This window comes from Gopherus flavomarginatus, chromosome 8 (genome assembly GCF_025201925.1).
Source record: "Gopherus flavomarginatus isolate rGopFla2 chromosome 8, rGopFla2.mat.asm, whole genome shotgun sequence".
Taxonomy (NCBI): Eukaryota; Metazoa; Chordata; order Testudines; family Testudinidae; genus Gopherus; species Gopherus flavomarginatus.
This window is the reverse complement of record NC_066624.1, coordinates 95,861,394-95,933,482: the sequence shown is the minus strand read 5'-3', so window position 1 is coordinate 95,933,482 and position 72,089 is coordinate 95,861,394. Positions and strand designations below refer to the sequence as shown.

At 42.1% G+C, this 72,089-nt stretch overlaps 1 protein-coding gene across 1 annotated transcript; it reads left to right on the top strand.

The window, feature by feature from the left end:
- The first annotated feature begins 21,533 nt into the window (after positions 1 to 21,533).
- On the top strand, positions 21,534 to 69,299 carry BCHE (butyrylcholinesterase). Its single transcript, XM_050965947.1, has 4 exons — positions 21,534 to 21,633; positions 25,231 to 26,755; positions 54,266 to 54,432; positions 67,309 to 69,299. The coding sequence occupies exons 2-4, from the start codon at positions 25,233 to 25,235 to the stop codon at positions 67,431 to 67,433; spliced, it is 1,815 nt and encodes a 604-aa protein (XP_050821904.1). The 5' UTR covers positions 21,534 to 21,633; positions 25,231 to 25,232; the 3' UTR covers positions 67,434 to 69,299.
- The last annotated feature ends 2,790 nt before the right edge of the window (positions 69,300 to 72,089 follow it).

The following is a 72,089-nucleotide window of genomic DNA, read 5'->3' as shown; positions in this document are numbered from 1 at the left end:
ATGGATGGTGCCTACAGCTAAAAAGTAACATTGTTTGTTATAGGAAGGTCACTATAACTAATTGATATAATTTATTTCTCACTTCTCAATCTTTCTGTGCTCTTAGGCACCTGACCTTTCATCCCTGAAGTCAATGGGAGCTTTGCTACTGACTTCAGTACATGCAGGTAGACTCTACGGCCCAACTTCAAGAAAGCACTTAACCATGTGCGTAAGTCCTTCCATAGTCGGCAAAGCACTTAAGCTTTGACTTCAGTGGGACTAAAATATGCACTTAAATGAAAGCCTGGGCTTAAGTGCCTTTTTTGAATAGATCTGGTCTCCTGAACTGAGGAATTACAGGGGAAACATGTTAACACACAAGCTGTGGAAAATAGTCTCTCTATCAGTGAAGCCAGGAAAAATCACATTTTGGAGAAACTGCAAAAGATTATGGCAGATTTTGCTTCTTTTTTTTCCCGTTGATAGTATTATTAAGATAATTCTTTATTCTTTCCCTAGGGCAGGGATGTAAGAAGAAAAATGTCCTAAAAATGGTAAAATTTTGCCATACTACAATTCATTACCTTTCTCCAAAATTTAGCCAAGGGTATGTAAGGTGATACCATTTCATCATACTCAATTCAATCCTCTTAGCATTTGTCAATAACAACAGAAAAATACCTTGGCATCAGCTGACTAAATGAGAATTACTAATGTGTACATTGACTTCAGGTTTACCAAGATAACACTTAATATGTTTTATTTCTAACACATATTAAGTTATTATCCATCACTCCAGATAACACCAAATAGCTTTGATGTTTTGTTTCTATCACACTGTAAGTGACAATGCTAATTATTAGTTTGGCAATGTAAAACTGTGTCAGGTTACATCTGATGAGTCAATCAACATTTGCTAATGTAACTTTCTGCCAGTGTCTGAAGGCGTATGGACATTGTTATCATTGACATGATCATTCCTCCACTCTGCTCCCCCTCCTACTTCCTGACACCACGTGGTATTGTTACATTATGCAAAATGAATTATGCTGCAACAATTTGACAAACTATTTGGGGATGTCTGTCAATCTGGGCAAACAATGATAATTGACTTTTAGCATCAAACACCTACTCAGTGAATAAGAGTGAAACCAATTTTTGTGTTCTGAGAAGGAGGAACCTGTCCTCCTTTGCTAGCTAAATTAAGTAAACATTCAGAGATACTGTATTATTATAGTGGTTCCAGTCATGACATAACAGTTAGTACTGTGTAAGCATCTACCATATATTCAAGGAATGTACTTTTTTTCACAGAAATAACAGTTATATCATACCAATTCAACTTGCTGTCTTGTGTTTTCACTCACATTTTGTTGTTTCAAGTTTTGAAATCATATTATTTTGACCACTTTGAAGTTAAAGAAGAAAAAAATAAAGTGTTTTGAGTCATTTATGTCTGTGTAACTCTAATAATGAAGTTTAATTCCTAAATTAAAAAGGATGCAAGCGGTTTGCCAGGAATGTGAACTGGAATGTTCTGCTTGTTATATTTTTGGAAGGCTGGTAATACCAAGTTATTAACAGTAGAAAAGGCCTCGGCATGGAAAGTAACAACTGTCCATTATATATTTAGCATGCACTGAATGTTATGGCACCTCAGTTATGACAATACACAATTTCCCTTTGATTTAATGAGTTTCTGAATATTCACTTAATGGCTGCATAATACACTGTTGCAAATATCGTTATAACACTTTGACACTATACTTCTTAATGGCTCCTTCAGAGCCATTAGGGTTGGTATATCAATATCAGGGATCCAATGATTAAGGGTTGCCTAATAGCATGCATTGTCATGATATGGTGTATTGCGTTAAATGTCCGCTAGTTAATAGCTGTAAAGTATGCATTGACATGATATATTGTAACGACTGTCCTGTGAAGAAGCTCTTAAAAGACTTCCTGTCAAAGAAAGACATGTTAATGATCCTATAGCATGCATTGGCACAGTGCATCAGGAGAGCTTCAAAGCCCTACTTGTTAAGGGCTCCATAATAATTATTGACACAATATATAGTGTTAAATATCCATGTAATGACTCCATTTTGTGCACTGGCATGGTACTCTATATACTGTCAAAGATCTAGAGTAGAAGAGCTGAGGTAACCCAAGCCATGATTTATTTCAGCACACTTTGAAAATGTTTAAATTAAACATTTTGACTATTTTGGATTTTTTTATCACATGAAATATGGCAAAATCAACACAAATTCATGAAATGTTTCCTTGTTGCCAAATGTGCATTTTTTTCCTCTCCAAAAAAGTTTCAGATGAAAAATTTTGCTCAGCTGTACTCCCCATAAACTTTCACAAAGCCACCTCTTTGTCCTCCTTCCAGTCCCTCCTTTACGACAATGCCTACGTCAAAGCTGTGAATGGTAGGCAGCTGGTGTACTGAGACTACTGCTGATCTTGTGGACCAACATTGTCTCATTGTTTCCTTGTTCTTCTCTGTTCCGCTTCGCCAAATGCAAGAAAACCAAAGGCAAAAGGTAGTTTCTTGGCTTACAAGCCCAAGGCTTCTTTTTAGCTGGCCCTTGACACAAAACCTCTCTCTTTTTCTATCAGGGTCACTTTGTGCTTAAGGCTTCGTCTTGGATTTTTTCCTCTGCTCTCATCTCTGTCAGTCATTTGTGTTCTGCACACATACGTGCACACACATCCCATTCCCCAAAACAGTACTCAGGAAAAAGCATCTACCTACATAGTCCAAAACTCCTGGGTTCACATAGCCCTTTTGTCTGAGGTTAGGGATTTTGATTAACTTACTTACAGTGATGGTAAGTGAAGGGTGGGTTCATACTCATCAAACTCAACAATGTTTTAACTCAACCCACAGCAAGGTTTCACCCAGCTCAGAACACTATGTTCCAGTTTCAATCAGTGAACACATCATCCTGGGGTAGCTGCCAGGACCATATTAAGTACATGTGATCTTTACTTGTCTGCGTCTATATTTTCTACATATTTCTCCATATTTTATATGCAATTTACTTAGTAAGAAACTCATTCAGGTATTGTTTATTGTTTTTCTTATATTTGTTCCTACTGTTATTGTTAACATGTACTGGTAAAATTATCTTCCTCACTCTAGTTTGTGTGCACTCAAGGACTGCACTTGTACACTGGTTTTACTTTCAGCAGTGCTGAGAGCCGTATGCTAAATATGAGAACCTCTCGGGTCTCATGCAAGGAAGGAGGAGTGAGCAAGAGGCTGTGAGCACAAAGCAATTGCTGGTTTACATGGCTAAGTGCTAACCACTGTTAAATATTTTCTCATTATGGAGAACAGTTTGGAAGTACAAGTGTCTCCAATCAGAGTATAAACTCAGACTACATTTGCACTACTTTGTGGTCCATGTCAAAATCGTAGGTCACTTTCATCAGCTGGTGTCACAGCTTTATGTGTGCACATGAAAATTTGAAGCACTCTAATGGTCTCATTATTATTCAGTCCTTAACCACTCCTAAATAATGGTTCCTAAACCTTGCCTGCAATGACACTAGGGAATATTCTTACCCCCACATTTTCCAAAGCCAAGTCCATACAGGATACACAAGGCTTGAGCTGCTGAAGTGCAAAGTGGCAACAAATGGTACAAAATGACTCCCTATTTGTCTCTGGCTGCAATGCAAGCCAGTTGGGGCAGCATTTGTGTAGTACAAACATACCCATGTACAAATTATTGTACAACATTTTTCATTTGGCCCTTTGGTCTGGGGGCTCTTTTTTCAGGCCATGAGCTCACTACACCTCTTATTATTAAGAAGTATTATGTATTATATAATAGCTGCTCCTGTCTGCTGCTTTTGGAAACTTTTACCAAGCACAATCCTCTATATCCAAAGTTTGATCTCCATTGACAGTGATCATTAGGAGCAAACACCACTATTGCCTGTTACTTCAGATACAAAACCTCTTTTTTAATATGGTGCATTAAAAATGCAACCCCTATACTATATTTACAGAAGAAAGAGGGAATGAAAATAAGCAATGGTCTTGTGATTAAGGCTCTGGAGTGGTACCCTGGAGATGTGAGCATAAGTCAAGCATATTTAGTGATCTTGGGCAAGTTTCTTCATCTCTGTGCCTCAATTCTCCATCTGTAAAATGGGGATAATAGTACTCTCTTTCCCTAATCTTTGTCTGTCTCATTAATTTCTTCCAGGCAGAGACTGTCCTTACTGTGTATTTGTAAAGAGCCCCATCCAATGGGGCTCAAGGATAAAAGTAAGGGAATGGGTGGAGAAATGCAGTGCCCCCTTCATTGCTGAAAACAGAGGAGGAGTTACTCCCCTTCCTCCTTGGCTAATCCTTTTTCAATTCATTTTAACCAGTGATAATCCCCAATCACAGATGGGGTCTCTAGACATTATCATAAAACAATATCAAGCAGCCGGTGATGCAGGGTAAAGAAATATTGAGCTAGGTGCCTGCATTCCATCCTTAAGGGGGTGCTTGCATTCCATCCTTAAGGGAGTGCCTGCATTCCATCCTTAATTTTTATTCTTGTACCTGTCTACTGAGTGTATTTTGGAAAGGTGACACCACCTTTCTGAGAATGCTACTTCTTAAAAGTAAATTAATTTGGGGTTTTTAGAGTTAATTGACAGAAAAATTCAAACAGAGGAAGAGGAAAAACATGTCCATAGCAATGTTATCGCAGGCTTGTACGATTTCCTTAGCACATGTCAAAGTGAGAGGAAGAAAAGAAAACTGTGTACCATTCATGGAGTGAGTTAATCTTTCAAGAAGCCATATAAGGAAAATGACCATTAGCAAGTTATATGCTTAAGAAATTACTGAAAGTGACTGAACCAATCCCTTTATCCCTATGCAAAATATGTTGGGATATTTAGGAATGATTCATGGTTTAAGGTTTTTGTGAGATAGCAACTCAAAATGCCCTTTGCAAGGTTATAATCATAGAGATTAAGGCCAGAAGGGACCACCAGATCATCTAGTCTGACCTTCCGTATATCACAGTTTGTATTCCGCTCGTATTATTTTAACATCCTTTTTATTTTAATGTTCCACACTTTATATATGTACTTTATATAACCTGAAGGAGTTTACTGTACTTTACCAATAAACTGCCTGTCCTGACATCTCAGTTTTTCAAACAGATGGTACTGTGATGAATTATCTAATATGTAGAAATGATGGCATGTTTCTGGGAAATTTGCACAGATGCTTATAATGAGATGTTCATGATCACACACTGCTTGCACATTCACAGAATGACGCTACCTTCTGTTACGAAAGGCTCTCACACTGCTTTTATGCTTTTATGACTACATTATAACAGGCTCCATCATCAGAGGTCTAATAGGCTTTCAGCTACATAAGTGTCTGATGTCAGTGGTTCAAAACATGAATGTAATTTTTTTCCTATTTGTGGAAACTGGACAAAGAACAAATCAGCTCAGCTTAATCTCGTTTTTTACAAAATGAAATCAAGTTAATAAAATTTGGTGGAGGGGAAGGGCTGAATCAGTTTTGAATAATAGGAACTAAATAAAAAGAGACCAAGGATTGAAGAACAGTTTTTAGTTTTGTCCTAGTGCAGCCAGTGTTCAGGGAACCTGCACTTGATGCTAACAATTTAATTTCATTGAGGCCTCCTATCTCCTGAGCCAGGTTACTGAGGAAATAAAGATGAGCTATTGCCAACAGCATCTTAGTTCTTCTAAGACCCTTTCTAGTTCAAGCTTCTGACTTGGTTGTACCAATAAGATTCTGTCAGTTAATTTGATAATAGACCTCATGACTAGGAACAAACATCTGAACTAATGCTAGTAGTAGTTTTCAGCATCATCAGAAGATATTGCTGCCCTGTTCACTGGACCTTACAGGAGTAGACTAAGTTGGATTGAACAGGTGTTACTTATTCCTCGAGAGAGATCCCAGAGGATCATGTATCTATTCTGCAAGCATTTAAATTTCAGTTATTTTGATAAATTTACTCTTATCAACCCTCCTACTAAAAGCCTATGTCAAACCTTTGGGAGAGATGGGAAGATGCTATAAAAATGCAATGTGATTTAATTCTGAGGTCATCCAGATGCACATCTCTTTCCAACCAGATCTGAAAATTGCTGTTTCTCCACTGTTCCAGTGTCAGGAGAAACTCAGAATGTGGATAAAATATTGGATTAAAACTGATTCCATGTAGATAGAGGTGACTTAACATAGTGCTTCATATTTCAAAGAGCTGTACAAAAATTAACTACTTCAATCTTACCACAACCCTATGAAATAGGTCATTAAAAATTGTTTTATCTCTTTTACTGTTAGCGAAACTGAGATATGGAGAGGTTAATTAGCAAATTGACTAAAACCATACAGAAAGAAGCAGAATTAGCTCTAAGGAGTTCCTGGCTTCAAGCCCCATGCCTACTTTACTAGATACAAACATACTCACTTGTCTGTATCCCTGCCAGGGGCTTACCATTGACCATTGACCATTCAAGAGTCTCTGTTTGCTTGTAGTACTTATAAATTGTCAGAATATTGAACTAATTTGGGGCATCAATTATTTTCACAAGTGATCTTTGAACAAACACCTGGATCTTCTTTTGTGCCAAGTCAGAACAGCTTGGATACTATCCAGTGGAGTGGCTGCTACCTGTTGGACACAAATCTATTTCTCACATGGACAAAAAACTAACTAGTAGAAGTGTAAAACAGCACAGCTTTAACATCTATGCAAGGACTGAATCTCTTGCAGAATACACTGGAACCTAGACCATAATTTAATTAGTCTCAACACATTAACATTATATTTCAACTATGTGCTGACACTTAATTTTGCTTGTTTTCTTCTACACCAAAGATGGAAAATGTAAAAGTGCTTTGCAAACTATTTTGTGCACATGCAGCAAAGAATCCTGTGGCACCTTATAGACTAACAGACGTTTTGGAGCATGAGCTTTCGTGGGTGAATACCCACTTCGTCAGATGCATGTAGTGGAAATTTCCAGGGGCAGGTATATATATGCAGGCAAGCTAGAGATAATGAGGTTAGTTCAATCAGGGAGGATGAGGTCCTGTTCTAGCAGTTGAGGTGTGAAAACCAAGGGAGAAGAAACTGGTTTTGTAGCTGGCAAGCCATTCACAGTCTTTGTTTAATCCTGAGCTGATGGTGTCAAATTTGCAGATGAACTGAAGCTCAGCAGTTTCTCATACTTTGTGTACATATGAATCTTTTTTAAAATTCTGTTTATTGAAAGAGGTCCCCATAAAAAGACAGAAAAAGTTAGATTATTGAACGATACCATTGGGAACTAAGACTAAATAAACATACCAAATGAATAAAAATAATAAGTATATTTTACAATTAGCAATATATTTTGTTATTTACACTGATTTCCCGAGAATTTTTGTAAAATAGCAGCCTATAATTGTATAACAAGGAGAAAAATATAGCAGCCTATAATTAGAGTAATAGGGAGAAAATTATAGCGCCCTATAATTATACCAATAATGAGAACAAATAGGAATGCAATTGTTTTTATAAAGGGCAGTGACTTCCATATACTTATTAGATGGGTGTCCATTTTCAAGATATTCACCATAGGTATCTTTTCTAATATTAGCCAATTTCTCCAAGGATAATGTGGTTCCATGTGACTTTTTAAACCATTTATTAATGGAAATATTATTGGGGAATTTCTATTTAGCAGCTCTCACTGATTAATAGCTAATAATAAATAATGTAAACTGGGCAAGAAGGATCAGTGTTAAGATTGTTGTCATATTCCAGAAGTGCTAGACATGTTGTTAGGTTGATTTGAGAGTCAAAAATATTTGAATAGTGGAATGGTATTTGTCTCTGGAAAATTTTCTTTATGCGGTGGACACAGCCACATGATCAATGTCACCAATAAACACCACATCCTCTTCAGTATGAGGCCTCAGTTTTCCATCTGATCTGATTTGCTGCATCCTCACCAAGCCTCATTGAAAACCATTTATAGAAATAATTCTATAGAGAACATTTTGAGTTGTAGTTTTTTAATCCTAGCTTTACGATTGAGTAAGTTACTTTGGTGAGTGTCACTTTGGTGAGTGTGTTGGCTAGTCCATCTATTTTCACACCATTGACTGCCCTCTTAAATTTCATCATTCTTGGAATTACCAGCATCAAAGGAATAGCTTTGGAACTGGACTAGGAGAGCTTTGGAATAGGAAAAAGGATAGCTCTGGAACAGGAATGAGCAAAATAATCACAGTGTTGCATGTTGGTCCAACCACCGGCCACCAATCAGCTTTATAGCTTTAAACTCTGTTCAAGGAAAACTGTATCTCTAGTGGCATTGGTTTACATTCACGGCAATGTGGAAGAGTTAAATTAATCATATGAGAGTCCTTAAATGTAATGCAACATGTTGAGAATTCCAAAAAATATATGGCAGAAGAGGCAATAGAAGAGCTAAAGAATTTAAACAATATGTTCACTTCTTCATACCCGTGGCAACAATTCATACAGATCAGTTATAATTTGCTGTGCATTTTTGTTCCTCACTGATGAAGAAAGATGAAGAGAGAACATAGGTTTCTCCATAAATAAGGCACTTATTAAAATAACACTTTCTATATGGTTCTTTAAGAGTCCTTTTGAAGATCCTTAACAAAAGCCTTTTGAAAAAATTAAGTAAACATTGTTCACCCTGTTACCTTTATCATATAATTTTCCTAAGAGCTGTAAAAGGTTGAAGTAAAACAATTTTTGTTTAAAGCTGTGTTGTTTACACCCTATGAGTAAGGACATACTTTGGGCATAGAGGCACGTAAGTCAGATAAAATGTGTTTCCTCCTCTCCACCACCCCCAAACACTCTGCGTGTGACATTTCTATTGATGATGGTGGTGGCTATGACTGGGACTTGAAAAAATATGACCCCCATTGTTCTATAGATCAGAGCAAGGCTTTTGTTATTGGGATTATGGAGTCAAAAAGCATTATCGAGTCAGGGATGGGATGGGATGAAAGGAGGAGGGTGTTTAAATCAGAGAGTATCCTTAAAGTTCAGAGCAGCACCTGGTGAATGAAATACTCTTACTGGTCTGATATACTAAGAGCATCTCAGTCAAATCTTTTGTAAAAGAATTAAGTCTATCACTTGTAATAATTTCCACTAGCATATTGGCCACTCTGGGCTACTCCGTGATTCATCCAGGTATTCAAGCATATGTATAATTTAAGGCTACTCACATGCTAAAAATTATACATATGCTTAGGTAATTTGCTGATCTGGGGCTTCAGTTATGAAATAATAATACTGTGACAAAGTTCCTCCTCTACCTTGGTGGGTCCTGCACTTATTGGCAGATTTGCTCACCTCAGTGATCTTCCCCACAGTCTGGGTCAACTCCTTCTGTGTCTGATCAGGAGTTTGGAGGGAACCCGGGCCCGCCTTCTACTCCGGGTTCCAATCCAGGGCACTCTGGATTGCAGCTGCCTATAGTGCCTCCTGTAACACCTGCATGACAGCTACAACTCCCTGGGCTACTTCCCCATGGCCTCCTCCAAACACCTGCTTTATCCTCACCACAGGACCTTCCTCCTGGTGTCTGATAACGCTTGTACTCCTTAGTCCTCCAGCAGCATACCCTCTCACTCTCAGCTCCTTGTGCCTCTTGCTCCCAGCTCCTCACACGCACTTTCTCTCCTTTGGCTCCTCCTTGCCTGACTGGAGTGAGCTCCTTTTTAAACCCAGGTGCCCTGATTAGCCTGCCTTGGTTGGCTGCAGGTGATCTAATCAGCCTGTCTACCTTAATTGGTTCTAGCAGGTTCCTGATTACACTAGTGCAGCCCCTGCTCTGGTCCCTCAGGGAACAGAAGCCTGCTTCTCCTGGGGCCAGTACTGATTCTTCCTTCTACCACTCTGCTGTAGAGGAAGGAGAGAGAGGGCTGCTGCTGTTCCTGCTGGGCGCTGGGCCCTCGCTGCTGCTGTTTCTGCTGCTGTTCCTGCTCCTGCTGCTTCCCTGGCTGGGCTAGACACCACCACTGGCCCCTCTCTCTGCTGTCTGTTTGCTGGCTGGCTGGTGGTTCCCCCCCCACCTCAGTTACTGCTGTTATTCCACCTACAGCCCCTTGGGGGGGGGGGGCTGCTGGCCTGCTTCCCAGAGAGGAGGGGAATGAGGGACCCCAGCTCTTGTTGCTGAGGACACCACCCTCTGAGCAGGGTCCCTCCTGCCTGGACACCAGACCACAACCACCTGGAGCTGCTGGGCCTACTGTGGCTGTTGCTGGGGAGCTGTTGGTGCCTGGAGGAGGAGAGGAAGGAGAAGAGGACCACCCGCTGCTGGAGACAGTATGAAGACCACTGTGGAGGGGGCTTTTCTGGACTGAGTCTTTTTCAAACTGTGCTCTTGTGGTGGGGGTTTGGACTGTGTCCGCTGGGGCACCGGGGGTGTGGCGTGGAGCCTGCCCCCAGTCCATCCGTGTCCCCCTTCGCCCCCACCACCATCGTTGCCCCCTCCACCACCCCCGCTGGCTGTTTTCCTTCTGCTTTGGACTCCTGCCTCTGGGACTGAGCTGCTCGCCTGGCTCACCACACCCACTTCCACCATTTGGGCCTGCAGCAGCAGCAGCCAAACATTGACTTTTTGGCACAAGTGCCTGTGGGTGCACCACCTCCCCCCTCATACTGGACTGACCCCCTCCCCTTTGCCACATTTGTCCACCCCACCTATTTCCCTCTGCCGCCTGATAGTTCTGCCCCGGCCCTGTAGCTGTCCCCGTAGTCCCTCTACCCCAATCTCAGCTCGCCCTTTCCCCCCACCCTGTGCTCCCCCAGCCCTGATCGGTTCCCCCCCATGCACCCACGCCCCCTCTCAGGCGCTTGTGCCCTTCCCCATTTGGTTTCCCCTTGTTCACTGCACTCCCCCCTCTGCCGTTGCCCCCCCCGCTCCCCTAGTGCAACTGGAGGAGCCGGAACCCCCCTCTGCGTTGGTGCCCTGCACCAATCCCACCCGTAGTCCTTGGTTGCTCCCTACGCCCCTTTAGCCTTCCCCTTCTGGCGCCCTCCTCCCCTGACTGCAGCCTAGCGGGGAAGGGTGGCCGCCTCCTCTCCTTCCCCTCCCCTCGCTGTTTGTCCCCCTCCCCACTCTCGTTATGGCGGGGGATGCGGCGGGGGAGACCCCTCGCGATGCTCCCACTACCCCTCCTCCACCTGCCCCCGTGTCCACTGCCCAAGCCTCTACCTCGACCGCCGCTGCCGATCCACCTACCACCGCCCCTGCTGGGGCACCGGCGGCGGCGAGTACTGGGGAGACCTCCGTTGCTGCCACTTCTCTCGCCCCTTCTGATTCGGGGGGAGCCCCCCCAGCCGGTGGGAAGGGTCGGGGTGGGAAGAAGGGTAAGGGCCCCGCTAGAAAGGCCAGGCCCTCCATGGCAGAGACTGCCCCCGCTGCCGCAGCCCCGCTACCGGCTGCGGCATCCCTCCCCGCTATTCCCTCCACCAGCTCTGCAGATGTCCCTCCCTCGGCCCCCAGGGCGTACACCCGGGTGGCGGCGGCCCCCCCGCCTGCTGCTGCTCCTCCGACTGCTGCTTCCGCCAACATCTACAGCGGCCGGGGCCCCTTTCCCACTTTGACCAGGAAGCATGGCGTCCGTTGCCTCCTGGTGCCCGCCTCGCCCCACGTGGAGACCTACGTGCGGGCGTTGGTGAGGGTGGTGGGGCCCACGGCCATCGTGGCGGCCTCCAAAATGTACGGGAAGGTGGTCTTCTTCCTGGCATCAGAGGCCGCCGCCCAGGAAGCGGTAGAGACAGGCCTGGCGGTGGGGGGCGTGTTCGTCCCCCTGGAGCCGTTGGAAGACCTGGGGGTCCGCTTAATCTTGACCTCCGTCCCTCCCTTCCTGCCCAATGCCGTCCTGCTGCCCGCCCTTTCTGCCCTGGGACGCCCCGTCTCTGTCATCAGCCCTCTCCCCTTGGGCTGCAAGGACCCCGCCCTCCGTCATGTTCTCTCGTTCCGCCGGCAAGTGCAGCTTCTACTGCCGCCGGCGGCGCGTGGCGGAGAGGCGCTCGAGGGGTCCTTTCTGGTCCCCTACCAGGGAGCCCACTACCGGGTGCATTACTCAACGGGGGAGGCTCGGTGCTACCTCTGCAGGGCGATGGGGCACGTCCGGAGGGACTGTCCCTTGGCCCAGCACCGAGGAGTGTCCGGGACCCCCGAGCCCCGGCAAGGCGCCGGCCCTGTCATCGCCGGTGCCCCTGGCTGCCCAGCACCCGAAGCTGCCCCTCCTCCTCCTTCTCGATCCACCTCTGTGGAGGAGGGTGTGGCGGGGCTACCGCCGGACGTGGGAGAGGGCTCATCCCAGGGGGAATCCTCTCTGGTTTCTGCTGTCCCACCACTGCCTCCCCGAGTCCCTGAGCCATTGCCCTTGCCCCCCGAGCCGACCCCTGTTAGCCGGCCCCCGGATGATGCCATGGAGGGCTGGTCCTTAGTGCAGGGGAAGCGGGGCAAGCGGAAGGCTCGAGTTTCCTTACATCCTTCGGATTCGGAGGCCCCCCGGAAGAGCAGGAAGGGGGGCACCGATGACGAGTCTTCTGCCTTGCCCCCTGATGACTCCCGTTGTGTAGAGCTGGCTGGGGATGCTGTGGCAGCACCGGAAGGTAACACCGCCCCTCCTCCAGGGTCCCTTCCCGTGGAAGCCCCCGAGGGAGCCTCTCTCGCCCCCTTCCCACTTGACGCCTCTGAGAGTGCCGCGGTGGGTATCGCCTCGGGTGCTGGCAGGGAGGGCCCTGGGGTGGTGAACGGTGATCTCCCTCCCATCTACGCGGAGATCGAGGCCCTGGGCTTGACCCCGGTCACGCAGGGGGAGGACGACCCTCTGCCGGCAGGCCTCGATCTGGGTGACCTCCCTACATCCCCCCTGTCCCTGGGTTCCCTTCCCCTGCCTGCTGTTTCTGCTCCCACCTCTGAGGGTCCCCTGGAATGTTCTACCGACCTGGCTGCGGGTGGCACTCTGTTGACGGCCGCCGAGCCCCTTGGGGCGACGGCCAGTGCCTCGCTGCCGAGCCCCGCTTCCCAGGGGGGTGTCCCTCTTTGGTGTGGAGGACCCGCCCTCCTTCCCCAGCGGGGACCCCATTGACCACCATCTCTCTCTGGATGCCGAGGCTGCCGCACGTGCCACAGTGGCTGAGCCCGGCATCGTTAGGGGTCCCCTGCCCACTTCCCAGATCCTTGAGCCTGGCCAGGAGGAGCCACCTTCCGGCGTCTCACCTATGGAGGCTCCGGATCCTGCCTCTACCTCCTTCCCGGATTCTCTCCCTGATCCCCGCCCTACTCCTGTTGGCTCTGTCCTTGTCCCCCCCACTTCCTGTGATGCCAGTGCCGCCTCTGGCAATCCTTCCCAGGGAGTGGGTTCACTAGTTCTTTCCTGTCCCGACCCCCCAGGGGCTGCTGTTCCCCTTCCACCGCCCCTTCTTGATTCTGGGAGCGGGGCGGGTCGTGTGGAGTTGGTCCATCTGCTGCCACGTTGGGGATCTGCCCCCTGCCTACCCACCTTGGTGGGCCACGGGGCTGTGACGGGGGCCCCACTGGGGGCCAGTCATCGATCTGTGACCCCACCCCCCCATGCGCTGAGGGAGGAGCTGCGGGTGTTCCTCGAGGACGTCCGTGGCTCCCGGAACAAAGTCCATCTTGCGCTCCAGCGGTGGGGGGATTTCCATCAGGTCCTCCGGGCCGCGAGGGCCCTCATGGGGGAGGGTAAGAGGACCGGGAAGCAGGCTGCCGCGGCCTACCGGCGGGTCCGTGTCTTCCGTGACTCCTTACTCACCTTCGGGGTTGGTCACGGATTGCTGCGCGGCCTGCCGGAGGCCGTGGGCGTGTCTGCCAGCGAGGATCACCCCCAGCCCTCCTCATGGCGCCGATCATCCTTGCCACCTTAAACACCCGAGGCTGTAGGATGGGTCTCCGCAGGAGCCAGGTGCTCTCCTTCCTCCGGGATGGGGGGTACTCTGTGGTTTTCCTGCAGGAGACCCATACGGATCCTGCCGCTGAAGCTAGCTGGCGGCTGGAGTGGGGGGACGGGGCCTACTTTAGCCACTTCTCTGTCTGCGCGGCTGGAGTGGCGACCCTGTTCTCCCCCGACCTACGGCCCGAGGTGCTAGGGGTCGCTGAGGCTGTGCCGGGTCGCCTGCTGCACCTCCGGGTCCGTGTGGAGGGGCTTGTGGTTAATCTCGTCAACGTTTACGCCCTGACATCGGCCCCGGAGAGGCTACATTTTTATCAGCAGGCGTCCGCCTTCCTTGGCTCCCTGGATCCTCGTGAGTGCCTGGTCCTGGGAGGGGATTTTAACACCACTCTCGAGGAACGGGACCGCTCGGGGACCGAGCAGTGCCCGGCAGCTGCGGACGTCCTCCGGGAGATTGTCGACCGCCACTCCCTGGTGGACGTCTGGCGCGACCACCACCCAGACGACGTCTCGACGTTCACCTTCGTCCGGGTGGAGGGCCATCGGTCGTGCCACTCCCGGCTGGACCGTATTTACCTGTCACGTTTCCACCTTTCACAGGCCCACTCCTCCAGCGTTCAGCCGGACCCCTTTTCGGATCACCACCTTGCCACCGTGACGGCCTCTCTCTGCGCGGAGAGGCCGGGGCCGGCCTATTGGCACTTTAATAATAGTTTGCTGGAGGATGCGGGCTTCGTGGCGTCCTTCCGGGAGTTCTGGCTGGCCTGGCGAGGGCAGAGGCGCGCCTTTTCCTCGGCGCGGCGGTGGTGGGATCTGGGGAAGGTGCGCGCCCGGCTCTTCTGCCGTGACTACACTCGGGGTGCCAGCCGACGGAGGGATGCGGCAATAGGGCAGTTGGAGCGGGAGGTCTTGGAGCTGGAGAGGCGTCTGGCCGTCAACCCCGAGGATCCATCCCTCTGCGGAGCGTGCCGGGAGAAGCGGGAGGAGCTCCGGGCCCTCGATGACCATCGGGCCCGGGGTGCTTTTGTTCGATCCCGCATCCACCTCCTTCGGGAGATGGATCGCGGCTCCCGCTTCTTCTACGCCCTGGAGAAAAGGAGGGGGGCCAAGAAGCACGTCACCTGCCTCCTGGCGGAGGACAGCACCCCCCTCACGGATCCGGCGGAGATGTGCCAGAAGGCCAGGGCCTTCTACACCACTCTTTTCTCCCCGGATCCGACCGATCCTAACGCTTGCAGAGTGCTCTGGGACGGACTCCCGACGGTCAGCACGGGCGACCGGGACCGGCTGGAGCTGCCTCTCACTCTGGCCGAGTTCTCGGAGGCCCTCCGTCACATGCCCACCATTAAATCTCCGGGCTTGGACGGGCTGACCGTGGAGTTCTACCGCGTGTTCTGGGACGTCCTCGGCCCAGACTTGGTCACCGTCTGGGCCGAGGCTTTGCAGAGCGGGGTCCTCCCTCTCTCGTGCAGGCGAGCTGTGCTGGCCTTATTGCCGAAGAGGGGGGACCTCCGCGACTTACGGAATTGGCGTTCCGTCTCGCTCCTCAGCACGGACTACAAAATTGTTGCGAAGGCCATCTCGATGCGGCTAGGGTCCGTGCTGGCGGACGTGGTCCATCCAGACCAGACCTACACCGTCCCGGGCCGCACCATCTTTGATAACTTGTATCTGGTCCGGGACCTTCTGGAATTGGGGTGTAGGGATGGTCTGTCGTTCGCCCTCTTGTCCCTGGATCAGGAGAAGGCGTTCGACCGGATGGATCACGGGTATCTCCTGGGCACTCTGCGAGCGTTCGGCTTCGGACCCCTGTTTGTGGGTTTTCTCCAGGTGCTGTACGCTTCTGCGGAGTGTCTGGTCAGGCTCAACTGGACCCTGACCGAGCCGGTCAGCTTCGGGCGGGGAGTGCGGCAGGGGTGCCCCCTCTCGGGCCAGCTGTACACTCTGGCGATCGAGCCCTTCCTCTGTCTCCTCCGCAAGAGGTTGATGGGGTTGGTGCTTCGGGAGCTGGGGCTGCGGCTGGTCCTGTCGGCATACGCTGACGATGTGCTCCTCGTGGTCCAGGACCCAGGCGACTTGGCGCGGGTGGAGGCTTGCCAGGCTGTGTACTCGGCGGCCTCCTCCACCCGGGTCAACTGGGTCAAGAGCTCTGGCCTGGTGGTCGGGGACGGGTGGCAGGCGAGCTCCCTCCCACCTGCGCTTCAGGCCATCAGGTGGAGCGCGGGTCCGCTGCTCTATCTCGGCGTTTACCTTTCTGCCACGCATCCGTCTCCGCCGGAGAACTGGCAGGATTTGCAGGGCAGGGTGACGGAGCGGCTCCGGAAATGGACAGGACTACTCCGGTGCCTCTCCCTTCGGGGGAGGGCACTGGTGCTTAATCAACTGGTCCTGTCCATGCTCTGGTACCGACTCAACACCCTGGTCCCGGCCCCGGGTTTCCTGGCCAACCTCCGGACGGTGATTCTGGAGTTCTTTTGGCCAGGGACGCACTGGGTCTCTGCAGGGGTCCTCCACCTGCCCCTGGAGGAGGGGGGGCAGGGCCTGAAGTGCTTACGCGCTCAGGTCCATGTCTTCCGCCTCCAGGCCCTGCAGAGGCTCCTGTTTGGTGCGGGTAGTCCGGCGTGGAGCGTATTGGCGCACGCCTTCCTCCGCCGCTTCCGAGGGCTCCGATACGACCGGCAGCTCTTTTACCTCCATCCAAGAGGTCTTCCGCGAGACCTCTCCGGGCTGCCGGTCTTCTACCAAGACGTCCTCCGGACCTGGAAGCTCTTTTCAACGACCAGGTCCGTGGCGGCCACCGTGGGGGTTGACCTCCTCGCGGAGCCCCTGCTACACAATCCCCAGCTTTGTGTGCAGGTGGCGGAGTCCCCCACGGTGTGCCAGAGGTTGGTCTCGGCGGGAGTCACCAGGGTCGGAGACCTCCTGGACTACGACCGGGGAGACTGGCTGGATCCCCTGACGCTCGCTCAGCGCATGGGGCTCTCCAGACCTCGTACTCCCCAGCGCGTACTTCAGGAGGTGAAGGCCGCTTTACTGCCCGCTGCTCGGGCTTACCTCGACCGGGTCCTGCAAGAGGGCACGCCCCGCCCACCCTCCACCCCAGGCCCCGTGGACATTTTTATCGGGCCCCTGCCCCGTGGACCCAATCGGCCCCCTCACCCTTTCACTGCCAGCCGGCTGCATGATCTGCAGCCGGTTTTGTTCCAGACCGCGCCACGGAAACATCTGTACTCGCTCGTGCTCCATACCCTTCACTACCTCACCCTCGCATCCCGCCCCGATACCAAATGGCGGGACCTCCTGCCGCCTCTCGAGGGTGAGGAGCCCCGGTGGGCCAGCTTGTACTCTGCCCTGGTCCCGAGGTCCGCCGGGGATATCAGTTGGCGGCTCCTTCACGGAGCCGTGAGCACGGGCGTGTACTTGGCGCGGTTCACATCTGTCCCTAGCACCTGCCCTTTCTGTGGTGAGAAGGAGACCTTGGCGCACGTTTATTTGGAGTGTGCCAGGTTGCAGCCCCTGTTCCGGCTCCTCCTGAATATTTTCCTGCGTTTTTGGTTGCACTTTTCCCCTCACCTTTTTATCTACTCGCTCCCCATCCGTGGCCCCACGAAGTCGCGGGATCTCCTTCTCAACCTCCTCTTGGCCCTGGCCAAACTGACCATCTACAACACCAGGGAGAGGAGGTTGGCTGACGGGATTTCCTGCGACTGTAGGGCCTATTTCCGTTCCTCCGTCTGCTCACGCATCCGGGCAGAGTTCCTCTGGGCGGCGTCCACTGGCTCCCTTGACGTCTTCGAGGAGCAGTGGGCGTTGTCCGGGGTTCTCTGCTCGGTGTCCCCATCGGGTTCCCTTCGTTTAGCCCTATGACCTCACTCCCGATCCTGGTTTTTTCATTAGTTGTCCCCCGTAATTATTTGGTGTCCCAGACCTGTGGGTCCTCCCCTTAGGCTGGGGGGAGGCCCTTTAGAAGTGGGCGGGCTTCGCCCGCCCACCCCCGCTGGATGCCAATAGGACCAGTATATTTGCCCTCTACCAGACTACTGTACCACACTGGTCTGGGTCTGTCACAATACATAATAACATTTTGCACTTCTGTAGTATCTTCTTTTGAGGATCGCCAGGTCTTTGGTATACTTCAAGTAGTTCCTCTAAGTATTTTGGTATTTACATTAGAGACTCTCTAGATACAGAGGTAAGATCACTCAAACAACATTAATTCTGCCCTAATAGTGACTGAGGTAACTTACTGACAGACAAGATTGGTCTTAAAAAAAGTCCTTATTAGGAGGGAAACTGCACAGAAATAAGGTAAAAAACACTTCCTAATGTTCCTAAACTCCTAATGTTCTCTAGCAGCATCCTGTGCTGTTTTCCTTCATTATTTCTATTACCCAGCAAACAGTGCCTCACCGAAAAAGCAAATCACAGCATCTAGAGTCTACAGTAGATGGGACATCTTTACGCTTCCTGGAGGACTTACTCTATAGGACACACAGTGCCTCCTACTAAGAGAGAGTCTGAGACAAGTTGATCCGTTAGTCACACAGGTTCACCTCATTAGTGACCACAAAGACCTTATACCTTGAGTTTAATAAATCTCTGTGTTGGACAGAGTTGATAGTTGTTTTCAGGGTGGTCCCATAGGGGTACATTAAAGGTGTCTGATTGACTTTAACACTGTATACTTTATTTATATAGTGTAAATGTTACTGTTTTTCTATGTCAAAGCCAGTGATAGGGTAGATCCAGGGGACAGATGTTTATGGGGTGGTGGTGACCCATCTTGCTGGGCCTCAGATCTATCAGTCACAAAGTAACTGAAAGTGAAGTAACGCACAAATCCATCTTCTTGTTTCTTCCATCTACTTGAGGGAATCTCGACGGCAGGTGAAACCAGCAGAAGATGCAGCACTGAAAGGTACATTCTGGGGGAAGATATGTAAGTTGAAGGAATTCAACTATTTCTAAGCATAAACTAAAGGCAACTGCTCTTTATAAGGGAAATTTAACAACAGCTATTAGGCACAAGGATATGCATAATTCCTCAACCAATGTCATGAAAGGTCAAATGTATGATTTCAAGTGGCTTCACTTTCCTGTGTATAAAACTTCTTTGAAGTATTCATAGATGCTGGGGTAAATTAAAAAGGATTTTATTTAGAGAACATATCATTGTGTTAGTATATTTGGAAGGAAATTGTTATGTCAGCATGTTCAAATAACAAAAGTCTAGGATCTGCTCTCCATTACTCCAGTGTAAATCTATTGCAATACTTGGGATTTATCCTTGTGTAACTGAGCTCAGAATCTAGATCGAGAAATTTTAATCCAAAATGAGTGTGCATGTTTGACACTTTCACTCTAAAGTTCCAGGAATGTATAACTGAGATTTGGGTTCAGATTGATAATACATTATCACAAGGGCATGTCCCAAAGATATACCCAACAGACATGTGAACCTGAACGATAAATAGTAAATGCTCTAGGAGAGGGTAAGTGACTGTTGTTTCTTTGAGCTTCCTCACTATGAACAATCCCATTTATCATGGTAGTGTCTAGAATTTTCTCTGTCTTCATATTAAAGAGTATAAGCTTTATATTTTAAATTTTTGTTTGTGCTTTCCATCTGTTCTGTAATTGCCAATATTGTATTTTTTTCTAATCAAAGTAGAACTCTAGCTTGATTATTATATCTAGGGAAATGTATTGCCTTGAGCTCTCAAAGGCAACAAAGTTCTGTCCTGTCCAGGATGAAGCTGGCTGTCTTTGTAGTAGTTGAAGACCTGTAAAAGTCTGAGGTCTTCCTTCAGAGTAGTGCCAGAGAAAGTTGACTGAGAGAGTAGTGTGGACACAAAGCCAAAGGATGGCATTGTGGTTAAGACACTTGAGTGATACGCAGGAGATCTGGCTTTAATTTTTTGCCCTGCCATAGGTTTACTGTGTGACATTAGGTAAATCCCTTAATTGCTGTATGCCTCAGTTTCCCATCTGTAAAATGAGGTTAGTAATGTATAATCCTTCCATCTCTCCACCCCATGTTTGTCTTACTTATTTAGACTGAGATAGGAACTATCTCTTATTATGTGTCTGTACAGTGCCTAGCACAAAAGGATCCTGAAACTCCTGATCTCAGTTGATGTTTCTAGGTGCCATCCATAATATAAATAATAATAAATTCAAAAGTGACAAACAAGCAAAAGACAGATGGCCACACCATAAATAACTCCCAGTCCTGTTAATGTCTTATTTCTCCAGTTGAAACAGTGATACTGTGTAGAATAAGGCCATGCAAGCATACATTTTTTTAAAACTAAAATGGGAATTAGAAGATACAGTATTGTACAATGGGCATTTGACAGCAGAGCCAATCAAAACTCTAAAAGCAGCAAAGAGTCCTGTGGCACCTTATAGACTAACAGATGTTTGGGGGCATGAGCTTTCGTGGGTGAATACCCACTTCATCGGATGCATGTAGTGGAAATTTCCAGGAGCAGGTGTATATATATGCAAGCAAGAAGCAGGCTAGAGATAACGAGGTTAGTTCAATCAGGGAGGATGAGGCCCTCTTCTAGCAGCTGATATGTGAAAACCAAGGGAGGAGAAACTGGTTTTGTAGTTGGCAAGCCATTCACAGTCTTTGTTTAATCCTGAGCTGATGGTGTCAAATTTGCAGATGAACTGAAGCTCAGCAGTTTCTCTTTGAAGTCTGGTCCTGAAGTTTTTTTGCTGTAGGATGGCCACCTTAAGATCTGCTATTGTGTGGCTAGGGAGGTAGAAGTGTTCTCCTACAGGTTTTTGTATATTGCCATTCCTAATGTCTGATTTGTGTCCATTTATCCTTTTTCGTAGAGATTGTCCAGTTTGGCCAATGTACATAGCAGAGGGGCATTGCTGGCATATGATGGCGTATATTACATTGGTGGACGTGCAGGTAAATGAAACGGTGCCAACCTGAAGCATATTTTCACCAGTAACTGAACACTGCACCATAGTAACTCTAACTCAGGAACCAATCCATGCAACAAACCTTGATGCCAACTCTGCCCACATATCTACACCAGCGATACCATCACAGGACCTAACCAGATCAGCCACACCATCACTGGTTCATTCATATCTGTATAAAATATTCTCATTTTCTCTCCTTCCACTATTTGTAGTTGGAAATAGCCAATTGACCTGAGGTGGAAAGATATTTTAAACATTTTGCCAGATTGTTAGAGAAATCTTGAACTTTTGTAAAAGGGAAAAATACAAATAAGAATAGTTCTTCATAAAGAAAAACAAAAAAAGAAGCAAGATTTATACTTCTGTTGTTGTGTTTGTAGTCTGATTTGTTATAAAGTTGTAGCCTTGTATTAAGGATAATTTTATTTTTCCCTTTCCAATAAAATCTAATGCTTGATTTAATAAAAGTTGGTATAATTCTGAAGCATTTCTACAACTATACCCTTTGAACAGATGTCAGATACTAAAGAACGGCTGCCTACAGATCAAGTTGCTGTTGCCAAGTCTCGCGAGCTTTCTGACAGAAACAGTTGATTATAATGTCAGTACTGTCCAATTTACAGGCTTAAAGTAGCAGCCGCACACTGCTTTTCACTGAAGTATACAAAGATCTTGACTCTTTTAGAAACTTTGTAGTCTTTGCAATAGAAGCTGGGGTGAGTGATTCTCTATTTACATGTTTCTATGCCAATATAAGTTACAGTTAAACTTAATTTGTATAGGGACTGTGATCTTTTAAAATGTTATGGTCTGACCATTTGTTGCTCTGTTGGAGATACTCACTCTGCTCTGCAAATGGAACTGATGGAACAAATAAGCAGGCATGTGTATCGGACCTTGGTATTATTCAAGGGATTTTGGGCTAAGTAAATTGAACTGAGCAATAAATCATTTATTAATTCAACCACCTTTTCTATTTAAATAGAGATTACGTAGCCTTGTGTATAGATTTCTTGGTTGGGTAAAGATTTGCAAGGAGAGAAAATAATCATTTAAACAAATTATATTCTCTCACTAACTAAGAATACAAAAGTATATTCTGTTTAATTTTTATTGGATAAACAAATACAGAAGCAACTTTTTAAAATATGCAAATATAGTAAATGACATCTCTCTTCTTGGTTAAGGTTGGCAGGCTAAAGCAGTCTTCTGACCTCTTTTATTCTTGTAGTAATAATCAAGTCCTATTTATTTAGCTCAGTGTGTTTTATGTTGCTGAATTTGTTTTAATGCAGCATTAAAATTATTACAAAATGTACTATTTCACCACCAAATGCAGTACCATACCTTTCAATTGCTAGTTTTGTCACTATTAGCAGGAAACATAACTTGAAACTACAATGCTTTCATTTAGCAGTGTAGAAGTTTTGTACTTTTTCCAAAGTTTGACCTATTTCATTTTCTCATTAAAAAGATCTGATAGTTCATTGGAGAGCTAATTTTAAAATGTACACTGTTGACTTTTTCACTTTAACTATTTCTTTAATATTTGTATTAATAGCTAAAACATTTTAGGATTGTGGATCAAAAGTTCAGGGTCTGTTTTATATTTGCGGATTTTTACTTTTGTCTCTATTAGTTTTTTAGTGTGTGTACATATATATTTGTGTGTGTGTGTGTATAATAACATAACTGTATGGAGACTAAAGGTTCTACACGAACCCTATACTCTTGATGTTCACATCCCCCCCTTTATTATTTATTATTCTAATTTCACTTTTCTTATGCCTATAATATTACCATTGATTATTTCAATCTTTTACAGTTCCAGATAGCACTTTAAATACTACATTAAATGCTTGCTTTCAGTGTCACATATTGGATGGTTTTAAAAAAAATACTCTCCTTATCCAGTTTACTATATATTGGATAATTGCTGACTTCCTATGCTGCTAGGTCCTTAGCCCAATATTGATGCAATCTCCTGATCACTTTATTCATGAATTAACTTAAAAGTAAAACAACCAGGATTTGACTCTTGCATAATCCTTAACCCCTATGGAACATTTTTCATTTATAGCTCTTTAAAGTGCTTTACAAAGATAGGAACTCTCACTGTATCTCTTTAATGGGTGGGTAAACTGATGTACAAAGCAATACGTGATTTCATTTTGCCTAAGGACTGCAGCTTGATGCACTAAACCCCTGATTCTGCAAACACTTGGAGTAATTCTATTGATTTGAGGTTGCCCACTCCAGTAAAGTTTAGCAAGGATGTGTTTGCAGGATTCTAGGTAAGTAAATCTTAAGGTCTGGTTATTGTTAGATACAGCTCTTTAGCCCTTTTATCCTTTATGAATCATACTGACAAGCATTTACATAAAAAATTCTATTGCTTTACATCTTTTTCCATGATAGATCATCTGTGTACTATAGATTTTTATTTTCTCATGCTTTTAACAAAAGTTTGAAATATTGTCTGTGATCATTTATCTCTCTGAGTTACTTTGATTCTCTCTCATATTTAGGAATCACTTTAACCAGAAACTTCCCTATTTTTTCTATTCTCTCTCAACTTTCCAACAATAAACAAACAAATTAAATGGTCTTAGATCAGGCATACAGCTGTACTTTCCACAGAAATTAGCCTCACTCCTTGTAAGGAGAGAAGTGCTGCTCATTAACAAAGAATGAACTATTTAAAGTGGCAGTGCTGAATACACTAGGCACAACTGGATAGCAGGAGGAGGAGAGGGTAGAAAGAACAGAAGAGAAGCTTTGTTGAATATTTTCACTGAAACAGATTGTAGGATTGGGCGAAATGAGAGTTTTTTTCTTTTTGACATTTGGCTTTTGAGAGGAAGAGTATGTTTTTATAACAGAGTTAATAAGTCCAACTTTAAAAGACTAAGATCAGTGGGACTACTCACATGCATTAACTTAAGCATGTGATTAAGTACTTTACCTAATCAGGGTCTAAATTCCTAGGATTACCAGTACCTAGAGGCCCCAGTCAAGGACTGTACCAAGCACTGCAAAAATAAAGAAAAAATATAGTCCCTACCCAAATAAATGTACAATCTAAGCAATCACAATAACGCTAATTGTTATGGCAAACAATGTCTATAAAACATTTATTTGTTCATGATTTTGGCATAACTATGAGTGTGATTACATACAAGAACTGAAGTTATAGAGTATTACAGACATACATAGCAGTTGAAGTACAAACTTATGAAACGCACCTCCAATTCCCAGAGAGTACTCTTGGGTTTATAATGAAGTTATTTTGATGTTTTGCAATTGCATTTCAACCCACTTGGGTTCCGTATCATAAATACATGTTTCAATATCTACAGTTTCATGTCATCTCTGAAACAAAAATAGAGATCTGAACACCCCCAAACATGGGGAAAACCCTAATTCAAATGACAGAGGAGCTGCTTTTCCGGGTTAATAATGTGTCTTTATTTGTAAAGAAATTGGTACATGGCCTGAATTTTGCCCCATAGTTCTAGTAGAAGTTTCCTTGATATCCTTAAGATTGTGCACATTGTTACTAGCTCTCTCTATTTACAGGATAGTATGAATTACAAAAGTAACCACCGACAGAATAATTTCTAATCATGCATTATGTTTTGCATGATGTTCTTCTCATGTATCAGCCTCCAAAGGGGAATGATCAGGGCACTAACTAACAAAAGTAAATATTATGAAAAGGCCTGAAGGGCATATTTTTGTGTGCTAAACCAGATAAAATACTGTTTGTTCAGCGATTGTTTGTGTGAGAGGAAAACAGATACTCCTTAAAAAAGTAACCTACGTATGGCTACTTCTGGTGACTTTTACTGTGATGGCATACAAGGCACCTGCTGCATTGGGCATATGACTAATGGTTCACGTAGTCACATACTTGCTGGCCATATACTTTCCTCTCTTTGGCCCACCCCTATCTTGCCCTCAACCTCCCACCTCCTTCTATGTTGTGGTAGACAGAACCATATACTTTCCTCTCTTTGGCCCACCCTTGTGATCCAAAAGCATTGTCTTACTCTAGACTATAAAATTTACCCATTGCTAGAAAATCATGTCAGAATAGGGTAAAGTGGAATTGTTACTGAATATGATTTAGCAACAAGTGTAGCCAAGACCAAGCCATGGCTAAAATCTGCTCTGCTGCTCCATGCAGCAGAACCACCTCAGTTTCAGTGCCTTTGGGGCCTTTCACGTTCCTTCTGCATGCAACAAGTTTTGGCCCTTGTACTGATACATTAAAATGCAGGCTCCTAAACTTAATTTTTATTTTATTTCAGGAATGATGACATGCAGCAATGGGACAAGTGTCTGCACAAGACTTCTGATGTGGTTTCTTCTACTGTATATGTTTGTAAGGAAGGTGCTACCTGAAGACGACATTATAGTTACTACTAAGAAAGGAAAAGTAAGAGGGATTCACTTGCCTGTACTTGGGGGAACTGTGACGGCCTTTCTGGGAATTCCTTATGGCGAGCCACCACTTGGTAAACTACGATTCAAAAAACCAGAGCCCCGCAACAAGTGGACAGAGATTTGGGATGCCACAAAACATTCAAACTCTTGTTATCAGAATATAGATAAAACTTTCCCTGGATTCCCTGGGTCAGAGATGTGGAATCCAAACACTAACCTTAGTGAAGACTGCTTGTACCTGAATGTATGGGTTCCTTCTCCAAAACCCAAAAATGCAACTGTCATGATATGGATTTATGGGGGTGGATTTCAATCAGGGACATCCTCTTTACCTGTCTATGATGGTAAATTTCTGGCACGTGTTGAAAGAGTCATTGTAGTTTCAGTGAACTACAGAACAGGGGCACTAGGATTCTTGGCTTTACCGGGAAACCAGGAAGCTCCAGGAAATGCAGGTTTATTTGATCAAAGGTTAGCACTTAAGTGGGTCCAGGAGAACATAGCTGTCTTTGGTGGCAATTCTAAAAGTGTCACTTTATTTGGAGAGAGTGCAGGGGCTGCTTCTGTTAGCTATCATATTCTTTCTTCTGAAAGCCATCCTCTTTTCACAAGAGCCATCATGCAAAGTGGCGCTGCTAATGCCCCCTGGGCCACACTAACACATTCTGAGGCAAGGAAGAGAACTTTGACCTTAGCTAAACTACTCAGCTGCTCGGGTAGCAATGATACAGACATAATTCTCTGTCTCCAAAACAAGGATCCCCAGGATATCCTCGAGAATGAAATTTCTGTTCTAACACACAACTCTCTTTTAAAAGTATATTTCTGTCCCATAGTTGATGGTGATTTTCTCACTGAAATGCCACAAACATTGATCCAGCATGGGCTCTTTAAACAAACCCAACTCTTAGTGGGAGTTAACAAAGATGAAGGGACAGCTTTTCTAGTGTATGGGGCACCTGGTTTCAGCAAAGATAATGATAGCCAGATCAATAAAACAGAATTCCAAGTAGGTTTAAGTGAGTCCTTTCCAGAAGCAAGTGAACTTGGGGTGGAATCGATCATTTTTCACTACACAGACTGGGAAGATGAGCAGAACCCTGACAATTATCGTGATGCTATGGATGACATTATTGGGGATTACAATATCATATGTCCTGTAATGGAGTTCACAAATTTTTTTGCTCAACTAGGAAATAATGTATTCTTCTACTTCTTTGAACATCGGTCCTCAAAACTTGCTTGGCCAGAATGGATGGGAGTAATGCATGGTTATGAGATTGAGTTTGTATTTGGATTACCTCTAGAGAGAAGAGTTAATTACACCAAAGCTGAACAAATCTTGAGTAGATCCATGCTGAGATACTGGGCAAGTTTTGCGAAAACAGGGTAAGTTTAAGTTTTGCTGGTTGATTTTTATGTCAGATGCACAAACTAGAAATAATGATTCTATTGATTGTGTTCTGGAGGCTAGTGAGGCCTGTGAGGAAGGATTAATTGTCCAGCTAGCTGGGACTTCTCTTTTATTATTGATAAAATTAGCATCTCAGTAAAATAAACTGTTGAAATGCAGCTGATGATATCATATGAATTTAAGAAAATATTGTGTACCCTTCAAAGTTGTTAGTCATCTGCTGCCCACTTATGAAAACAACCACAAAACATTTTTTTTTCATGGTAGCTGCTGCTACAAATGAAGGCAAGCATTTCAAGCTGCAAAAATATAACACATACACCTCATACACACTATGGGTTAAATCCTGACCTTATTGAAGTAAATGGCAAAACTCTGGTCGACTTAAGTGTGACTCACTCTAAGATTGAAATTCACCACAAAACCCAAAGAAAAAATTTTATGTGAGACATTAAGTGGGACTTGGGGGATGGAATCCAACCCCCTCAACCAGTCTACCCAGCTTCTGTTCCAGCATATGGATTGGAAAGTGGCTATAACACTTATTGTCCCCATATGGTGGGGGAAAGTATCTGTATTAATGGATTTCTGTAAGACTTCTATAGGCACCCTGAAATATCCTCTAGGTTTGAAAACATTTACACTAAAGATAACATTTACACTCTGTAGTAGATCCATACAGAGTTAGTCTTAATGTTATAACTCTAGTGCAGTGGTTTTCAAACTAGGATATGTATACCCCTAGGGGTATGTGAGCTCTCATCAGGGCTATGCGAGAAAAATTCTGTAATGGCAGACAATGCATCACGTTATGCCTTCCATGCCTTTCTTTTTTTCTGTTTTCATAGGCATATTATGACAGTATCTCAGATGAGTATATATGGTAGACTACATTATTTGAAAGGAGTATGCAGCCTAAAAAGTTTGAAAACCGTTGCCTAAGTGGTATGTTGAGAATTGAAGCCCTGCATTCTGTTTACTTTACCCATATCTACTTAGGAAAAAAAAATCCATATTGTAAATAGAAAAATGTATCCATGGCAATGCACATTTCAGTATTTAACTTATTCTCACAGTAACAAGAAATCACTTTATTCATTTTTTTTTTATCCTCATAGTAACTTGCTTCTGAGATGGCTATTTCCTTAAACTTATTTATGCCCTGATACAAAACACACTGAAGTGAATTAACAGATCCCCACTGACTTCAACTTTGGATCATACCCTAACCATTTTTCATTCATAGATTCATAGCTTACAACCCAGAGTAGACCATTGTGACCATCTAGTCTAATCTCCTACATAACAGATGCCATAGTACTTCCACAAATTAATTTCACTTTGAACTATAGCATACAATTTAGAAAAATAATCTGATCTTGTTTTAAAATTGTCAGTGATGGAGAATCCATCACAACCCTTGGTAAATTGTTCCATTGGTAAATTAGTCTCACTTCTAAAAAGGTGTGCCTTATTTCTAGTCTGAATTTGTCTGGCTTCAATTTCCAGCTTGTTTTACCTTTGTCTGTTACATTGAAGAGCCTTTTACTATCTATTTTCTGTTCTCCATTTACATACCTATAGACTGTGATCTCCTTAACCTTCTCTTTGTTAAACTAAACAGGCTGTGCTCCTGGAGTCTTTCACAATATAGCATATTTTCCCAATCCTTAATCATGCTCATGGCTCTTCTCTGAATTCTCTCCTACTTAGCAACATCTTTTGTTTATATAGTCAAGAATTACATTACCCCTTTTGCCATAGCATCACATTGGGAGCTCATGTTTAGTTGATTATCCACCATGTCCCCATGTCCTCTTCAGAGTCACTGCTTCCCAGGATCGGTTCCTCCTTCCTGTAAGCATGGCCTACATTCTTTATTCCAAGATGTATGACTTTACGTTGAATCTGCGGACTGTCTTCTTCTTTATTTACCACTCCCCCAATTGTTGTGTCCTCTGCAAACTGTTAGGCACATGTTGTTTAATTAGAAACATATGCATGTTCATAAACTGTTGCCTCACATTTCTCACTCAAATTATTCTTCTAAGTTGATTATGCATTTATAAGGTATTTAAGAGGGCAGTATTATTTCATGAACAATAAGAATGGCAAAAATTGATCTGGTAAGATGTATTTAATAGGTCTGCTTTTGTATTCATTTTACATTACACATTGAGGGGAACTAACAATCTGTTTAAATGCATCATTCCTTTAACAGATTTTCCCTTTAAGAGGGACAATCTATTCCTTTAGCAGGCTTCTATGGAAGCTTTCTTGACTGTAGTTAATGAGCATAATAAAAGGAATTAAGATACTACATATTTGCCATCTCTCTATTATATATGCATTAATTTTTTTTTTGCAATAAATTGCTGCTCTGGAGCCTATACAGTGAGGTCAGCTAAAACTTGGTAACCCTTTCTACTTAAGGGTTAAGGATGGATCCAATATCCATAGCACTCTGAAACCAGTGGAGTTCAGACATTTCAACAGTAATTAAGACTGCACTGAATTAAAGATCTCCACTAGACTCTGCAGCTTTTGCAAACCTATTCTGCAGAAAATTGCAGATAATGACAATACTGTAGCCACCACAACTATATCTAAAAGTGTAGACATTTCAATTTAAATCAAAACATTTATTTGTTTTAAAAATGAGCTTCTCTTCTCATAGAGATTTTGCAGAGAAATATTTAGATGTGTGGTTTGGTATTAGCATAGTTTCAGAGGTATAATACATAGTTTCCGTTTCTCAATACCTGCTTGGTAAAATGAAGTTACAGAGATAAGGGCACAGTGCAAGCTAAAATTAGGAAACATAAGGTGTGTGTGTGCAAGTTTAAGTTTGTGAAAGACTGTCAGCTAATAGCTGTGTCATCTAGTCTGATTATCATTTGGACTATAATTAGATTAGCTGGCAGATAGTATTTCAAGTGGTTTCCACAGCAAACAGAAAATACTCACTATCTGCTTCTACCACAAATATTGAAAACATAACTACTTATGGTAGATAATACATCTATGCAATTTGAATCCCCAGCAAAACAATCACATTGATATGTTTTCTGTTTAGTTAACCTGTTAGAAGCCACTCACTTCATAAACAAAAACATGGATCTAACCAATATACACTGCCCATAGTTTAGAATAAGTGGATCAAATTGATTCTAAATATTATCCGGAGTAGAGTATGCCTCCCCTCTTCCTGACACGTCTGATTATGCACTACAGATTCACAAAAATACAAATACTTCTTGTATTTGACATATTATGCATAGTAAATTCTGGTGCAATAAACAGGTAAGTATATGGGGCAAAAGTGCCTTTGCCATTGATATTTGCAGTACCAGAGGAGAAAACTAGGGAAAAAAGATGAAAATCAGAAAGATTATACAGCACAGTTATTACTGAGGGCGTTTGACCTAGTATTCTAATGTGCACTAATACCAAACCATGAGGGAGGAAATAGAAACTTGCATATAAAAAGAGGTATGAAAAGCTCAGCAAAAGCTAAAAGATTTTTGTTTATTTTTTGTCTCAATGACTTTACACTTGGTGGTAATTTCGAGCTGGCTCAACTTACCTCAGAAAGGACAGAGTACTTCATTTAGCCTTCGGTGCTGTGGCTTGTAACTGCACGTTCCTCATGGGTTCTCTTTGAGCTTGCACTCTGGCCTTATATTTTTCATCCAGATATGAATGCTGGGATTAAAGATGTTCATATTGAAACAGGCAGGTTCAATGACCCTAAAGGAGCCATCTTCCATTCTCAAGAAATACCTGATGTCATGTAAAACCAGAAAAAAAAAGTTATCATAAAAAAGACAAATGATTCCTTCAAAATGTACCCTAGTGATATATAAATCCTTGATTCTTTTGTTTGCCTAATAAAATAGGGCTGTCAACTGGCCTGAAGTTTTCCAAAACAATGAAGACTCAAGAACATTTTACACAAGACAGTTGTTTCAATTTTCCAAGTCTGTAGTCACTTTTATCTGGCAACCTCACTAAAAATGAAGTTGTCAATCATGACTGGCCACTTTGCCAGGAGACATTCTAGGGGATTAGGATTTTCTGTTTTCTTAATCAGTATGCAAAAAACAGTACTTTAGTCTATGATAAGACATTAAGAGCCAGAAACAGAAAGGCAGTTAGAACATTTTTGCCAAAATATTCTAAGTTGGACATCTAAAGTTACACACCAAAATTCCTATTTAGTATTCTAAGGAAATGATTTTAGAATGCAAATTATAGGTTGAGGTACTGGTCTTTAGGCACCCAGTTTTGCCTTTCATGCTTGTGAGTGGTACAGGATTGCCTGACCTGGAGACTGAACTCCTCTATTTATCCACAGATGCAATATGAGCAACTGTAGTGCAGACTTCACACTGGGTGTCAGTGTGCCTCAACCCTGATCTGAAAGGCCATCTCTCAGGGTGAAAAAGTAGTTCAGTCCATGGTCTCTCTTATGAGTCTGCCAAGAAGAGCAAGAATTGGTGTCCAATAGGGTGAGATCTTTGTGAACTTTCCACCATTGAAAATTGCATCAAGATCATCAGATGTGCATAATTTTCAATAATGACCCAGGGATCTGTATTTTCCAGTGCTGCTTGACTCAAGGGAATAGAAATATCATGCTATTGGCTGATTCTAATATTCAGCATTTTTGTTTCCTTTGAAAATCCAGAGTGTTATTGGACTTTATGATGTGACTCAAGTGCTTTTATCTTTCAATAACTATGTGCCTTTTATTGTACCTCTGCTGTTCTTTCATCTGAAGTTTATTGACAGGTGAACAGTAGTATTTTCCAGTAACCTTTTTGCTTTCATATTGCATTCTTTTTATTGAAGCAGAAAGTGCAGATACTTAGGAGTGGGCTCTGTTGAACAATATGTCATCAGCACCAGACTCACAACTAATGCTCTTTAAAGGGCAGAGAAAGGTAAATATTACTAAACTGTCAATAAAATTCCAATGAGTGGAAGTCAAAGCCATACCTATTTTCTACATTCACTGTCACCTGCAGCTTTTTACTATTGCATTAGTCATTTCAGCTTTTAATAGGCTGAACTGAAGATGGAACTTTTTAGCATTGGGTCAGATTCTTCCATGTTTTTCAAATGCTGTAGTTCACTCAGAGTATTTCTAGTTTCATAAACTTAATTTTAGGGAGTATCTTTCTCCACAACTTTGAACAAGAAGGAGATAACATTATTTTTGGTTTCCCTAAAAAAAGAATCTCTCCTGGCTAGAGAAAAGAAAGAGGTTTTGTTTCTTCTTTGTAAAGAAATAAAGCATAAGAAAAGAACTGGTAGGGGGAAGATGGTGGCTCCAGAACAAAATCATAATTAATTTATGTTAGTTTTAAATAGTCTTTCACTTAGCCTGACTCATGTTTTTCAGTTGTTATTGTTACCTGGGACCATTTGCAGCTGGACTTAGGTTGGAGCAGCCTTAAAACCAAGGTCTGAACCAAGCCTCAGCCAGCCTGAGACTTGAATGGCTACCTCTTTCAGACCTGCACCTAGCAGAGCTCAGCAGAATGGATTCAGCCATGTTTTGCTTGATGAAGACCCAGTCAAGTCACTAGAGGTTGAATATCAGGCTCTGTATATCTATCTATGTTCAGACATGAAGGGCTAGTCAATGTGGAATGAGTTTTTGGTGGGCTTTATCTGCAAGTTTTCCCTGTATGTTTTATTTTAAGTGAGGTCCATGATGACTGACACATTTGTTACTTTCATTTTTCTTCATCACTTTTGCTGCTCTTCAGAAAGCTTTTGGAAGTAAATGAGTGACACTAATTAGTACTATCAATCATAGTCAGCAGAATGCTCTGCTACCTTCTAGTAAGATGAGGCTTTATTTATCATGGGAGAAATGTATGGCATTGCAAATCAGTTGTTGCTAGGTTATGCCTTTTGCATTCCTTTATTCATTATGTTTATTCAGTGTATTTTTCTAGACACCAGTGAAGGAAAATTGACAAGGAGACAGACAAATCGAATAAGACAAAAGCTCAAGTAAGAAAGTAGTAGAACATTTAAATATACTATTTTAAGGCTTTGTGAAAAATGTCTCCTATAAAAAGAAACTTGCAAAATTTACCTCACTGTTTTCACAATTGGTTAAACAAATCTTTTGCAGCCTTTTAAAAAAAACACAAAAACAAGCCTTTGAAATATTCACCCCTATGTTTTAGGGGAACCTGTGTGACTTTGATTGTTAAAGCTCTGAAGGATCTTATCTGGTTATTATAGTCTTCCCCTGACGTTCCTGTGGTGGACATATGACAAACATCAGTGCTTTTCTTACCAATTTATCATACTATACTTACAGGGAGTAGTTTCATAACAGTGAGAACAAAAACAGAAGCCTCATCTTGAGTCTAGACAGCAGACTGAACTAAAGATCCAAGACTTAGTTGTGTAGAAAGGAACATCAGAAAATTTAGAAAACAGAAAATTTAGAAACTCATTTTTTATCTTCCCAACGCATTGGAAACAGAATAGGAAACTAGCTGTCATAACTTTCCTACTCAGGTCTGAACCTTAGAGTTCAGAACATGAGAAGCTAGCATGAAGCCTCCAAACTTAATTACCAGCTTGGATCTGATATTGCTGCCACCAATCAGGAATTTTAGGGCCTGATACTCTCTGGTCCCCGCAAACCTTCCCAGGGGACCCCAAGACCCAGATTCCTTGAGTCTCACAACAAAGGGGAATAAACCATTTCCCTTCCCCCTTTTTACCTCCTCCCAGATTTCCCCACCCTGGGGACCCTAGGATACTCCCTGCTTCAAGTCCTTGAAACACAAGTACCGAGAGATCTAATCTCTCTCCCCCCTCACCCAGAGGGTATGCAAAGTCAGGCTTAGTAAATCTAACACAAAGAGATTTTTCCCCTCCCTTCGTTTCTTAGCCTTAACCAGTGAAAAACACTCAAACAGGTCTTAAAAAGAAAGAAAAAGGACATAAAATGGTCTCTGTATCAAGGTGACAATATACAGGGTCAATTGCTTAAAAGAAAAAATGAATAAATAACCTTATCCAAAAAGAATACAATTTAACATATTCCAGCAACTACACACATGTAAATACAAAAAAACCCCAATATAAACCTATTGTCTTACTATCCTTGTACTTACAACTTGGAAACAGAAGATTAGAAAGCCTGGAGATAGAAAGATCACTCTCAGAGCTGAGAGGGTCACCGAACCAAGACAAAGAACAAAGAACAAAGAACTCACACCCAAAACTTCCCTCCACTCAGATTTGAAAAAGTCTTGTTTCCTGATTGGTCCTCTGGTCAGGTGTTTGGTTCCCTTTGTTAACCCTTTACAGGCAAAAGAACATTAACCCTTAGCTATCTGTTTATTACACTAGCTTCTGGAAACAAACTAAACATGGGCTATAGACACTACTGCACTAAGGGCTACATACATTCATAGAAAGAGAGATGTGTGAATGGGCCTAAGCCACAAAACTCTGATTCAGATATGGATTTGCTCAAAATTCAGGGGTGCATGGGCCCAGGATTCAAAGCATATTTCAACATAGCCCAGAGATTGTTGGAACAGAGCTTATGGTTTCAGCCTTTCTCAAAGAAGAAATGCACACCTTGTCATGAATCCTTCACCTTCTGATCTAGAGCCAAATGGCATGTTCCACATTGGCTCATCAAGCCCTCATGTAGCCCTTTTTCTGCCATACAGATGACAGAAAAATGTAGTTGAGATCAAGGAGTTTGAACCAGATGCAAAATATGGTAGGAAGACAATGGAATAATTCACGTGTTTAGGGATGTATGGGAAGCCATATTGTTGGAGCCATGGAAGAGAAAGATGCCTTTAGCGGGAGAATAGGGAAGCTTCTTCTGGCATATGGCTTCTGCTGGCACAAACAATTAATTAGATATCGGGTAAGTGACGCAGCCATTCCATCACAACAGCAGCACCCAGAGACATAAATCACATCCATCCACCATCAAGATGATAAAGAGAGCAGTCCATAACCAAATTGCATACTATTTGTTCTTAAGCTCCACAGAGGCAAAACAGGGAGATGAAGAAGCTGCAATGGGAAAGATATAGGTTAAACCACCCATGACCAGAATGGATCCTGTTTTAATAAAGAAAGATCTTTTGGTTCATATGGTTGCTATTTTCAATCTTATCAAAAAAGCTTAATTTCAATGTGTTTTAAAAGGAAATTTCATTAAAATTGACACATTTCCTTGGAATTTTTCAGTTTCAAAAAAAACATGTCCTATCAGAAAAACATTCCATTAGGAAGAAATTTCATCCACTCTGATAATGGGAAGAGAGACAAAAAGACAGACTGTGACAAGATTATACAAGAAGAAATATTGGATCTATATCTATATATAAATTGTGGGAGCAAAAGGAGAGTGAAGATTAAAAGGTGAGACTCTATAAGCCTGGGCGATGAATAGCTGTCCATTTGGGCTGAGAAAAGAGGAAATGAAGAAGAGTTAGAAGGAAAGACAAGGACATACAGAAGGAGCTATCTGACAGACTGCAGATGTGAGATTGGACAGAAAAGGAGAGCAATATTTCAACCATCTTCATAATATGGTTGAACCTCTTGGAGTCAATGATACAATCTAAAGAGAGATTGTTCAGCAAGGAGGAGACAGAAGAAAGAACCCTATATGATACCAAGAAACAATGACAGAAGAGAAGACGCATTAAGTCATCAAGGAAAGACAAGAACTAGGATAGCACAATATCATCAATGTGTAGAGGGAAAAGGACCTGGAAGAGGAGAGTGATCAGCTGTATTGCAAGCAGCAGACAGATTAAAGATAATAAGGACACAGAATCACCTCTATCATTTAGCTAGTGCAAGACACTAGTCACCTTAGTCAGGTGGCTTTGGTCAAGTCAAGAAGGCAGAAGCCAGTTTGGTTGGAGGGAAACGTGATTTAGGGGAGAAGAATCCCTGCAATGTGAGGCATACTGGAGCCATTTTATAATTCCAGACAGAGAATGGGAGCAGAAAGCCCTTATAAATATGATCATTAGGTACTGAAGCACAAAGAAGAAAATCTAATTTATTCCTCCCCTCTCCTCCCCACATCCTTGCTGTAGAACATCCGCAATACTTTCTCTTTTTCTATGTGACTCATTTTAGAGCCACAAACAAAGCTGTGGAAATCATGCTTTCTTCACAGATAGTTCATAAAGAAAAATATGGACCGCACTTAACAAATACATTTTTTATTGTAAACACTTGATTCCACTTTATTCAGGAGTCTTTAAAATGCCTTGGCATCATTCAACATCAGTACTGATGTCCACACATATTGTTATATTAAAAAGCAGTAATGGTAACCACTGTTTAGCTATTTTGTACTTTTGTATATGGTACATCATGCATGAAGCCAATAACTGGAAACACACGCTTGGCAGTCATCTGAGAGTCTGGCTTGCAAATTGACAAGCTGTCATAGAATTTCAAAATTGAAAACAGGAATATTTGGTTTAGCCATTTTATTTCAAATGGGGCAGGGTTGCAAAATATTTAGATTGGTTTAATATCATTGTCAACATACATTTCTGAATCTGAAAATTAGATTCAGAAAATAGAAGTTTTGTTCTTGACAATAAGTGGGTCAAATCATTGCTGAAAAAGTTCTTGCACTTTCAAATGGCAAATCAGACCTTCATTTAAAAACTGTGTAAACATCATAGTGAACAATCAAATGAAATAACAGACTAGCAACTGAAAATACAATATAAAGATTTGTCTTGAAATGCTGTATATATGATGGTCTCATCTAACAAAATGTAAAACCTATTGCAGTAAGTGAAGGATCTCTCCCTAATGAAGACAGGCAAAAGATGGTCTTGTGATTAAAGCATTGGACTAAGGCTCAGGATATGCAGGTTCCATTCTTGATTATGCGATGGGTTCTTTGTGTGACTTTGTGCAAATCACTTTGTCTCTCTGTGCCGCTGTTCCCCATCTCTACATTATAAAAAAATATTGTTTGTCAGGTGTTCAGATACCAAAATGAGGGGCGCTATATAAAACTTACAGGTTGATAGTAAATATGCTGAACCACTTTGGAAGACATCAGAATTTATCAAAACTAATCCTGCCTACATGGAAAAAGTATAGACCCATGAAAAGTCAAAGAGGGAACCAAGTTGGTGGGGAGTGACTGCCCCACTTGCCCCAAAGTAAAGTATGCCCCAGGGGCAGAGGGACATGCTTTTCCACATGATTGACTTCTTTTTGCATTTGTGAAGGATGGGAATTGCATAAATGCTTATTTATGTGCATGTGCAAATTGTGACCATATTAAGAGCTGTGCATGTCTAAGATGGTGCACACTTAAGTTTTTCACATACACTTTTGGAGATGTAGCAGGGAGCACAAAACATGGGTCCAATATTAGTACTTAGTTTCACTAGACCATAACTTTTTACAATAGCTTTTTACAACTTTTTACAACTTTTAGAGAAGAACCAAATTCTGTCGCTATTTAGTGTTAACTTCTACCTATAATAAGTGTTAATCAAGGGTAAAATCCTCATTTTATAGATACTAGTCTTCTTCCATAGATATAGCTCAAGTTCAAAAATGTTCTGCTTTCCATTTTTTTTCTGACTGGACAATGCCATATGAGTTTAGTTCATAAGAGACTGAAACTGCAGAGCAAAATTTTTGCAAGCTATTATTTTTTCTAGATAATCCTAGCATTTTTAACTGAAATCCTGATGAGAAACATTTGGAACAGAAACCTGCACATTTCAGTTCACTGACAAACACAAGAGAATGGTTTCCATGGAGAATGATCTGTGTCAGAGAAGTGGCAATGAGGAATGATAGAGAGATAGCTATGAATCTAGGGCCAAATTGTCACAGAGGCCTCAATCTGGTGTCTAATTCTGTGCCTGCAGTTTTGTTCCCATCAGCTACAGGTGCAGTCAATTAAGGGTGAAAATGGTAGCAGTTAGCAATCTAGCTGCATGATTTGTGGGAGCAATTGTTTTTTTGGGCCCACAAATCTGGAAGTTTGATGTCTAAATTCAGTCATTTCACGCTCACAGTTGATTGCACACACAAAACTGTATTTTAGTGTAGGCATAAAATTAGAAGCTTTTACAGTCTTTTCTCCCAGATGCTTCAGCCCTCATGTTTGTTCAGCATTTGCCCCTCGGACACAGCCTGAACCATTTGAAGACTGTCTATGGTTACACCACAGCAGTTGAAAATTCCAAGGTCTGCTGTTTGTAGCTTAAAACAAAGAGATTCTTTTGGGGCTGAGGCTGCTATTCAAATATTCTGATCATTGTCTTGATTACCAAAGCCTAACAAATCTGCCTGTGATGGATGTGATTTGGTAAGGTGGCAGCCTAAGGATGAACTTCCTGGAATCCCAGTACCTCAAAGGTTATTGTGGATACAACATGATATTGTCTACAAGGCCAAAACATAATAGAACACATTAGAACATTACAAGTATTACACAGAAATTAATAGACTCATAGAATATCATTTCTGCTGTCCTTACCAAAGAAAGCTAAAGATGTATACAGATGACAACAACCCATTCTTCTCTAAGCTCTCATAGCATCTGGACTGGGAAAAGGAGACTGCCACTTCATATCACATTCCCTCTGTTAGCCCTCACAAACTTGCCCCTCCCCCTTGCTTTCTCTGGTAAAAGTTCCCATCAGCTTTTCAAATCTAATATATTTTATGGTGCCAAGATGTAATTTAAATTCCTGAGGGGATGTTTGTATTCTGTCTTCTTGTGGACATCACACTTTATTGCTCCACGATGGATTTAGCCTTGAAATCATGAAAGATCTAGATATCACTTTACTCGGGTTTAAGTGGCTTGTTCCAGCATTTTACTCAGCTCTGTTTTCCTGAGCTAGATGTACACTAGCACTGCTTCTTGAAAATTCCAATTGTTGCATTACCACTAGTGCAACTCCATATGTGAGGGTAAAGGTAGAAGCTCTAAGGTAAACCTGCCATTGGTCATCCTGCATATCTAACCCTGCTCAGAGTAGGTCTAGATCAGTGCTTCTCAAAGTCAGGCCTCCGCTTGTTCAGGGAAAGCCCCTGGTGGTCCGGACTGGTTTGTTTACCTGCCGCAACCGCAGATTCGGCTGAACGCGGCTTCCACTGGCCGCGGTTCGCTGCTCCAGGCCAATGGGGGCTGCGGGAAGGGCGACCAGTACATCCCTCAGCCTGCGCTGCTTCCCACAGCCCCCATTGGCCTGGAGCCAGGTGTTTCAAACTCCCAGCCTGCGGGTCATCTGCGGCCCATGAGCACCCCAATATGGCCCGTAGGGCTCCAGCAGTTTTGGGGCCGGGTCTCTCCCTTGGCCCCACCTGCCACCCCATGGCGTTCCACCCTCAGGGGCCCCAGCAGTGCAGCGGAGCTGAGTGGCGTCTGCCTGCTCACTCCAGTGGCTGTTGGCCCCTCCCTGAGGCCAATGGAACGTTGCAGGGGTGATGCCTGGGGGCAGAAGTGCATAGAGGCCCCCTGGCCTGCCCCGCCTTGGAGCCCCAGGTAAGCATCGCACCCCCAACCATCTCCCAGAGCCTGGACCCCCTTCCCTTTCCCACACCCCCCCTCACACCTCCAAACTCCCAGAGCCTACACTCCAACCCCCCACACACCCAGCCCCCAAACTCCCTCCCAGAGCCTGCACCTCCTCCCCGCACACACCCCAAACCCTAAACTCCATCCCAGAGCCTGCACCCCAGGCCCCCTCCCCCACCCAAACTCCCTCTGAGTCTGCACCCCAATCCCCTATCCCAGACCCCAAAGCCTTAGGCAGGTGGGGGGCAGAGTTTTTTGGGGGGCAGGTTCTTGGTGGCATGAGTGACATTGGCCTGCTGGGAAGATTTGAGGACTGGCACTGGCCCTAAGGTAAAGGCCCTGATTTAAACCCCATGCTAGCGCTCCCACTATTCTTACCACTGGTGGAACTTCAAAAGTGGTAAATGTCAAGAAAAATGCTAGTGTAGACAAGGCCACAGGGGACCAACCAATTTCAGCCAGTTGTGAACGGAGTATCCAGTAGATGAATAATAATTAGGGTAGTTAGTATACAACCAAATATCAGATATCACATCCTGCTATATCTGCTGCACAGAGGCAGTTTTTTAAAGTTTGGTCCTTGGAGATAAGGAAAGCACTGAAAGAACTGAAACCATTTATCTGACAACCTATGAGTGACTGTGAATGTACTCCACTAATGGTGGAGCAGCAGACAGACAGATTAGTAATTATATGCATATGCGTACCGAGTTACTCTTCTCTCACAACCAATGACACCAACACATTTTACCAAGGCTACTGGGGATTTAAAAGACTCTCAGTACTTCTACAGTAGTTAATACTTTTTTCTCCCCTTTTGCTGACTGCTGCTTAAACTTATCCCAGGATAAATATTTTTTGACTATGCCCAAGTGTCAATTTTAATTCCAGACCATGACAGGGAGAGGTGAGGTCACCACGACATCTCCGCCAGATTAGGAAAGGGTGAATAAAAGATTGTATCCGCCATACCTCTTTCCCTTATCTCCTGTGGAGATGATTTCCCCTTATGCAACTGCTTCAGAGCCCCACTGGGGATACCTATATAGACCTCTTTGACCTCTACAAAGTCATCCTGATTTATAGTTTAATCTGATTTCTAGTGGCAACTGAGAGTGTAAAGAGTATGTTTGAAAGGTAGCCCTTGAAATCTTCCATTGGCATCACATGAAAGGGCTTTCAGGTCTACAAAACACAAAGGCTCATTGATGGCTACACATTTCATAAACATGACTAGAGTTTGTGCACACTGCAAGTGGAGACTAGACCCACAAAGAAGTTGTTATGTCAGTACTGTAAATTCTATCTACAAGTGAAGAGGCGGGTTTTCTATACAGCTATACACATTTGTCCATTAAGGGCCTGATCAAAACTCACTGAAGTCAAGGGCAGTCTGATTGGGATCAGCCTCTAAGATACTCCTTGACTTCAGAGGGAATTGGATTAGGCCTCAAATGACATCTCAAACAACAGTACTGTACAGACCCGTTTACGTACGGATGTCAGGAGTAAAGCCGTCACGACCATGTGTTAACGGACTGCAGGTTAAGCAAGCCATGCTGAAATATCTTAAGATATCTATTTATACATATATAATTATCTAGGATTACATACATATTCACAGCGTCCCAAATACTGCAGGCCTATCTGTTAATGATGCTTTGCAAGAATATAAATTCAAATGTGTAATCTAATAAAAAGATTATTATTACTACATGGGAGTGAAAGTAACTCAGGACACTTACCGGTACAGAGTAGGGATGGCTCTGGCCCCTGGAAAGGGTGGGGCCTGGGGTGGAAGGGGCGAGGTTAGGGGTCAGCATCCCCCAGCCAGGCCTTCCAGGCCACCTGGTCAATGCCACCCAGGGTTCCCGTGCTGATTTAAAGGGCCCGGGGCTACGGACACCGCTGCTGCACTAGCGGCATCCAGAGCCCCAGGCCCTTTTAAATAGCCGGCCCCAGGGCAGCTGCTCCCTTTGCCCCTTTAGGCAAAAGGGACAGGGACTTTAAAACGCTGCAGAGTCCTTTGCCGCAGCAGCGCTTTAACATTGCTGTGCCTCCACTCCGTCGGTGGCCCATTGCTGCAGCAGCAAAGGACCGTCCTTAAAGCACTGCTGCTGCAGTGCTTTAATGTCCCTGCCCTTTTTGCCTCCCCCGTCGGCAGCCCTGCTGATAGTGTCCCTACTGGCAGGGACACCAATATGGGGAGAAGGAGCAGCAATATTAAAGTGCTGCCGCAGCAAAGGACCATTGCTGTCCCTTGCCCCCCATCAGCGGTAAAGGCGTACAACATGTTTCCACTCTGCACTTCCTGTTGATATCTATGTCAGTGAGTTAGTGAGCAAATCCGTAGTGCTACATAGCAAGTTCCTGTACCAAGTGTTAATGAGTCTAGCGTGTTAAATAGGTAGCACTGGGAGGCATAGCGCTACTGCGTGTTAAGTGGATTCACGTGTAAATGGGTCTGTACTGTATCAGCTCCATTTAGGTTAAGGGGAAGATGATACAGAATGAAAAATCATCTGCTTCTTTACTTGCAGATACTCACAAGTACAGTCTGAGATACACATGTGATTATTCTTGTATGTGTTAGACAGCCTATGTTAACTGTCCTTCACATTGAAGCCCCTCAGCATAACTATGAACTATGGATTAATAACAGTGTCTGTTAAAAGAGCGGTGAGCGAATCTCAAAAATATTTGGAAATTCTATTTGCATAAATACCCAAAAGTTCCTCTCCCCACACCCTCAAATGTCTCATTTATTTTTTTAATTATTATTATTTCATTCATTCATGTCAGTCTTGGTTTTCCCTACTCCTCCACAGTTCTAAGCCCTTCTTATCCAAGACACTACAAAGTGACCCTAAGTTAGGGGCTTGTGGTAAAGAGTTGCACAGAGGGATTGAGAGGTATGAAAATGTGTTAAGAGATCATGAAAAGAAAGGTTCTACCAGCTGGGAAATAAGAAGGCCTGGAGCATATTGGGAGGAAAGGCTCTTTTTCTAAACCAATACATACCTAAAAACAGAGCAGAGTTTGGTTTAATTCAAAATAACCCCTAAGATTCAAGTTGTTTAAGTGATTAACTGTCCATTAAGAGGGTTTTGCACCTGGTAGCCCACACTGACTTCCCTAGACCCTATACATTATGTATTTGTTTTAGTCTCAAAATTTTGAAGACCAGTTTTAAGGACATTTAATGTTTGAGAAAACTTGACAAATGAGGCCCAAGCAATTCACTCACAAGAACCATCTCAATTTTTGTGGCTTGTTGCACTTTTTAAGTCTTTTGTAGGGTAGAACAGAATCAGACCAAAAGAGAAGCAGCAAAATGTTACTTCTTTGGAATACTGCATACCACAATAATTTATGGCTTCGGACATTTATACACATCACTGTTGTCATCAAGTAAGAATCTGGAAGAATATCCTGAGCCTTATTTAGCATGTATAAGTGATAGAAAGCCTAGCTGTCAGGTCCTTCTCTAGTTTCTGGGAGTTAAAATAAGAGGCAGCTGGATCACACAGATTTCTCCAGGGAGCAGCGGAAGAAATAATGTTTGCTTTTGATATTCCTCTCTCAGTTATACTGCAGTTTTCTTACGATAGGCAATTGAGCCCCTTCCTGGACATTAGATTACAAACTCTATGGGGTTGGGGGAGAAGACTGAGGACAACAATAAAAAACAAACTTTCCATAGAAGGTAACTGAGGGTCTCATTCTGCAACCTTTGCTCAAGTTACATAGTACTCACATGGTTTTTCTACTCAGTTCAATGTGAATATTCATCTAACTTAGACTCAGTGTAAAGGTTGCAGAATCAAGACCTAAGAGGATTGGGTTTTTTGTGTCATCTTCCATTTAAGGAACAATGCAAAATTTCAGAAATCTATTCTTACAGAGATCAAATTAAATTAGATGAAACAAGTACATTAATATGTTTTAAAACTACCTGCATTATACACAGGAGCGGCGCCAGGGTTTCTGACATCCTAGGCGGACTGCCATTTCTCTGCCCCTCATGGGTCTGGTGGACCTACCGCAGTCATGCCGGCGGTCGGTCCGCTGCTGGAAGGGCTCCGGTGGAGCTGCCGCAGTGATGCCGGAGGGCGGTCCGCTGGTCTAAAGGCTCCAGTGGACCTGCCGCAGGCATGACTGCGGTAGGTCCGCTGTAGCCTTTAGACCAGTGGACCGTCCGCCGGCATGACTGCGGTAGGTCCACCGGACCCGCGTGCTGCCCCCCCGGCAAAATAGCGCCCCCAAAAAATTCTGGCGCCCTAGGCCATTGCCTAGGTCACCTAAATGGTAGTGCCGGCCCTGATTATACATGTACCTAGTGCTATAGGAACCTGGGGTCAGACTCTGGCTTGTTGTTTGAAAGGTGCCCAAGGTGGGAAAGAGTGCAAGAGAACTGGATTTTTAAGAATAATATTAGTGCATTTTTTCCCATCCACACTAAATATTTCACATGGTGATAATGCCACCAACAGAGTTACCACTTTTCGAACTGGTACTTACTATAGTCTCATTATTCCAAATGGCACCATGCACAATCTTTGGATAAGAGACAGAATAGTGAAATACTTCTGTTATCTTGTCTTTTATTTTAGCCTTGTGAGAATCAAAGCCCCTAAGAGACCATTTTTGAATAAAATATTAGACATGATGCATTTGCACGGAGAGCCCATCAGATCGTTTGATTAGCTGGTGTGGGAATATTCTGAAGAAGTGTGTTGATTTTAAAAATCTGGAGAATATAGTCATTATGCCCGCTTACATACTGGTAGTCCTAGTTGCTAATGATATTGACATCAAAGGTAGTCTATGTATTTGTGAAGTGATAGTGTGTCACATTACTATTTTACTATTCAGGAGTGGTGCTTCCCACAGTCTTGTTATTCTAAATGGCACATTCACAAACTTTGGATAATAGACTGGGTAGCAAAATGCTTCTGTCATCTTGTCTTTTCTCTCAGAGTTACTGAAATAACGGAGAGTTGGAAGAGGGCATTTTAGTATAAAATATTTTGGCACAGTAGACAGAATTTACCCAGTGAGCCCATCAGATCATTTTATTAGAAAGTAAATGATTAGTTGACTTGGGAAAATGTGCTGAATAGCTGTCTGAATTCTAAAAATCTGGAGAGTCAACTCATTATACTGAATCACACATAGGTGGCCCCAATTGGTAGTGGTATTGGCATCAAATGTAATCTATTTATTCATGCAGTGAAAGCTTTTCACATTCCTGCAGACCCCTCTTCTTGAATGAAAAGTTTACACAATAATTAGAGCTTCTGGGGATATTTTTGTGTTTATTTTCCCAAGCATTTGAAGTATTCTTCAGCATCTGTCTATGCTGCCAAGAAGCAGCGTTTCCAGAATTTTTTTTTTTCTGACACTGGGTAGTATTGCTCTGCAATCTGAGGGGGTTTGAGCTATCAAATTTGTGGTGCTCCCCAGTGCCTACTTGACAAGGAATAGTGTGAAACTGATAGCTGGGTTTGAGGAAAACAGGAGATAGGCCAAATTGTTTCATCAGGGTTTGCAGAGATTGAACGAAGGTTTAACACCAAATCTGCAACTCCTTTCAGTAAGATTGGGCAGGTAAATATCAGTTTAGCTCCCAGCGTCATCCTCCAGTCTAAGAAAAACCTTTGGAAGTGTTATGCTATTTACATGAGGCAAATGTGTGCTGTCACAGTTTGTAGTCCCTCTGAGACTCAAACCACAGCCCAGAATTGTTATTAGCCTAGCAGTTGTTGTGTTGTGACTAGAAAGTGAAAATAGGTATAAATATCATGCATCATGGCCTTTAGAAATTATGTGAGACATCTGGATACATTTGCCTGACTAATGCAACAAACACTTCCTGCCACTCTCTAAAATGATCTAGTGCCTCACACAGCTAGTTACATTTTAAAGGGCTGGAACAGCATAAACATGCCTGGTGCTCCTCTTCAGCTCTCCAGCTAATTAAGAGTGCCCTTCTGTCCAAATGGAGGAGAGAGAAAACAGCAAAACCATCTCTTCCAGACCATAAAATATACTGTTCATCCATCTTACCCAAAAGCCTAGTCAAGATATTACAGATATTTTGTCTAGTTTGCTCGACTCTCAGCATGGTTAACTCTCAGCAATGTGACTTAATCATTAGCCTACAATTGAGTGTTAAGAAATATTGCTGGGGGTCCCAATCCCATGGTCCTTAATTCCTTCTTCAAACTGCAGGACTCTGCCACCCTTACTCTCATCAAGTAGTCTCTGACTACACTGAAATTGATGGAACTACCCCCCAGAGTGACTAGGTGTTAAAGTCTGGCTCATTGTGTCTGTTTATTCCTAAAGAGACAGAGTCTGCTGTCCTTACTCTCACTGAGTAGTTCACTACTCCATTAATATTCCCACTGAAATCAATAGGCTAGATTGTGCCCTTGTCCGTGGCTGAGCAGGGGTGAAAGATACCTCATCCTCTTGCTCAAGCTACCTGGATCTTATCTAAAGGGCAGTCCCTCTTTGTTAAAAAGTAAGATGGAAGAGAGTGGGATCTTACTTGAGATGGGAAATAAGCTATATTAAATACAATAACTTTTCTTCCCACAATTTGCCCATGGAGTGCAGCATTTGTTTATCAATCCTTACTTGCTGCTGAACCTAAACAGAGCAAACATTGCTACAGATCCCAGCCACTTTCATGGTTCTTACAGCCTTTGTAAAATCAGCTATAGGGAATGTAAGAGAGACTGAAGTCATTCTTGCTTCCCATTGTCATGGTACCACACAGCAGAATAGGATCCACTGAACAACAGGCTGGTGTTGAGGAAATCATGAAAACTAGCAATAAAAAAAAATCATACTCACTTCCTCCCTTAAAGAAACTGTTTAAAGATCAGGGTCAAATTGAAACCTAGGGCTAGCATGGTCACTGTTGTTATTATTAATTATTAATTATTATTATTATTATAATAGCACCATAGAACCCTTGAACAATTACCCACCCAGTTTCATAGAATGGTAAGAAATGTGATTACAACTGATTCAGGGCACAGATGAAGAGATAAGGAGTTGGGCAGTGTTTCAGTACATGAGCCTATTAAAGAGGGATACTTGTATATTCTGCCCATGTTCAACATATGAGCAGAGAAGTTTCTCCTTACTATTTTATTACATACACACGTAATCACACGCACAAATCCAAATAGTTATGTGTATGAGCTATGGAAATCTATTTTACTATGTGCTACTACCAGTGCTGAAAGCATTTGAGTAAAAGCTTCCATATGAGGAAAGATTAATAAGACTGGGACTTCCCAGCTTGGAAAAGAGACTAGTAAGGGGGGATATGATAGAGGTCTATAAAATCATGACTGGTGTGGAGAAAAGTAAATAATGAAGTGTTATTTACTCCTTCTCATAACACAAGAACTAGGGGTCACCAAATGAAATTAATAGGCATCAAGTTTAAAACAAACAAAAGGAAGTATTTATTCAAGCAATACATAGTTAACCTGTGGAACTCTTTGCAAGAGGATGTTGTGAAGGCCAAGACTGTAACAGGGTTCAAAAAAGAACTAGATAAGTTCATAGAGGAGAGGTCCACCAATAGCTATTAGCCAGGATGAGCAGGGATGCAAAACCATGCTCTGAAGAGTCCCTAGCCTCTATTTGCCAGAAGCTAGCAATGGGCCACAGGGGTAGATCATTTGATTACCTGTTCTGTTCATTCCCTCTGGGGCACCTGGCATTGGCCATTGTCAGAAGACTGGATACTGGGCTAGATGGACCACTGGTCTGACCCGGTATAGCTGTTCTTATATTCTTGAGCTAAAGGATAACTAAACACTTGTAAGACATTTTCAGCTGCATCTTCCCCTGAGAAATTTGTAAAATTAAGCATAGAAAACTTTCTTCTAAAGCATTTCAGCATCCAACAGCATATTTGTGTTGGGGAATGGTAAAAGGACAAAGCAGAAAGCCAACTGAAGCTCTTTCACTGAAATTAAGTGCACTAATTTACAGGTCTTGGAGAATTCATTTCTAGAATGCTAGTAAAAAAAATGTAATGAGTTGTTGCGAAATGATGACCATACCCTGTTCATCACACCTTAGATTAACTGGATCTAATTGAGTGTGAGATTGATAAATCATCCATAAAAGTAATGCTGAGGAGATACTAATAAAAATGTAATGAATGCTTATATTGTGTTCTCAAATAGTATCAATCATATTATTGAGAAAAATAAGGTAATGGAAATATATTTATTATGATTAATAAAGCTCCATGTGCAAGGATGTCACAATTTCCATATTAACTAAGTGAATTTTGTTCTACTAAAGAAGTTGCTAATATTAAAACGAGTCGGGAATTTTTGCCAAAACTTTTTTTTTAATGCTGATTCATCAAAACTGAAACTTTTTGTAGAAACATGGCTGTTTTGATGAAACTTTCATTGGGAAGGTTTCCTCAAGTCCAGGATGGAACTTCTGGTCAAAATCACATAAAGAATGTGGTTAGAGTTCTCCCTTGGGATGTGGGAGATTTAGGTTCAAGTCCTTGCCCTAAATCAGGAAGAGAAGGGACTTAAACCTTGACCTTTCACATCTAATGTAATGGCCTAACCGTGGGGTATTGGCTATTCTGGGGTATAGTTCTTCCTCTCCAAAAATTCTGAAAGGTGTCCTGTTTGGTTCCAAGTAGAATGAAAACCAATTCTGAAACCTCAGAATTTGTTGCAAAAAGGAATTCCTTTTTTTTTGGCTAGGCCTACTACATATGAGCATGGAATATACAGAACTTCTCAATGAATAACCCCTGTTAAAATTGTATAGCTTTCTAAAAGTTCCCTCTGTAAGCCAAGTCTGCCATGTTTTATGATGCCTGAACCCTGAGGGGCAAATTTTGCTGCCAGTTAACAGATGTATAATGTCCAAAGGGTCAGATTCTGATCTCAGTTACACTGATATAATTCTAGTCTAGCTCCTGTCACTTCAAAATAGCTATTCTGCTATTACTCCAGTGAGACTGAGATTAAAATCAAGCCCACAGACTTCAGTGGGAGTATGTATATGTTCAAAGGCAGAATAGGACTTCTGTATCTGAAGTGTGGGAATGTGACTTTAATACAAACTAGCCTTGCCCTGTTGTTTGCACACATTGTGTAGGTGGACACAACATGTTGATGAGATTTTGGCTCTATTTTTGTCTGAAACTGATCCTACTAAAAAAAACAGGAGTACTTGTGGCACCTTAGAGACTAACAAATTTATTTTAGTCTTTACCTTTACCTTTAGTCTCTAAGGTGTCACAAGTACTCTTGTTCTTTTTGCGGATACAGACTAACACGACTGCTACTCTGAAAACTGATCCTACTAAGTTGGCTGAGACACCTGAATTACTTGGCTCCAGCCATGCAATTCAAGATGGAGATCAAATCTAAGGAACAGTTTCCCTTTCATCAATGTAATGTTGAGGAGACCAAGAAATAAGTTTGGCTGCCTCATGTTTTTTAAAGACTTATCATCATGAAGCATATGAGTGTCCATGAATGACAGGATGCTGTGCCACAGTCAGAACCCAGAGAAGCTCTGCATGTTTTCAGGACATTTTCTTAGACAAAAAGATGTAATGGAAAATAGAATCATAGAAATGTAGGGCTGGAAGGGACCTCAAGAAGACATCTAGTCAGCCTTCTGGGCTAAGGCAGGACCAAGTACACCTAGACCATCCCTGACAAGTGTTTGTCTAACCTGTCCTTAAAAACCTCCAGTGATGGGGATTCTACAGCCTCCTTTGGACACCTATTCCATGCTTAAATATCCTTATAGTTAGAATTTTTTTCCTAATATCTAACTTAAATCTCCCTTGATGCAGATTAAGGCTATTACTTCTTGTCCTATTTAAAGTGGACATGGAAAACAATTGATCATCTTCTTCTTTATAACACATATTTGAAGACTGTTACTAAGTCTCCCCTCAATCTTCTTCTCACGACTGAATATGCCCAGTTTTTTTTAACCTTTCCTCATAGATCAGGTTTTTAAATCTTTTCTCATTTTTCTTACTGTCCTCTGGACTCTCTCCAGTTAGTCCACATCTTTCATAAAGTGTGGTGCCCAGAACTGGACACAGTACCCCAGCTGTTGCCTCACCAGTGTTGAATAGAATGGGACAATTACCTTCCATGTCTTACCTACAATACTGCTATTATTAATACACCCCAGAATGATTTAGCCTTTTTTGTTGCTGCATCACATTGTTGATTCATATTCAACTTCTGATTCACTACACCCCCCATAACTTTTTCTGACTAGTCGGTTATTCCCCATTTTGTAATTGTGCATTTGATTTTAAATTACTAAGCATAGTTCAAGACACAAAGGGGCCAATCCTTCTCTCACCTATGCAGATGGAGTTACTTCTCATTTACACCACCATAAATGAAAACAAAAGGGGAACAAAGAGTACCTGTGGAACCATAAAGACCAGTCAGCTTAATTTTGATATCTCAAAAGATCCTAGAACAAATTATTAAACAATAAATTTGTAACCACCTTGAGGATAAGAGGGTTATAAATGATAGCCAGCATGGATTTGTCCAGACCAAATCATGCCAGACCAACCTTTTTTTTTCACTGTGTGGATAGGGGAGAAACTGTAAATGTGATAGATCTTGATTTTAGTAAGGCTTTTGACATGACATTCTCATAAGAAAACTAGAGAAATGTGACCTAGATGAAAATACTATAAGGTGTGTGCAAAACTGGTTTAAAGACCATACTCAATGAGCAGTTATCAATGGTTTGTTGTCAGGCTAGGGGGCCATATCTAGTGGGGGCCTGCAGAGGTCAGTCCTGGGTCCGGTGCTGTAAAATATTTTAATTAATGACTTGGATAATGGAAAGGAGAATATTCTTATAAAATGTATGGATGACATCAAGCTGGGAGGGGTTGCCAGCACTTTGGAGTAAAGGATTAGAATTCAAAACAACCTTGAGAAATTGGAGAATTGGTTTGAATTCAACAAAATGATATTAAGTAAAGACAAGTGCAAAGTGTGGTTACTTTGCAAAGTGTTGGACCGTGCTGCCTGGCCTTCTGGTATTCCAGGCCTAGAGGGGCTGGGGCTGCACTGCCCGGCCTTCCCAGTGCTCTGGGGCTAGGGGGTTTGGGGCTGTGCTCTGGGGCTGGGACTATTTGGGTGGGGAGGACTTGAGCCAGACTTCTCAGCCGCCTGGCACTCTGGGCCTGGAGGGGGAGGGGCTGGAGGCGCTAGCCTGGGGCAGGGGCCAGCAGCTGCAGTGGGGGAGCTCTGGGCTCCGGCAGTGGGCATGGAAGGGGCAGGTCTGAGGAGCTAGCCTCCCAGAGCCAGCAGTTCACCTGCCACCCATGAACATAGGAGTGGCTTCTCCCTTCCTTTGCTCTTTAGTATGTGGGCAAACTGTGGAGTTTCCTAGGGAAGAAGTATCTGGAATTTCTCAGGAATTGGGGTTGACTAGGGAGTGGGAGTTTTGGGGAGATGGTGAACAGAAGACTTTGGAGATAGGCAGCCATTGAAACTGGAGTCAGGTTTCCATGGATCATGATGAGTCCTACACATAAAATTTTCAGCAGGACCAGGTTCTTGCCAGTTACGTGGAACTCTGCTTCCACAAGGGGGCAGAGTTCAGGCTATGCATACAACCTCATTTTTGTCATTGCTTGGCACTTGAGTTCTTGCCTATGTAATCGTAACATTATCTTAATACAGTTAATTCTATTTGCATTGACTATATTAACTCCATAAACCATGGAATTTCCCAGATTATATTGGGAGTTACAATGCTCATGGCAACATTCTTAGCAAGAAGGAATGAAATATAGGTGTGATGTGTGCAGATAGATTACAAACCTAAATAATTGTTACAAATTAAAAATATTATAATCCTGTGGTCTCTTTGTATCGTACCTGGGAACTGGTGTTTTTTTGTTTTTTTTTAAATTTTCTGGAAGTTTTCAGTAAGAAGGGAGCTACAGTACATTTCTAGTTAAGATGGTAAATGCTGTAGCAGTGTAGAGAAGATGTTATAATCAGCATGTTCTGGTATGGCAATATACTGTATTAATCTGATCATGTTTTCAATCATTTTTAGTAAAGTATATCTGCATTCAGATATAAACCTCCTTGTTATCTATAAATTACATTTTGGAATGTCATGATTTATTTTATAGCATAAAGGCTATAAAATGAATACTGACAGCACTATTAGTGCTCTGATTTTGAACTGAAGTACAAGTCAACTCTGTTTAAGTCATTGTTTTCAGAAGCCACAAATAAATGTGCAGTTAAAGGGTTCCATAAGTTAATAAGAGCAGAATTAGTAAAGAAGTGAGTGAGTTAGGAACATAGAAATTGCCATGCCAGATCAGATTAATGGATCTTTTAATCTAATATCCTGTCTCCACCAGGGGCCAGTACCCGATGCTTTAAAATAAAGCAGAACACTAGAGATGGACCAATAACTAGATTAATTCAGAATATAGAGAATAGGCCTGATGTTCTAGCAATAATTAGATAACTGGATATGAATATTACTTATCCTCCAACCACTCCCATCCCCATCACTGATAAGCAGAACCCATCTGAATCCCGTACCCTTTGGGATTCTCTTTTTTTTATCTTCTGAAAGAGGTCACTTTGCCTGAACCATGTACTCCTCTTATTTACTTTTCTATGTTGAATGCTACTGTCATAACCTTAGTCCCAGATTTGGACCTTAGCGTCCAAAATATGGGGGTTAGCATGAAAACCTCCAAGCTTAGTTACCAGCTTGGACCTGGTACTTGCTGCCACCACCCAAAAAATTAGAGTGTTTTGGGGCACTCTGGTCCCTCTGAAAAACCTTCCCTGGGGACCCCAAGACCCAAATCCCTTGAGTCTCACAACAAAGGGAAATAATCCTTTTTCCCTTCCCCCCTCCAGGTGCTCCTGGAGAGATACACCGACACAAGCTCTGTGAAACTACACAGAGTGACTCCCCCTCTCCGTTCCCAATCCTGGAAACCAAAAGCACTTTCCTATTCCCCCAGAGGGAATGCAAAATCAGGCTAGCAAATCCAACACACAGATCTCCCCTGATTTTTTCCTCCCACCAATTCCCTGGTGAGTACAGACTCAATTTCCCTGAAGTAAAGAAAAAACTCCAACAGGTCTTAAAAGAAAGCTTTATATAAAAAGAAAGAAAAATACATACAAATGGTCTCTCTGTATTAAGATGATACAATACAGGGTCAATTGCTTAAAAGAAATATTGAATAAACAGCCTTATTTAAAAAGAATACAAATCAAAGCACTCCAGCACTTATATTCATGCAAATACCAAAGAAAAGAAACCATATAACTTACTATCTGATCTCTTTGTCCTTACACTTAGAAACAGAAGATTAGAAAGCAGAACTACTTCTCCAAAGCTCAGAGAAAGCAGGCAGACAGACAAAAGACTCAGACACTAAATTCCCTCCACCCAGAGTTGAAAAAATCCGGTTTCCTGATCGGTCCTCTGGTCAGGTGCTTCAGGTGAAAGAGACATTAACCCTTAGCTATCTGTTTATGACAGCTACTCCTCCTCCTCAACAGCTATTCAGGAAGCTGTATGTGGTTGGAATTGCCCTCATACCATGAAAAAGACTTCTGATGTGGAGGGAGGAGACTGTCCTGTGTACATAATGCATCAGCAGGACAGGAAAGGCTACTGTCCAGTGCTTCACCATTGTACTAACTACCTGAAGTGAAGACACTCCAGACTCGTGGGCAGTAGTTGCCAGCAAAGAAAGCAAAAGCGTTCTCCTTCTTTAAGCACTATTTTAAGAAGTAGGATGTTTAATTACTGTTTTTTCCACCCTGTCTAAGTTTCCATAACCTTTCCTTTTAATAGTCACAAATCATCCAGTCTTTATGTAAATCATACTCTGTCTCAAAGGCCTCCTGCACCCATAAATGATTTTAAGACTTCTCTTCTGAAACTTAAACCAACTTCTTTTTCATAAAGTCCTATCTGTTTCTACACTATAAAACTCATCCCTCTCTAGGAAAAAAAAAATGGATAAAAATCTCTATGGCCCTAAAACCATATCCCCATCTTAAATTCAGTTTATCCCTTGCGCCTATTATAATATTTACTACCACTACAACTAATAATAATCATGGTCCTGTTCCTGTTGGAAGCTAATCACATCCTACTAGATGCTCAGCACCCTTTAATTCTCATTGCTTTCAGAATGAGTTGTGATTCAGTGTGCTCAGTAACTCAATGGGGGTATTTAGCACATTGTAGTTAGGGGCCTTTTCTTCTAATACAAAAGACATTGTCTTCTTCTCTTGGACCTTGCTCTAACCAAAGTGGACTCCAGTCACTTCATTTACACAGCTGTAAACCTTTACTTGTAGACCCTTCATATCTACCTGAACAATGCAATCCAATGGTCTCATATTAGAATTAGACATTAGCATTCAAATTAAAATATATGTAATGCAAGCTTCTAGCTTTACTGTTTTGGGGTCACCTGTAACAGATTGTATCTTCTATCAGACCTTCTGGGTTCAACATATGCAATTTATGTAGGTTGGTTTTATTAACTTTATTTTTCCTTCAGGATAAGAAAAAAAACAAGAACTAATCTAAATATATTTATTTTTACTTTTGTTAATTAACCTTAGTGATATGAAAAATTTAAAGTTTTACTGTTTTGGGTGGTGGTTTTATTTCTATCGTGTACAAAGGTGCTCCTGTAATTCCAAACTAACATATTGATGTCTGAAATAATATAACTTGTCAATAGTATAATTTTATTCTATTGATGTGCACAGGTAATTTCCCATGAGAAATGAAATATTTCTCTTTAATCATTTAGAACTCCAAATGGGACTCAGATCAATGGAACCAGATGGCCAATCTTCACTACAGCTGAACAAAAATACTTAACATTAAACACTGAAGCTTCAAAGATATATACAAAATTACGTGCCCAGCAGTGTCGATTCTGGAATGTATTTTTTCCCAAAGTCCTGGAGATGACAGGTAAACTTTTGGTAAATATGCACACACAGAGTATGCTGCTCAATAGAAGTTCACTTTCCTGATAGTAGCACTGTATTTCATTTGAATCTTAAAGCTTATATTTGAAAAGGTTGTTTCAATGGAATCAAATCCTGATGTCTTTTCTCAGGCAAACTCTCATTCACTTCAGCAGGAGTTTGCCTTGTTATTCATCAGTGTGTTATGCAACCCCAAATGTGTCTGATACACAGAGAACAGATATGTCTGCTTCCAGCTGAGGGGCTTTTGTTGAAGCTGTAGTGCAGCAGGCTGCTAATGCTGGAGGTACCAAGTTCAGTCCCCAGAGCTGACCATGATGGCCAAAAATGGGAGATTGTTTGGGATTAGAATTGCCATGAGCTGCAGATGCTTAGGATGAGTTTTCTCTACCCTTTGTACCTAATCCACAGAGGCTGCGAGTTTGCTGCTGCTGCCAGCTGGGGGATTTGGTTCTTTAGCACCAAGCTGTAGAGGCTTGTGATTTATTTCTGGAGTTCCAGGGCTCAATCTCTGGTGACAACCATGCAGTTGTTATATAAAGACTGCGTAAAAAGAATGGAGAAATCTCAGGGTTTGGCCAGTGCAAAATACCACTGGATTTCAATTAAAATTGTTTGCATAGTGCTTTTGCAGTAAAAGCAGCAAAGAATCCTGTGGCACCTTATAGACTGACAGATGTTTTGGAGCATGAGCTTTCGTAGGTGAATACCCACTTCGTCGGATGCATGTAGTGGAAATTTCAAGGGGCAGGTATATATATGCAAGCAAGCTAGAGATAACGAGGTTAGTTCAATCAGGGAGGATGAGGCCCTGTTCTAGCAGTTGAGGTGTGAAAACCAAGGGAGGAGAAACTGGTTTTGGTTGGTTGGTTTGTTGGTTGGTTGGTTTTGGTTGGTAGTTGGCAAGAATGCTTGGTGGAGATTTTGTAGGTGTTGGTCTTTGTCAGAGGGGTTAGAGCAGATGCGGTTGTACCTCAGTGCTTGGCTGTAGACAATGGATCATGTGATGTGCTCCACCAAGCATTCTCAAAACTATAATACCTGCACGATGAAATAATATACAGAAGCCTCCTACTGCAAGACAAACCCAAGAAAGAAACCAACAGGACTCCACTGGCCATCACATACAGTCCCCAGCTAAAACCTCTCCAACGCATCATCAGAGATCTACAACCCATCCTGGACAATGATCACACACTTTCACAGGCCTTGGGTGGCAGGCCAGTCCTCGCCCACAGACAACCTGCCAACCTGAAACATATTCTCACCAGTAACTGCACACCGCACCATAGTAACTCTAGCTCAGAAACCAATCCATGCAACTAACCTCAATGCCAACTCTGCCCACATATCTACACCAGCGACACCATCACAAGACCTAACCGGATCAGCCACACCATCACCGGTTCATTCACCTGCATGTCCACCAATGTAATATACTCCATCATATGCCAGCAACGCCCCTCTGCTATGTACATCGGCCAAACTGGACAGTCTCTATGGAAAAGGATAAATGGACACAAATCAGATATTAGGAATGGCAATATACAAAAACCTGTAGGAGAACACTTCAACCTCCCTGGCCACACTATAGCAGACCTTAAAGTGGCCATCCTGCAACAAAAAAACTTCAGGACCAGACTTCAAAGAGAAACTACTGAGCTTCAGTTCATCTGCAAATTTGACACCATCAGCTCAGGATTAAACAAAGACTGTGAATGGCTTGCCAACTACAAAACCAGTTTCTCCTCCCTTGGTTTTCACACCTCAACTGCTAGATCAAGGCCTCATCCTCCCTGATTGAACTAACCTCGTTATCTCTAGCTTGCTTGCATATATATACCTGCCCCTGGAAATTTCCACTATACGCATCCAACGAAGTGGGTATTCACCCACGAAAGCTCATGCTCCAAAACGTCTGTTAGTCTATAAGGTGCCACAGGATTCTTTGCTTCTTTTACAGATCCAGACTAACACGGCTACCCCTCTGATGCTTTTGTCTAAATAACTTTTAATAACTTTTTATTAGTGATGGAGAATTGTCACAAGATTTGGAGTTATGGTTTCAGTGAGGTTTGGAATTTGGGTTTAGTCATGAAGACTGAAACTTTGCTATCCTATCCAAATCCATTCAGACTTCAATAACTGGCTAGATATCTCTTGAAAACTGATTTTCCTGTCAGGGTTCTAGTATCTTGCATTTTAGTGAGCCAATGGTATGGATCAGGGTTGTGTGCCTCTGGATATTTTTCAGGAACAGTCTTTATAAAAATGTTTTTGGAGTTCCAACCCTCATCTAAGCCTAGAAGGAAAGAAATGCGTGGAAATAAAATCAGGTTTTGGAAAGGTTAAGTGATAATTTCACATCCTTCCATAAAGTTCAGTTTAAGGTTGGCTCTAGAAGTTGGCTCTAGAAGTGGGTAAGTGTTCATGGTGGCAAAAGTTTGTTTTTGTTATGTTTTTCTGAAATGATTAATTCATTCCCATTTTGTGCCCTTTGGTCTATTACAGTTCTGATCGTGCTCCTACTGAAATCATTATGACTTTCCCCATTTACTTCAAAGGGAGCAGAATCAGACCAATATTTTTATACTTGATTGAGATCCTATCACTGCAGTTTCCTGGATTTGAAATCACAGAATCTAAAGGGATAGGACTGGATCATGGGAATGGTCTCAAATTGTCTATTGAAATCATTTGTTTTAATCTATTTTGATCTATTTAGGCTCTTATACTGTGCTACATTATCTGAGTGCAATATTCCCATGGTTGGCTGGGCTCATCAGCATGTTGTAGGTGATGTTCAGTAGCTCTTAGCATCAGATCTAATTTTATTAAATAAAAGAAGGGAAAGGAAGCAGCATTTGTAACCAATTCAATGTATTATTTGCTGTTTGGGTGATGCTTTGCTGTGTCTCTTTTTCACGACACCCTGCCATTTGGTGACTACGTGGGAGATTTTACAAAACAGCAAGTATATTTTTTCTGTGTGAATTTGGGTCATTTTCAGGCAAGAAGTGGATATTTCAGATCTACACAGACTTGGTTTAATCTGCGTTTTGATCATCAGGCATTACTCATAAAAATGATAATTGTATACTCCATCTGTTTGGATGATGTTATTGATATACGAATGTACTGTGTATACCAAATGTTCTGTGACACGATTTATATCAACACACATGCTTCAGCATCTCTTGACAGCCCAGCAGACTTGCCTTTCATGGCCTTGGGTGGGGAAAGATCACAAACCACCTTTCACGATCTGCCTAGAGAAATGAAAGTATGTTTCTTGATATACCATAAATCATTTCTTTTAATCCCTAACTTAATATGCATGTTTAAAATATTTTTGAAAGATTTCATAACATACTCTTAACAAAAGTAAAAGAAAGAGACTGAATGTTGTTAGTGGGTGGTGTTGTTTTGGCACTGCCTGTTTTTAGAACAGAAACATTAGACCTTTGGATATTTATGTTTCCTACACAACCTCTTTCAGCTGTGAGAAAAAAAATCATTTCAGTTTCCACTGATAAACTTCCTAGGATGCACTTTCATTGCAAAGGTTCCTTTCAATGAAACATTAAGTTCAAAAATATTATTTTGTATTTCTTTAGTTCCCAAAGGACTTTACATACCATAGACAGAGATACATCCGCAGATCGCCTTTACCCAACATTGAAACATAGCCACCTCTTAGGTGGAAAGTCACAACTGCTTTAATGTACAGCAACACTGCACAATATTTAGGACAGAAGTGAAGAAAAATATGATATCCAGTTGAAAATGCAGCTGGAATTTAGGTAGACAGGAGTGTAATGATTCCAACTGGAATCTGAAGAGGACACCCAAGCTGACATGTCTACTCTTGCTAAAAGGGCAGTTGAATATTTTTAATTACCTCAAGTGGTCAGAGCCTCAGTTTTATGCCTTATCTGAAAAATGCCACCTCCAGCCATACAGTGTACTCTGTCACCATGCTAGGGAATCAGCTTGGTACTGAGCCACCTACTCACTCATCTTCCTCTGCTATCCTGTTTATTACTTTGAGATCTCCTATCTAGGTAATGACCAGCGCCAATGCTGCTCAACAGCAAAGCTGGCTCTACCACACACTAAGCAAGACAGACAGTTGGCTAAAGTAGTAAAATATAAGAGACAGCAAAATGTTTAGTGACTCCAGTCTGCAAGGGTGGATCTTTTCCGGTTTCCTGGGGAAGCAAAATGCCCAGAGCTGGCAAAGCTTATAGTATGGCTGCAGATTTAGAAAATTAATAAGAGAAAAACAAATCTCACACATCCAGATAGCAAAAAGAGACACAAATGGAAATGCCAGTCTCTGAATATTTCTAGAGTATTTAGTGTTGGTACAGTTTTGAGGGTTTCTTAGTGTCTTTACTTGGGGTGGATTACCACACTATCATTGAGGACCTTAGTTGCAATATATATATATATATATATATATATATATATATATATATATATATATATATATATATATATATATATATATATATATATATATATATATATATTTGTTCTGACAAGACAAGTACCCTAATAAATTGGGCCTTGGACTTGTCGAGTGTGTGCTCTAGATTCTCAGGTTACAGTTCTATAGGGGGCTGACAGGCTCCCGCAGGGGACTGAGAGCTCTCAACGTCTCGCTGGCCTTAAGAAAAACTCAGGAAACTCAATACCATGGGAGGAACAGACTTAAATATTCAGCATACACAAGGCAAAAAGATTAGTTTGAGGGTACTAGCATTGGCACAATTCACAGTACTCCTCCTGATGACAGATTCTAATAGGGTTATGAAGTTTAAGAGCCAGAAGACACTAGTCCTTACCTGTAAGGAATAGGAACTAGAATAATAGATCAATTTACTCAAAAGAAGTTTGTTAACTCTTGAACACCCTCCAGTTCTAAGAGATATTAATGATCAAAATATTATGTATTCAAATGAAAGTTCCTTCCAATACTCCAAGAACCTGTAATGCATACAGAGCCTAACTACCGCATTGTCTGTTTCCCCTTGAGCTGGCTATAGGCAGAACAACTTTCAGTTTCTACTCTATTACTTCCTCTGGTCTTTTTAAAAATATAATTCAGTTTTTTAATTTACAGCAAGATTGTGTCATTCTGTATTACCTATGAAGAAACAAAACAAAGATAAAATGTCAGAATAGTCCTATCAGTGGATTTTGTGAATGTGCTAAGAAAAATATCCTAAGAAAACTAAGAATTAAACTTGAACATTTTACATGAACGAAAATAGTATTCAAAAGCATTACACATTAGACAAATAATCAGCTGTATGTAAATCATTAAAATGTCTTCTCATAATACAAGAACAAGGGGTCACAAAATGAAATTAATAGGCAACAAGTTTAAAACAAACAAAAGGAAGTATCACAATGCACAGTCAGGCCTGGTCTACACTATGCGTTTAAACTGATTTTAGCAGCGTTAAATCGATTTAACGGAGCACCTGTCCACACTACGAGGCCCTTTATATCGATATAAAGGGCTCTTTAAATCGGTTTCTATACTCCTCCCAAATGAGAGGAGTAGCGCTAAAATCGGTATTACCATATCAGATTAGGGTTAGTGTGGCCGCAAATTGGCGGCATTGGCCTCCAGGCGGTATCCCACAGTGCACCACTGTGACCGCTCTGGACAGCAATCTGAACTCGGATGCAGTGGCCAGGTAAACAGGAAAAGCCCCACAAACTTTTGAATTACATTTCCTGTTTGCCCAGCTTGGAGCTCTGATCAGCACGGGTGGCGATGCAGTCCCAAATCCAAAAAGAGCTCCAGCATGGACCGTACGGGAGATACTGGATCTGATCGCTATATGGGGAGACAAATCTGTTCTATCAGAGCTCCGTTACAGAAGACGAAATGCTAAAGCGTTTGAAAAAAATCTCCAGGCTACACAGTGCTGCGTGACAAGCGTAATGGAAAGCCAAAGAATCAAATGGACACTCATGGAGGGAGGGAGGGGGTACTGAGGACTCCAGCTATCCCACAGTCCACAGCAGTCTCCAAAAACTATTTGCATTCTTGGCTGAGCTCCCAGTGCCTGTAGGTTCAAACACATTGTCTAGCATGGTTCAGGGTATAGCTCGTCAATTTACTCCCTCCCACCACCACGTGAAAGAAAAGGGAAAGAAATCATTTCTTGACTTTTTTCAATGTCACCCTATGTCTCCTGAATGCTGGTGGTAGACGCGATGCTTCAGCAGTGAAGAGCAGTATCCGCTTTTCTCCCCTCCCCAGTGGCAGATGGTACAATATGACTGCTATCCTTTGTCACCATCAGCCCGTGAGTGCTCCTGGCTGGCCTCAGGTGAGGCTGGCCGGGGGCGCCTGTGTAAAAATAGGAATGATTCCTGGTCATTCCCAGTAGATGGTACAGAACGGCTGGTAACCATCCTCATCATAGCAACTGGCGGCTGAGCTCCATCAGCCCCCTCCCTTTCCTGTGTAAAGAAAAGATTCTGTACTGCCTGGACTATCATAGCGGTGGGATGCTGGGCTCCTCTCCCCCGCACGGTTTAATGTCCTGCCTGGACTGTCATAGCAGCTGGAGGCTGCCTCCCCCTCATTTTATCTCACTAACAAGTCAGCGTTTCTTATTCCTGCATTCTTTATTACTTCATCACACAAATGGGGGGACACTGCAAGGGTAGCCCAGGAGGGTTGGGAGAGCAGGGAAGCAACAGGTGGGGTTGTTGCAGGGGCACCCCCTAGAATGGCATGCAGCTCATCATTTCTGCGGATCTGACATGAAGAGGCTGTACTCTCTGGTTCTCTGATACACTGGTTCTCTAGTACAATTGCCCCATATTCTAGGCAGGACTGACTCTATTTTTAGAAACCATAAAGGAGGGATTGACTCAGGGAGTCATTCCTAGTTTTGCCTTTGCGCCCCTGGCCGACCTCAGCCCATGATAGCAGCAGACAGTACAGAATGACAGATAACCTTCATCTTACTGCCAATTTACAATGGCAGCAGACAGTACAGAATGACTGATAACCATCTCTGCTATCATGCAAATGCAAATGAATGCTGCTGTGTAGTGCTGCAGTAACGCCTCTGTTAGCGGCATCCAGTACACATATGGTGACAGTAAAAAAAAGAGCTGAACGGGCTCCATGGTTGCCGTGCTATGCTGTCTGCCAGGGCAATCCAGGGAAAAAGGGTGCAAAATGATTGTCTGCCGTTGTTTTCCCGGAGGAAGGAATGAGTGACGACATTTACCCAGAACCACCCGCGACAATGATTTTTGCCCCATCAGGCACTGGGATCTCAACCCAGAATTCCAAGGGGTGGGGAAGACTGCGGGAACTATGGGATAGCTACAGAATAGCTACCCACAGTGCAACGCTCTGGAAATCGACGCTAGCCTCGGACCATGGATGCACACCACTGAATTGATGTGCTTAGTGTGGCCGCATGCACTCGACTTTATACAATCTGTTTTACAAAACTGGTTTATGTAAAATTGGACTAATCCCATAGTGTAGACGTACCCTTAGTCTGTAGAACTCTGCCTGAGGACATTGTGAAGACCAAAACTATAACAGGATTCAACAAAGAACTAGATAAATTCATGGAGTATAGGTCCAACAGTGACTATTAGCCAAGAATGGCCGGGATGGTGTCCCTAGCCTCTGTTTCCCAGGAGCTGGGAATGAGCAATGGGATGGATCACTTGATGATTACCTGTTCTGTTCATTCCCTCTGGGGCACCTGGCATTGGCCACTGTCGGAAGACTGGATACTAGGCTAGATGGACCTTTGGTCTGATCCAGTATGGCCATTCTTATGTTCTTATGCCACAGGTTGGAAAGTTCAATATCAGAACCAGTTTCCATATTACTTTGGGTTAGATTCAGCAACCATTACTCATGGGACTAGTGGGACTAGTCTCAGACTAAGGCAATACATAATACAGGGGTGGAACGATATGGCCCCTAAAATCCTCTGTCCATTCATTTAATTTGTATAGTCCCACCCTCCTGCAACCTAGTTAGTAAGGGAGGTAAAACTTATTACAATATTGTACCATCTGAACATTTCTACTGACTGTTAGAAGAAGAAGAAGAAGAAAATAAAAATCTTGTTTCTTTAAAAACAAACAAGCAAACAAAAAAACCTGCTTTGTGGGTTAAAGCTGCACAGCTCGTCTGAAATTGTATGTATGACTGAAGAACATCCAGGAGAGATTTCAAAATACACCTAATGCTGCAGACCCCTGTACCTGGGCAGTTCTTAATATTTATCAGAGCTAAGAGTCAGGAATATATTTGCAGGTACTAATAGCAGCTGGGTAGGAAGAAAAAATTACTCCTGACTTATGTTTCCTACTAAATTATACTATATCATAACTGTTATGTGACCTCTGTCCAGCTCCTAGTGTCTATAACACAAAAATACATTCACAACTGGTGCCCTTTTGGCAGATTTAACAGAGGGGCGAATAAGGGCATGGAGCCAAATTTATCTCTGATGTAACTACACTGAAATTAGGGTACTGTGACATCACCAAAGCAATGTGGGAAGGGATGTGCTGTCAACTGTTTGATCTGTGGGTATATGGAACACTTTGTTTTCTTGCTTTGTCAAACTGAGCATTAGAGGCCTGATCCAAAAAAGACTCTCTATCACGTTAATTATTATGTATCTATTGTTCGTTATTATTATTTATTGTTATATTTTACAATTTATTATTTTTATTTTTAATCATGGCCTGCAAATCTTTTGGGATAATCGACTACAAAACCTTTTGAGATTTGAAAATATAAGGAGATTTGACCATATAAAACTGCATTTAAGCTGTTGCATCTGTTAAAATGTATTAATTATTTCATTGGTTGGCTTTTGTTATATGGTAGTGAATTTGAGTAATCTCATGCTCTGAATTGTAATCATTGGTCAAGATGAATTCTCTAATCTCTTTTTGCCTCCTTTCTGTCAGCCCATCTAAGTCTGACAGGTGGTCGCTTCAAAGAGATTGATGATATTGGTGATAATGGGATGCATTGACTTGTGACTTCAATTTTGATCTTATCACTGAAAAAGTGCAAACAAATGGGAACCCAAGTTCTTATTTCAGGACTTTAGTGTCTCTCTTTCTTTTTTAGATTCATAATGGTGGTTAGTCTGAATTTCTCATAGCCCATTTTCTATAGCTCACTCACGTCTTTTAATGTCTGTCAGGTAGCACTGAAGTGGCTCATAGTTTATGATCCAGATCAATTATTTCTGATTAGAGATGTATGGACAGGAGATGTATTCAAGTTTGTAAAATATTTGGGCATGAATACTTTCCAGTCATTAAGACTTCAGAAATATCTGAGCCTCTGTACCTGAAATATTCAGGAAGAAATGTAACAGTTGCCTGAATCGATAATTGGGCAACATTGCATGGATAAATTAGACTGGATAATCATAATCAAGCCAAGAAAAGCAATAAGATTCAGGTGTTTTTCTCAAAATAGTACTAGTAATGGTCCAAATGCTAAATTACCCATCCATTTGACATAGTTGCAAATAATCTGGCTTCATCTAAGAGTCTGATTTCTTATTTGAAGTAAAAAAAAATAATGCAGAGAGCAGCACTGATGGTCAGAAAAGTGACTGTAAAAGTAGAACATTTTGTATAGTGCATATCTGCTCCATACAGGTCTTGTGAGTCATATTGACATAGTTTATTGACCAAAAAAAGTTTTTAATATTATCAACATTTGGAAACGCACAAGCTTTGGGTTTTTTTGTTAATGAGAAAATTGACCAGGAGAAAACAAGAAATTATCTGAATTTTTCCCAAAACTCAAATCTAGTGAAGCTCCAACTATTTTGGAGCTTTGAAAACAAAAAGTTTGGTTCATCTATTTTTTTATTTTTTGTACATCTTCATTCTTTTTGCCTTCACTTTGTTCCAGAAGCAAAGGTATTGAATTACTCTTGATATAACTGAAACTAGGAAAGCATTAACATCTATTGAAAAGTCTCTTATCAGTAAATTACCAACCTGATTTCCAGACAAAACAGGTTTGCAAAAATTCAGCTGACCTGCAAATAAACTTGATCCCTTTTGACATAAGAATGGCCATACTGGGCTAGACCATTGGTCCATCTGGTCCAGTAACCCGTCTTCTGACAATAACCATTGCCAGATGCTTCAAAGAGAATGAACACAGCAGAGCAATTATCAAACGATCCCTCCACTGTCATCCAGTCCCAGCTGCTAGAAGTTAAAAGTTTAGGGACACATGGAGCATGAGGTGGTATTCCTGACCATCTTGGCTAATAGCCATTCATGGACCTATCCTCGATGAATTTATCTAATTCTTTTTTCAACCCAGTTAACTTTTGGCCTTGATCACATCCCTTTTCAAAGTGTTCGATGGGTTGACTGTGAAGTACTTCCTTATGTTTGTTTTAAACCTGCTAATTATTAATTTCATTGAGTAACTTCTGGTTCTTGTGTTAAGGAGTAAATAACTCTTCCCTATTCATTTTCTCCACACCATTCATAAGTTTATAGACCTCTATCATATCCCCACTTAGTCATTTTATTTCTAAGATGAACTGTCCCAGTCTTTTTAATCTGCCTCTTATGGAAGCTGTTCCATGCCCCTAATCATTTTTTGTTGCCCTTCTTTGTACCTCTCACATATAACAAAACTTTTTTTTTTTGATGGAGAAGCCAGAACTGAACTCAGTATTCAAGCTATGGGCATACCATGTAGTAGCATTATGATATTTTCAGTCTTATTATGTATCCCTGCCTTAATAGTTGCTAACATTCTGTACATTAATGAAAACATTAAGCAGATGTTTTCAGAGAACTATCCACAATGACTCCAAGATCTTTCTTGAGTGGTAGCAGCTAATTTAGACTCTATCATTTGGTATGTATAGTTGGGATTATGTTTTCCTATGTAGATCACTTTGCACTTCTCAACATTAAATTTCATCTGCCATTTTGCCCAGTCACCCAGTTTTGTGAGATCCTGCAGAAACTCTTTGCAGCCAGCTTTGGATTTGCCTTAAGTAATTTATTACTGTATGAAAACTTTACTACCTCACCATTTAACCCTTTTCCAGATAATTTATGAATATGTTGAACAGCACCGATCCCAGGACATGTCTTTGGGGGACCCCACTGTTTACCCCTTTCCACAGTGAAAACTGACCAATTATTCCTATCCTTTGTTTCCTATGTTTTAACTAGTTACAGATCACTGAGAGGACCTTTCCTCATATCCCAGGTCTGGTTACTTTTATTAAGAGCCTTCAGTACAGGACCATGTAAAAGGCTTTCAGAAAGTTCAAATATGCCATATCAACTTGCAAGGATCATTCTTGTCCACTTGCTTGTTGACTCCTTCAAATAATTCTAATAGATTGGTGAGGCATGATTTCCCTTTACAAAAACCGTGTTGACTCTTACCTATCATGATCATGTATGGGTCTGGTAATTCTGTTCTCTACCAATTTACCTGGTACTGAAGTTAGGCTTACCAACCTGTAATTGCCAACATCACCTTTGGAGCCTTTTTAAAAAATTGGCATTACATTAATTATCTTCCAGTCATCTGGTACAGAGTCTGATTTAAGTGATAGGTAATATACCACAATTAGTAGTTCTTCAATTTAATATTTGAGTTCATTCAGAACCTTTGGATGAATATCATCCAGTTATGGAGAATTGATGCTGTTTAATTTATCAATTTGTTCCAAAACTTCTTCTACTGACACCTCAATCTAGGATAATTCCTTTGATATATTACCTAAAAAGAATGGCTCAGGTGCAAAGATTTCATTTAGCTTCTCTGCAACAGCCTTAACTTGAATGGAGCCGTGATTCCACCACGTATCTATGTTTTTGTACAGCACTGTCATGAGGAGTGCAGACATGAGTTCAATTGCCCCCACCTCAACAGGTGCTGCAAAGATGTATCCTTTTAGCAGGCCAGAACTCATCTCTTCGGCCAAGGCCTCTTGGTTGTTTCATCTCCTCTCCAGGTCTCAGGTGATTCAACAAAACAGCCTGCAGGCAGCAAATGAGCTTAAACTAAAGAAAGGAAAAGAAAAATCTGTCAGCAGTTCCCTCTAGAACATGGGCTGTTGTTACTTCAGAGGGCCCTGGGAGAATTACTGTCCACTTTAGATTTCACTGGGCTCCAGTGCAAGTCTCAGTCCCCACCTCTCCCTTTTAGCTCAGGTGATCTGCACCCTCTTTCTGCAGACTGTCACCTCTCCTGGAGCTGGAGAAGCTCAACAGTCTGTTTCCTTTCCAGGGTTACCCCACCTGAGTGGAGTTCCCTCCCTTTAACAACTCCTCCAGTCCTGGAATGATTTGCAGGTGAGGAGGGCAGTGCCACTCCTGCTCAAAGCAGCTACTTAACCCCTTCCATACCACTGTAGGGATTGTATACTCTATCACAAGCACTCCTTAATGGGGTTTCTGGACTGTACTGGAAACTGTGTATTAAATCATTCTGTTTTGATTTAAATAAACAGAGGTTGCTTTTGAAAGCTGAGATAAATAATACATATTTATTTGATAAACATATATACAGTGTAAAGAGAGCAAATTCATCTTCATAAATATATAATGCCTAAGACTGTGCCAGAATGATTGTTCATTTTAACTCACTACTTTCTGATGCAGTGCTAAAATGTTAGCCACTGAATTTCCAATAGTTGGGGATAAAAGAGAGGGAGGAGAAACTGTTGTGCCATCTAGAGAAAAATGGCACTGGTAATCAACATTATTTTTCAATTAATGTAAAAAAAAATCAAATTTAGATTAATACAACCCATTATGTGTTTTACAGGAAATATTGATGAAGCAGAACGAGAATGGAAAGCTGGATTCCATCGCTGGAACAATTACATGATGGACTGGAAAAATCAATTTAATGATTACACTAGCAAGAAGGAAAGCTGTGCAGGTCTCTAATTAATAGGTTTACCCTTTTGAGAATGTCCATATTACCATTGATCAAGGTAAACATACCAGTAACTATCTAACGTGTTTAGCAATAAAGCATATTATGTAAATTAAACAAAATGTCATGAATATAATATTGATTCCCCAGATCTTTTAGTTTATATTCTACCTTGTATCTCAATAAACAATATAAGGCACTCATACCCTTTTAAAGCTTCAGAGTATGTCAAATAGACTATAGAGATTAAAGTATGAAGATTAATGATGTACATGTTATCATAAACACTAGCAGCTTAAAGTCTCACTTCAAGGAAACATTGTTATCTATTACAAAAAGTGTAATTTTTAAAACAGAAATATCAGTATTTTATAATATCTGGAAAGCACAACTGATGTTGATCTTTAGTGGCAATGTCACAGCATTATGAACCTTGCTTCAGTTGTAATTTAGTTGACATAAACAGATGATAACTTTTCTGGACACAACAAATGCTAACCACTTGTTAAATCAAAAGGGTTTTTAAGAGAGTTATTAAACCTTGAATAATTGCTTCTTTAAGGCCCAGTTCCTGGGAATCACCACACAGTCCATGTATTCATACATTAATATTCCCTACTAGGAGCCAGGGTTAAAAAAAATCCTTCTCTTATGTTATAGAACCACTGTGGAGCCAATCTGTGTAGCACCTCTGCTGTCCGTGATCGCACTCATCAGGGAGCAAAGGCTCAAAGTAATGGATCCACAGCCAGGGCCAGCCTTTCTGTGATCATCTTTCTCTCTCTCTTTGCCCTGTGCAAGACTTCCCTGTGGAGCTGGGCTCTGGATAGGGGATGCAAATGCCCACTGAGAACTCTCACCCTTGAATAATTCTGTCCCTCTTCACCCAGTGGAACTAGCCCAGATTCATTGTAGTGTGGAGCTCCCTGCACATTGAAGGATGGATTCAGATTTACTCCTTAGTGACTATATTCAACATAATGTCAGTCGCATCAGTTTACCAAAGACCAGAAATATAACCTCACTTGTCCTGATTAGGGTAGAAAAATTACAATCTGTAGAACATGGGCCCTATCCTGTAGCGTTTAGTCATTATTCTGGCAAGTCTCTCTGAAGTCATTGGGAGCTGAAGGATATCAGTATTTTGCAGAAGTAGGCCCTTAGGTTTGTAGGACTGAGCCCCAGGTTTGGTTCATATAAAATCCTCCCTAATGTTTTCCACAAATTCTAACTGAATCTTTTTTGTGGATCCAAAACAGACGTGTATGACCATTTTCCCATTAATCTGTACTTCTTGGTTCTGGCTTGAATAGGAAGCAAAATGCCACAAAATACAATAAGATGCTATCCTTGGTCCATCTGGAAGGAGTATTATCAGAATTCTCCTGAGACAGCAGGCTTTGGTGAAATTCATAGTCCATTTTGGCAGACTGAAGAGATCTGGATAACACTAAGATGATGGAGAAGCAGATGAAAATAAAGATGCAAACTCCAAGAAAAAAGAATGACAGCTTCTTTTGCAACAAGCACTTAGCTGATAAAATATGTTCACCCTTTTGATCAGGATAGTGTTCCCAAACTTGGGACACTGCTTGTTTAGGGAAAGCCCCTGGCCGGCTGGGCAGGGTTTTTACCTGCTGCATCCTCAGGTCCGGTCGATGGTGGCTCCCACCAGCTGCTGTTCGCCGCTCCAGGCCAATGGGGGCTGCTGGAAGAGGCAGCCAGTATGTCCCTCAACCTGCGCCACTTCCAACAGCCCCCATTGGCCTGGAGAGGCGAACTGCGGTCAGTGGGAGCCATGATCGCCTGGACCTGTGGACGCAGCAGGTAAACAAACCGGCCCGGCCAGCCAGGGGCTTTCCCTAAACAAGTGGCATCCCAAGTTTGAGAAATACTTTATTAAGGGATACATTTCTTGTACAAATTCTTGGAAGTCAGTACTAGAAATTTTATCACAACTTATTGGAAGACTAGTTTCCTGGATTACAACCTGCACAATCAAAAGGCCATCAGTTTTTTGGACAGGCAATTACCATACATAAAGTAAGGAATGCAAATAGTTAACTACAATGTGTCTACACTAAAAAGTTAGGTCAACCCAGCTATTGCATTCAAGGTTTTAAAACATCCACTCAAGCGGTGTAATTAACCCAACCTAATCACTGATGTAGACAGTGCTAGGTCTACTGAAGAATTCTTCTGTCAACCTAACTATCACATCTTAGGAGGGTGGATTACCTACATCAGTGGATGAACTCTTCACATTAGCATAAAACAAGAATGGTCAGACCAATGGTCCATCTAGCCCAGTATCCTATCTTCCAGCAGTGGCTGGTTCCAGATTCTTCAGAAGGAGTGAGCAGAAGAAGGCAATTATCGATTGAGCCAATGCCTGTCGTCAAGTCCCAGCTTCTAGCAGGCAAAAGTTGGGGTTGCTTCCCTGACCATTTTAACTAATAGAATAGGTAATGAGTACATTGAAGAGCTACAGAGGTGCAGCTGTGGACAAGCCCTAGATTTTGCAAAAACTCTGTGTATCGTGTATCATGTTTATAGTATATGGCACTATATAAATAGCTATTGTTATTGATGATAATATTATAACATGCAGGACTGTGGTGATCTACAGAGTACTGAATGTTTAACACCTTCTGTCTGCCTATCCCCTGCTATTCAGACCATTGGAAAAATTTGCTGAAAGATTATGAGTCTCTGTGCATCACTCATCTGGTTCTTTTGGTTCAGAAGGCAGTCTTTTTTATTGACTTAATGGGTATGATTTCTCAAAAGCGCTCATTGTGGGCTTAACGCTGTCAAAAGTGTCAGTAGTGAATCTCAAAGGAAGCAAAGTTAGGTCAACCCTGCGTATTTCACACCAAATTCTTGGTGTCTTCCTTTCAAGCCATTTCAGTTTGTTTCTGAAAATGAGACAAGCAACAACACTTTTTTTTAAAAAAAAAATTCAGGCCTAACAAACATACAATTCTTTAAAAAAAATTAATAATTTAAAAGATATGTAGTTTTTTTTTCTGTTTGTACAGCGTGGGGCTGGATGAATGTATCTGAACTATAAAACTCTTTTTACAATTTGTAGCTGGACATTGTAATATGAAATCCTAAGAGAGATTGGAGGAAGGGAGGGGAAGAAAAACTGAATAAAATGAAACTTAAACCCATTCATTTGTTGGGTTGCTGACTTTGTTGGTGTGAATATATTTTATGCTTTCATTTTTCTTGCCCTGGTAAAGGATTTTGTAAAATATCATTACTACATCATTCCTATGCTGTGCTGATTTCATTTTGTCATATGTCTCTATCCTACGCTTATGCAAATATAATAAAACCTGTCATAAGTGACTAATGAAGGGAACAGCAAAAAATCAGTCATCCACTGTAGGTGGTTCATAGCTAAATGTCGAACAAAATTGTACTAGAAATTGCATGAGGATACTTTAAAGTAGTTGCTTAAGACAGTCATTGCCTATTGGACAGATACCTTAATATAGATTTTACTGTGTAAGTATTGTGGTTAGTGATATTGCTATTGGCTCAAAAGGGGCTTGCAACCAGGGGTTGATGGGGAAGATCTGCTGTTACGCTACTCGCACACCCTCTCAGGTTCCAGAGACTATCATACCAGAGTGGTTTTTAGTTTCTGAAAACATGGTTAGCAGTGCAATTAACAATGATGACATTTAAATTAATGCTATTAGGCTTAAGAGTTAACATCACACTGATTTGAGTGGGGTCAGTTGACACCTAGTTTAGAGAAATTGGGTTAACTCCCTCATAGTGTTGCCACAAGCCTAGGTACCAAAGTTATTGTTGCTCTGTAAACACATAAAGGGATAGAATTTGGGTCATTGTTTCTATCTATCAACAGGCTTAGTAAAACAACATGAACATGGCTACCCCTCTGATACTACTTAAAACAAGACTGTGTCAATTCATATTTGGAAAATGCCATTTAAATGTAAACAATAGAAAAATTGACGGCGCAACCAAAAATTGCCTTTACATTGTACAATGTACAGACTCAATATGAATTATGTACATTTAGGCCTCTTTTCCATTCCTATTATATAGAGGCAGTAGACGTACTATCTTTTAAACTACATCGTAATGTTGTAATTTTTAATTTATCAAACATTATGGGGTCTGAACTGCACTGTGTAACTTAATATCAAAGCAATCTAACCCATTGCTATAGACAGATAACATACAGCTTAGTCTGAAAAATAATATTAAAAGTGGAAATATTTATATCAGAAAGTTGCCTTCATCTCAGCCATTGTTATGGGTCACATTTCCCCTGGCTCCACACTGGTTCTGTGACATCAACAATAGCTGATTCAGATGGACATAATAACCATCCTAGTGCTGCTTTTATGCCTGCAATGTGTCCAACTATTAAAGAACAGCATTGATCATCAGTACCAGCCGGCACACTGAAAACCTCACAGCCTCCTTGCTCTTCCTGCTCCTCCAGTGAATTAACTGTTAAAAAACCAAGACACATTCCAGGGTTAGCAAGAATTAAAGGATGTGGAGGAGCTTGCTAATGCGGATACACTAGGCATTATGGTATCTCTGCTCTGCTAATTTCACTGAGTTGAAGAAATAGGTTAGGAATCTGACAGTGATTCAGAACATGGGCGAGGAATGAG

Coding starts and splice junctions, on each gene's coding strand:
- BCHE (XM_050965947.1), top strand. CDS start 25,233: ATGATGACATGCAGCAATGGGACAAGTGTCTGCACAAGACTTCTGATG. Junction 26,756..54,265: donor GCAAGTTTTGCGAAAACAGG/GTAAGTTTAAGT, acceptor TTAATCATTTAG/AACTCCAAATGGGACTCAGA. Junction 54,433..67,308: donor CAAAGTCCTGGAGATGACAG/GTAAACTTTTGG, acceptor TGTGTTTTACAG/GAAATATTGATGAAGCAGAA.